Source organism: Eleutherodactylus coqui, chromosome 1 (genome assembly GCF_035609145.1).
Source record: "Eleutherodactylus coqui strain aEleCoq1 chromosome 1, aEleCoq1.hap1, whole genome shotgun sequence".
Classification (NCBI taxonomy): domain Eukaryota; kingdom Metazoa; phylum Chordata; class Amphibia; order Anura; family Eleutherodactylidae; genus Eleutherodactylus; species Eleutherodactylus coqui.
Window position 1 is genome coordinate 406,209,110 of NC_089837.1, and position 72,089 is coordinate 406,281,198.

Below are 72,089 nucleotides of genomic sequence, written 5' to 3' on the forward strand. Positions count from 1 at the left end.
GAGGCAGGTTCCAGATTCATATCACAATTTGCAGGTCCGCGTGGTAGACCTTTATTACAAACAGAGCAGTGCGAGCAGGTCCTGTCGTGGATGGCAGAAAACGCGTCCCGCAATGTATCAACCACCCAGTCTTCTACGCAGTCCACTACTCCCGGCTTAGGGACTGCAACTGTGAATCTTCTGGCTGCTTCACCTTCCTCCCAGCCTCCTCACTCCATGAAAATGACACATTCTGAGCAGGCAGACTCCCAGGAACTATTCTCGGGTCCCTGCCCTGAGTAGGAAAAAAAAGGTTCCTCTCTCACCTATGGAGTTTGTCATGACCGATGTCCAACCTTTGCAAAGTTCCCGGAGTCCAGGTGATGAGGCTGGGGACTTCCGGCAACTGTCTCAAGAGCTTTTTGTGGATGAGGATGATGAGACACAGTTGTCTAGAAATAGCATAGAAGAGCAGCACCGCCGATGGTCCAGAAATGTTGGCTTTATTCAATCCATAAAAATGGGACAGCAAAGTTTCAACTCCAAATGGAGTCTTTTTCAAGCTGACTCCCAATACAGACATCACAGATTTTATATAAAACAAACACCAATCACATGCAACAAGTAATTAACAGGTAATTAAAATGACAGGAGCTCACCTGTAACACAATACGGTCACTGGTTTCCTGTAACAAGCGTGAGATCGGGAGCAGCTTCGGCGTGGATCATAGTCCAAACACGGAGGAATCTCTCTACACTGCGCAGATGTGAGAGTGCAATACATCTCGCAATGTTAAATGGCTCTAACTACGTCATATCTAGCACGTAGTGCGCATGTCACCTACCACACAACATATCGGATATGTCTTCAGGCGTCCCTCGTCTTTATATACAAGGACATCCAAAAACTGCATCTCTTTAACTGACGAGGAAAGTGTGAATTTCAGGGATGGCAGGATGTTGTTAATCTCCTCATGAAATAAGCGTAATTCACTTTCTGTCCCACTGCATATGATAAAAATATCGTCTATATATCGGGCCAACATATGCACTTTCGACCAGTGCCGCGATACATAGATGCAGTGTTCTTCAACATATGCCATGAAAATCTTGGCATACGTCGGTGCCACGTTCGTACCCATGGTGGTACCACGGCACTGACAAAATAGGGCTTCCTTATAGAGAAAAATGTTGTGATGCAGCACCATCTCCAATAACGTCAAAATGAAAACAACTTTATTGTTCTCAAAATTTGAATTTCCTCCAGCAGGCACCGCTGCGTGCCTGCGATACTCGCTCCTGTACAACAGCACGGTAGCGAGTATATGCGGGAATGAGTGTCTGGCATTGTTTGCCTGACAGTCATCCCATGTAAATGGGACTTAAGTAGAGATGAGCGAGCGTACTCGGCCACACCCCTTTTTCGCCCGAGCGCCGCGATTTTCGAGTACTTCCGTACTCGGGCGAAAAGATTCGGGGGGCGCCGTGGGTGAGTGGGGGGTTGCAGCGGGGAGTGGGGTGGGGGAGAGGGAGAGAGAGGGCTCCCCCCTGTTCCCCGCTGCTACCCCCCGCTCCGCCACGCCTCCCGCGCCCCCCGAATCTTTTCACCCGAGTACGGAAGTACTCGAAAATAGCGGTGCTCGATCGAGTAATTACTCAAAACGAGTAGGTTCGCTCATCTCTAGACTTAAGATGTCATGGCATGCCACTCACCTACTGCAGCTCCTGCTTCATCTGCTCTCAGCCCCTCCTCTTACAACAGAAGCCATGTCCACTTCTACACTTGGGCCTTTGTCTCTGCTCATGGGGCATGGGCATGCTTCTAACCACTTTCTTAAAGAGCCAATGTGTGTCCCATTTATTCCTGTCCTTGGCTATGTTTACTACACTTCAGTCTTCAGTCTCTACTTGCTGTTTGCCCTGACCAGGACTGTTTATTGTACCCCAATCTGTTCTGCCAGTTTGGACTAGCGAATCATATTGAAGTATATAATAGTTGACCTCTGCTTCTCTAGTTATGTCTGTGTTCACAACCTCAGGCACTGCCCCTCAGCCTTGTGTAGCATTAGTAGCCCCACCACCAGGGTTGAACTGGGCAGGACAGCATGGGCCCACTGGCTTGCACTCCTAGCAGTTTTGTAGGGCCTTCCCATGGTTTCACCGTGTGAGGTCCTCCTGTCTTTTCATGCAGGTACATACCTCACAGCCCGACTCCCATTGCTGAAATTACCAGCCTCCTGCTGCAGCCCCACCTTCCTGCATATCACACTGGTGATTGTCAATAAACCAGAAATCCAGTGTCTCACTCTTGGGGGTGGGCAGAGGAAGACTAATAAATAATAATAAAGAATATTAAAAGTGTGCAGTCTGCTCCACTAATCCATGCTGACTGCACACAGTCACATACATTAGAAGCCCCACTGAGAAAGTATGAGTGTTGTTGCTGGCAGCCTCAAGTTACTATATCAGATTTTGAATCTAAGTGGTACACTAACTTACATTGCTATTTTATACTTTATGTCGCTCCTTGCCCTCATGAAGGAGGTGATGTCTGGTGTATTGGACCAGGCTGCCAGCGACAACACTGTGGAGGGGGAGAGATTACAGGCAGTATCAGAGGCAGGTACATTCCTGTGGGTACTGTAAGAGGTTGCTGCTGAAAGACCAAGATTTTAAATGCTGCTGTTAGATTGAAAAGACCATTTTGAGATAGTGTATTGCAGCTGGCAGCTACTATACAACATCCCGAGGCTACCATATACACCTGGCAGCCTTAAGATGTTCTGCAGTAGCTGCCTGCACCTACTCAGTTGCCCTGTGCAATCTACTTCTGTAGGCAGAAACAGCAACATTTACGGACCATTCACATAGGCACAATTTTTCCACATTCTGTATTGCAAGGAATGGTAAATTCCACACCAAAATCCGCATGGATTTTGATGTGTAATGAAAAAAGCTTAATTCTGTCTTTAATTCCACATCCAAATCTGCAATAAGACTTAAAGATTTTGGTGCAGAATTCACAGCGGTGTATTAAGGTGCAGATTTGCAGTGCGGAATGCGGAAAAATGTTTACCCATGTGAAGGGCACTTTTAAAATCTCTAGCCTTCTTTAATATGGCATAATTTTGCACAGTGCTAACCGTACATGCTCAACACAGACCCATAATAGTTGAACTGTTTCATTTTCTGTTATGAAAGAGTAAAGAATTATACACTTTTCCAATATTCAATGGATGGTGTCAAATGACCTGTCACACCATAAGCAGGATTATTAATATCAGCTAAAAACTCTTGAAACCTGACTTTACGTTTTCATAAGGTGTATCCAATATATATCAAATTATAGACGGTGCATGTGATAATATATACAACAAAATTCAAATTGCAGTTTATATACTCTTTAATGCTAAATTCACTGGTACCTCTAGAATTTAAAAAAAGTGCAGTATGGTATAACAAAACTAGAGGTGCACATGGAAACAAATTGAAACACATCCGAAACGCATAACCTTATCCAATAACACTCAGTTTCTGTATGTTAAGATTACAATTTTATTGGAAGTCAATAAGCATAATCTTTTATTATGGAGGATTTGTGAGTGCTGGATTTATCTGGTATCCTTTTGACACTACTGTGAGTTACAGTTTGGGGACCCCACAGCAAAGGCCAAATTCCAATTGAAGGGGGAAAGGGTGAATACTGGGGTTCTCCAAATGCTACCTTAAGATCTGGCCCTAAACCAAATCAGTGTGTGCCAAAGCAGATCCACATCTATTTCCTGATGTAAGTCAACTAAAGAATGGTTAAAAAGATTTGTGCCATAAAATGGCCATGCCAGAGTCCTAATCTTAAAATTATTCAGATGTTGGGGCATAACTTGAAGGGGGTTGTGCACACAAAGCATTTCAAAAATATTGATGAACTGAAAAAGGTTTGCAGGTAGGAATGGCCAAAATTCCTCTTTAATCTTAAAGTAGTTGCAATTACAAAAACATTTGGTGAAAGTAGTATATACAGATTATTCAAGGGTACACTTCCTTTTTTTTACAACAGTATAGTTTTTCAACATAAACCTTACTTTTAGTACAGTATACTGTATGTCAAAAGTCTCCAAAGATAAGTTGTTTTTAAATCTTTTAGGCAATATACATGGGAAGTGCTTATTTATATTGCAAATGCTAAATGTTGGTTTCTGTCCTATATTGAAGCATGTTTTTCATAATGTATTTCTTTTTCAAAGCAATGCTTGAACAAACAAAATAAATGAGTCTATCTTTACACTATTTCAAAAAGCTGCTGAAAAAAACTAAAAAAATATATTTTCTTAGCTTTGTAAAACCTAATATGTCATTAAAATACAACATGACCTAAGTGATATTGTAATCTAACCATGAAAAGTAGATCTATTATTATTATTATTATAATAAATGGGAAGGCAATATAAAGGTATATTCTATTTTAATGTCTGCTGTTGCTTATCAGATTCTTTTGTTTCATTTTTATTTTGCTCACAGGACTTGAACATAATACAGTACTTGTTCAAGTGCTGCAGTTCATATTTAAATAGGATCTGTAATGGAGCACCTTTCCATTTCTTCTGACTGACAGTTCTCTTTTACACCAGAAGGACATTTTAGTTTAGATCAAAGCCTCTCAAATCAAAGCTACTCTAGCCATGAGTTGATTGCGTTTCCACTTGGGCATGATTCCTGTCATTAAGGCCTTTTAGATGGGATGAATGTCGGGCAAATGATGCCCCGCACTCGTCCCCGTACTTACTTGCTCTTCTGCTGCTGCACGGGAGCTAGTATCACTAGCTCACATTGGGGAGGCTGGAGGAGATTTCTCTCCTCGCGCTCCCCCACTCCTCTCCATTGACTTAACATAGCAGGGCTATTTACAATGTACGATAATCATTAAGCTCATTGTCCATTGGTTATGCAGAATACAGGATGAACGATGAGCTGAATGCTGATCGTTCAGTGTAAATAGCAGCCATTCAGTATTGAAGGGCTGCTATGTTAAGTCAATGGAGAGGGGCGGGGGAGCGCGAGGAGTGAAATCTCTCGCAGCCTTCCCGTGCACCTGCTGGCTGCTCTGTGAGCGAGCCAGCTATACTAGCTCCAGTGCAACAGCACAGGAGTGAGTGTATGTGGAGACAAGTTTTGGGCATCGTTTGCCCAACATTCGTCCCATCTAAATGGACTCTTTGGCCAACCTGCCACTTCTACTCTCTACTCCATTGCAGTAGTCTGTCATACCACCATCTGTTGGCTCTGCAGCTCTTCTTCTGCTTGTTTGGGTTGATTTGCTACAGTGACCAGAATCTCCTGATGATGTCAGGCTGCCTGTTATATTTGAAGTTTCCAAGCTATAGATTGCCACCTGGTGATACATCTTCCTGGCTGACGTTCATTTGTTGCTATTACTTTTGAAATTGATTATGATCCTGGTCTTGGCCCTTTTACACTGTTTGCCATGTGCCTGTCACAATCTGGTGCAGGACTGGAGTCATTTGTTATACCCGCCACTGGTAGGAAATGAGTTCAAGGAGGCAGCTGGGGACTGGTACATGAGATAGCGTTGCAGTAGAAAGGGTTCAAGCAGTAGTGAAGTCAGGAGGAAATAACAGGGGTCTGGTACATAGGATAGTGGTGCAGCACAAGGGGTTAAGCATTAGCAAAATCAGAAAGGCATGCCAGGGTCTGGTACATGAGATGGATGATCTGTTTGCAGAAGGGCAGGTATGCAGGAAGATAGCTTGGTTAGAGGCACAAGGCACAATATAGGGGGTAGTGGGGCTTTGATTTTATAGGTTAACTAATCAGAAAGCATGGTGGAGGCAGGGTAGAAACAGGAACAGGAACAAGTCACAGGGATGAGGTTTATCAGCGGAGATGTCAAGCAGGCTAATTGGCTTAATAGGAAGGGCTACTGCTAGGAGCACAGGAGGTTGCAGGTTTAAATTCTGACAGCAGCCCCCTTCTTCCAGGACAGCCTCTGGACCTCCCAGGGGCTGTCTTTCCTGCCTACCTTTGCTGGAAGTCTCCTGTTAGCCTAGGGACAATGCAGGCTGGTTCTCAGGAATTTTCTTCCGGGCCTGTACCCCTGCCATTGTACCAACTACTGCAGTCTTCTCCTACAAAGTCTTTAGTCCACAATATATTTCTCTTCACCGCAAAGAAAGAGTTGGCTGACATCTTCCTGGGAAGGTATTCTCCTTGAAAGCCTTGAGGAGCGACATATGAAATACTGGGTGAATCCTTAGATTACCAGAAAGACAATCTGACCTACTCTTGCCATTATCGGGAAAGGCCTCAGGAATTTTGACCTGAACTTGGGGGAAGGGACATGGCTCTTCAGGTTTTGGGCCGATATCTATAACTGAAAGGCAAAGGAGGCCCTGTGATGGAAATTCACTGCTTGTTTGTAACTTGCCTGCACTTCTTTCAGTCTCTACTGGGTTTTTTGCAGTGTTAAAAGTCTGTGGTTGGCAGTAGGGACAGGAGTCTCGACAAGGAGGCCCGGAATGAAGCTAGGGTGTAACCCATAGTTTGCAAAGAATGGCCCCTTTGAGGGTGCATTGTTGTAAGTAAATTCCACTGCTCGTAGATGGTCCATCCAAAAATCATGGAGGTAGGAGATGAATGGAGTGAGTCTCATCTGAAAATAGATGGTAATGGAATGTGAATTTCGGCCTCTGGATGGTGTGACTCACACACTTCTTGCTATACACTATTATCATGGTCAGGCATGGGACTGGAGTCTTGGGTGGTAGTCAGCAAGGGCAGAAAAAATGGTCAGACAAGCCAGGGTTTGGTATGTAGAGAGGACGATGCAGTACAGAGGACTCAGCATATTTGTAGTCAGGAACAAGCCAGTGATCGATACACAAAGAGCAATCTTTAAAGGTAGCAGGTAGCTGGTTTAAAGATTGAGGGTTCAGAGCACAGCAAACATGCACTGAGGAGAGCACAGGGCCAGGTTTAAATAGGAAGTCCAATCAGTGAAGGATGGAGCTAATCAGGAGCTGGATTACAGGACCTGAGTTGCAGGAACTGGGACAGGTTAAGCAGAGTAACTGTCCAGCAGGCTGAATAGCTCACTAAAGATAGACACTGTCCAGAGACCAGGAAATCCTAGGTTCGAGTCCTGATACATATCTACCGCTTTTTCTAAGGCAGAAACCTTTATCTGACACGTGGCACAGAACTTTTTCCATGGCAACAACAGACTATTTTGGTGGGCGTGTTTATTCTGTCTTGATCTGGCGCAGTACTGGAGTCACTTGTTGCAACCGCCACTGGCGAAAAAAAGGGTCAAGGAGGCAGCTTAGGTCTGGTATAGGAGATGTTGTTGCAGCACAGAGAGTTCAAGCAGTAGCAAAGTCAGGAGGAAATAGCCAGGGTCTGGTACATGGGATGGCGGTGCAGCAAGGGGTTAAGCAGTAGCGAAGTCCGGAAGGCATTCCGGGGTCTGGTACACAAGATGGACGATCTGTTTGTAGAAGGGCAGCAATGCAGGAAGATAGTTTGGTTAGAGGCACAAGGCACAATAAACATTCAAGAAGGAGTGGCGGGGCCAGGCTTTTATAGGGTAACTAATCAGAAAGCAGGGTGGAGCCAATCAGGAGGATAAGAGCAGGAACAAGGAACAGAGACAAAGTTTCTAAGGGGAGCTGTCTAGGAGGCTAAATGGCTTGATAGGAAGGTCTACTGCTAGTAATACAGGAGGTCACAGGTTCAAATCCTGACATTACTTTTTGGTTCTACTCTTAGATTTTGGCCTTGTCTTGTTGTTGACTTTGTTTCTGGTTTCTTCTGTTACCTGCTATACTCAGTCTGGCTATTTTCCTAACTGCACTATTATAGCTACAGTGCCACTGTCACCAATTTGAGATTGTTCCATGGACAAAGACATGGAGATCTTCTGACAGAGAAGCCCACATTTTACTAGAAGGTCAATAGGTGAAAACCAGAGATATCTGTTAACTCATCTGAGCCAATTTGATTGTGACTTTATGAGTCTACTGTCTGGCAACAGATTACAGTGGGTACAACTGTCTGACAATAAGCTGGATATAACCACTGCAAACAGAAGGGCATATAAAAAAGAAAAAAGTTGTCTATGATATTTTTTTTTTTTATAAATCAATATTTATTGGTTTTAGAATAAACACAGATATACATAACAAACATATATCAAAGAAGGGGTACAAATATAAACCATAAAGGCACAGGTGCGCCTCCCCCGTGAGTTCTGGAGCAAGATATAACGTAACTCTCAATACATCTACATGCTGGGGGGGGGGGGCACTTAAGCAAGAAGAGAGGGGTATGTGGAGCCCTTCTTGAGTGTGAGGCTGTAACTGAGGTGAGATAGCTATAGGTTGCGCTCAGCCGCCTCTTAGATACAGACAGTACAAGACAAACAGTCGGGGGAGTAAATTACAGCGTAGTGGGGAAGGGAAGAGAGGGGAGGGGTGGGGAGAGATGTGGTAGGAAAGGGGAGGGGTACTGCACTTCCAGAGTAGATCCGTGTCTCGTTGTGCCGTTTGATCGTATGCGCGATCAAAAGGTCGCCTGATATCTTCCCTCTTTAGAGCTAAGGGGAGCAAACGGCGTTTCGGGGATCAACCGCCACACAGGGGAAGCAGGAGGAGAGTTCAACCGCAGAGGACTAGAGTGCCTGGGTCACGAGTCCGCCTTCCTAATCTCCTGCCAGGGTTCCCAGATCTTCAAGAATCTATCATGTGTTCCGTTTGACCAGCCTGAGAGCTCCTCTAAATTCGCTAACCTATCAACTTTGGACCTCCACAGGGCCATCGTCGGAGGGTCCCTCTGCTTCCACAAAAGTGGAATAAGAGATTTGGCAGAGTCGATCAGCAGGGCGACAAGCTTGTGCTTGTACGGGTGGAAGGCAGGGGTAGGTCTCCACAGGAGGACCACATCTGGGGAGAGCACTAAGTCTGGTAGGAGTTTTTTTTAACACGATTGCCAAATCCTTCCAGAAAGGAATGATATTCGGGCAATCCCACCAAATATGAAGGTAGGAGCCTGTGGAACTCCCACATTTCCAGCACATGTCCTCCGCCACCAAATTATGGTCATGCAGCCACTGCGGGGTCCTGTACCACCGCGCCAGGAGCTTGTAATGTGACTCCGGGGCGGTGACGCAGGGGGAGAGCCCGAAAGCTGTCTTCAAAATCGCTTTGGTCTCGCTTTCTGAGAGGGAAATGTGTAGCTCCTTCTCCCAGGAGAAGAGGAAGGCAGGTTTCCCAGACGAGGGGCGGGAAATGAACTTTTTGCGGATGAGAGAAATTTTCCTCAAAGAGGGGTTAGGGAAGATGCCAATTGCGGTTTCAAAAGGGGTAAGTGGTCTAGAGGGACCGCGGGTTTTCCGAAATTCGCTCAGGACCTTCATCACATGGGCCGACACCAAGAAGGGGAGGGGGCGATTTGGTAGGAGATCGTCCGTAAGAGTGAGGTCGGCCCCCTGCTCAAGGGTAGGTACATCGTGGAAGTGTTTGCCAGAGAGCATCCTCCACGCCCGTGTCGAGCAAGAGTCTAGGGAAAGATTCATAAATTTATATAAGGCAGACAGGGGCGTGTGAGGGGAAGGGGGGGGCAAGGTCCTCCCCAAGACAGCCCAGGATTCCATTGCTCCCTCCAGAAGAGGATTTTTCTTCCGATCTCTTCTGCTCGTCCCCTCAGGGAACCAGAGATCCTCTATCAGAGTAGGGCCGTAGGATCCTTTTGCCAGGCGTTGTAACAGCGGATCTCTACTAGGGTGTGTAAGCTCTATCCAGTGGTTCAAGAGAGTAGCAAGATAGAACTCCCGTGGACAGGGGAGGTCCACTCCTCCTTCCTTGCGCCTTTTAATCAACAGGCCATAAGCCAGTCTAGGCCTCCTTCCCATCCAGAGATATCTGGAAAAGACTGTGCGAAGTGCTTTGAAGAAGCTGGCTGGGAGGGAAATGGGGAGGAGCCTCATTTTATAAAGGATTATTGGGATAACATAGGATTTTAGGATGTTCTTACGACCTAGCCATGAGATAAAAGGGAGATCATATGATCTTAGCAGTTTTTTAACTTTGGCCAGGACGGGGAGGAAATTTGTCGCGAATAGGTCTTCCGGTTTCTTGGGTATCTTTATGCCTAGGAAATCGATTGTCGTGTCGGACCACGCAAATGGGGATACTTTTTTGACAGCATTAATTTGGTTGGCGGGAATGGAAACATCTAGAGCAATTGACTTGGTGAAATTAATTTTAAAATTAGAGAGGTCGCCAAAATTTTCTAGCATAGAAACCAGGCGAGGGAGCCCCTCCTCCGGGTTAGTAATAAGGAAAATAATATCGTCGGCGTAAGCCGCCGTCGAGAGAGTGTCGTTCCCAATTTTGAGACCTTTTATGGAAGGGTCCGATCTCACTTTTTGGAGAAGAGGCTCCAAGGCCAGGACAAAGAGCGTAGGGGAGAGGGGACACCCCTGCCTAGTGCCATTTCCTATTTCAAAGGAAGGGGAGAGAGAACCGTTAATCTTGAGTCTCGCATGGGGCATTGCGTAGGGAGAGAAGATCGCTGAGACGAATTGGGGTGGGAGATTAAAGTGTAGCAAGACTTGCTCCATATATGTCCAATTCACGCGATCAAACGCCTTTTCGGCATCAGTACCTACTAAGGCGAGTGATATGTTTCGTTTTTGGGCAAATCTAGCAGCATGTAGGAGTCTAAGACAACTGTCTCTCCCCTCTCTTCCCCGCACAAAGCCCGCCTGTTCAGGGTTGATCAAGAAGGTAGTATGTTTTTCTAGGCGTTTTGTTAGGATTTTGGCCCACAATTTCATGTCAAAATTAATCAGGGAGATGGGGCGGTAGCTCCCACAAGACTCAGGGTCTTTGTTCTCTTTGTGCACCAGAGTAATATGCGCTTCTTGCGCTTGTCTAGGCAGGGGGGTCCCGCTCAGGAGAGCATTGTACAAGTCTACTAATCTAGGAATGAGCGAAGTACTCAGGGCCTTATAGTATATAAGGGGGAGGCCGTCTGGGCCTGGGCTTTTACCCGGAGGAGATGAGTTTATAAGGTCTTGTATCTCTTGCGGGGTGATTGGGGACAGGAGGGATGTGGTCTCGTCATCTGGAATTTTGGGGAGGTTTAGGTCTTTGAGGAAGTGGTCGATTTGTTTTTTCAAGACAGCTCTTTCTTCAGGAGTGGGAGGATCTTTAAGGTTGTATAGACGGGAATAAAAGGATTGAAATTCTTTGGCAATATCAGGGGTAGATGTGACGCGATGGCCCGTGGGGGATTTAATGGCCTTAATAAGGTTCCTTGCTTGGGCTTTTTTGATAAGGGACGACGTGAATTTGCTACCCTTGTTACCTTGGGCGTAAGAGATATGTCTGAGGTATAGATGCTTTTTGTTAAACCTAGCTTCCAAAAGGAGTTTAAGTTCAGTTCGGAGGGAGGTGAGTTTCTCCATGGCCGCTACACTTTGTGAGAGCTTAGTCACACGCTCTAATTTGGCAATTTGACCAAGTTTCTCGTCAATGTCTTTCTGTTGTTTCTTCTTTGCTCTGGATCCAGCAGAGATCAGAAGGCCTCTCACATAGGCCTTATGAGCCTCCCATACCACCGGAACTGACATATCCTCAGTGGTGTTGAGTTGGAAATATTCTTCCAACGCTTTGTTGAGCTGGGCTCTATCCTCAGCCGAATCCAGGAGAGAGGGGTTGAGTCTCCATCTCCACTCGCGGGGAGTGGAGCCTGGAAGGTAGATAGACAAGTGGACTGGGGCGTGGTCCGACAAGGCAATGGAGTCTATCTCAGCTTTTTTCGTGTATTGTAGGAAGGAGGAGGAAATAAAAACATAGTCTAACCGCTGGAAGGAGGAGTGGACCTGCGAGAAGAAGGTATAATCCCTGGAGGATGGGTTAGAGTACCTCCAGGCGTCCACGATATGGAGTTGCGCGAGGGATCTGCTGAGTTTACTTAATTTCCTCTGTGAAATCTGGGATTTTCCAGTCGATGAGTCTATGGAGGGGGAGATGGTGAGATTAAAATCTCCACCCAGGATGACCTGCCCAGTGGCGAAGATCCTGAGCGCTTCTAATTGTTTTGTGAGCCATTCTACTTGGTCCTTATTAGGGGCGTAGAGGTTGGCAAGGGTAATTTTAGTTTCGTTTAGGTAGCCCCTCAGGAACAGAACTCTGCCCTCCTCATCTGCGAAGCGAGCCTCGCAATTAAACTTAAGGGACTTGTGTATTAGTGTGGACACACCCTTGGAGGCGGAGGAGGGGTGGGAGCTGTGGAAAGCTAGCGGGAACTGCCCCCCAGGAAGGGATAGGCATCTGTCCCCTTTAAAATGGGTCTCCTGCAGAAACACTACCCCAGAGCCATACCTTTTCAGAAGAAGGGCCACGTGGTGTCTTTTGCTAGGAGAGTTCAGTCCATTCACATTGAAGGTAGTAAATAGTAGAGGTTTTGCCATCACGGACACGCAGGAGTGGCCGGAAGTACCTTAGCAAGGGGGTAGAGAGAGGAAGCAAGATTATGTAAGTGAGCGCTTAGTGACTTAGAACTAATTCCTTGTCACTCGGTCGGACACGGAGGGAAGAGGAGATGGAGGGGAAGTGCAGAGAGTGAGAGGGGAAAGCACTGGGTAGACACAAAAGGGAGAACAAGTGCTGAGAAAAAAATAAATAAATAAATAAATGTGTCGCAAACTACGACACTAAAAACGTAAATTTAGGTCAGCAGGTCAGCAGACTTGAGCAGACCCTGCTGGGGGATGAGGGCGAGTTGTGTGTGCCTTACTGGGAAGGCCCACCAACTGCGTCAATAGTAGCCTGAACAGGTAGGCGCCCCCAGGAGCCTAGAGCTGAGGGGCAAATGCCTTAGGTAGTTGATCGCTATAGGGGAGAAGAAAAGGAACATTAATGCATTAACTTGTTTAACGCGGTAAATAACAAAGTCATCATATACGAACACGTTGCCGAGATCTTACGAAAACAATAAAAGGTCGCTAGATCAGGAAGCAGCGGAACAACAGGTACATCCAAAGGATGGTGATAGGAAAAAAGAAAACCTGAGAGTCTCCTCATGTTCACCCGTCAGGGCCAGCAGGAGGGTCCTTCGCTTTCTTTTTTTTACCTCTGGGCGATTTGAGGCTACCCGCTGGCTGCCAGACCTCCGGGGGGGGTCAGCTTAGGGAGCCTGGGGAACTCCGGGAGAGGCAGCCAGTTCGGCAGCTCAATCGGGTCCATTTCAAGGTGTTCCCATGCATCGTTGAGGTCTTCTGGAGTACGGATGAGAAGTCTGCGTCCCTTGTAGGTGATGTTGATGCCAAAGGGAAAGAGCCATGCGTAATGAATGTCTCGTGCTCTTAGGGCCTCCAACAGAGGACGCATGATTCGTCTCTTTAAATGGGTGGCAGGGGAAAGATCCTGGAAGATCTGGACCGGGGAGTCCCCATATTTTAAGTCCTTGTGTTGTCTGGCAGCTTTAAGGACGGCAGACGTGTCCTGAAAGGTGAGGAGCCTGCAGATAACATCCCTGGGGGGCTCTGTAGGAGGAGGGGGGGGGGGTCTCAGAGCGCGGTGGATACGCTCCACAGAAATTGTCGCTGCTCTGTCTTGCCCAAGTAACTGACCAAATATTTCTGAGGCGACTTTAGGCAAGGCTTCCGTCGCCCAGGATTCAGGTAAGCCTTTAAGGCGGACATTACATCTCCGATTTCTGTTCTCCAGATCTTCTTGGAGAATGAGAGCTTTATTTAAATTAGCGTGCTGCTCCTTTAAGACTGCAGCCATAGCTAGAGCATGTGTTGTGACTGATGCAGAGGCAGATTCAAGCTCCTCCACTCTGCAGCCCATCTGCCTTATATCACCTTTTATCTCTGACAGCTCATTGATAAGAGGACACAGAGCGTTAGTCAGCAGCTCTTTCATAAACCCCCGGGAAACAGTTCCTGAGTCCTCTTCATCTGAGGATGTATCACCCTCCCCCTCCTTACTGTATGCAGAAGCAGCCTCCGAGGCCGCAGCCATCTTGCTGGACGGGTGAGGGGAGCAGGAGCCCCGTTCCTTTAGAAATCGCTGCATCCCCGTCTGGCTCTTAGATGTCTTCGGTGTGCTGGTATGTTCTCCTCCTTTTTCCTTTGCTTGTTTGGGCATTTTGCCGCTATTATCGCTGCTGGGAGCTCTCTGAGGGCACCGTTCTGTGGGAGCTCTGGTCCTAAGCTGCCATCATGCTCCACGGTCAGGCTCCGCCCCTGTCTATGATATTTTTGATTGAATATGTTATACTGTATTTAAAACTCAGTGGAAAAGTTGGAATAAAGCTCACAATGCTATGAATAACTGTATTTGAAATTTGTAAGCATAATTTGGAATGTTTTTAATTCATACTTAAATAAAACACTGTTTTTATGCTAGAATTCACGGAAGTACCGGAGTTTCGTTTCTACTGTTTTCAAAATAACAATCGCAAATCATCAGCTGCTTAAGGGCAGGCTTACATGAGTGTAATTTCACCATGTGGTGAGTGGAGTCAATAAAAGTACATTGATTTTCATTGGCCCACTCATAATAGCATTTTTGTATTGTGTAAAATACTCATCTATATATATAAAGCTGAAAGCCCTCACTGACTCACTGACTGACTGACTCACTGACTGACTCGCCAAAAGTTCTCCAACTTCCCGATGTCGTAGAAACATGAAATTTGGCGCAAGCATAGATTATCTCCAAAATAGGAAAAGAAATTGGGTCCCAACTCGATTATTCAATTCTAGCCTAAAAGAATCGGCGTCAAAATTTAACGTACATAATCTAAATCACTCACTTCCCAATGTCATAGAAACGGGAAATTTGGCACGAGCATTGATTATGTCATAAATAGGAAAAGTTAATAGGTCCCAACTCGATTATTCAATTCTATGCGCAAAAGAATTGGCGTCAACATTTTACGTACATAATGTAAATCTCTCACTTCCCAATGTCATAGAAACGTGAAATTTGGCAGGAGCATTGATTATGTCATAAAAAGGAAAAGCTAATGGGTCCCAACTCGATTATTCAATTCTATGCACAAAAGAATTAGCGTCCAAATTTTACGTGCGGAATGTAATTTTCTCACTTTCCGGTGTCATAGAAACGTGAAATTTGGCACGAGCATTGATTATGTCATAAATAGGAAAAGCGAATGGGTCCAAACTCAATTATTCAATTCTAGCGCAAAAGAATTGGCGTCAAAATTTTACTTGCGGAATGTAATTTTCTCACTTTCCGGTGTCATAGAAACGGGAAATTTGGCACGAGCATTGGTTATGTCATTAGTTGGAAAAGCTAATGGGTCCCAACTCGATTATTCAATTCTATGCGCAAAAGAATTAGCGTCCAAATTTTACGTACGGAATCTAATTTTCTCACTTTTTGGTGTCATAGAAACATGAAATTTGGCACGAGCATTGATTATGTCATAAATAGGAAAAGTTAATAGGTCCCAACTCCATTATTCAATTCTAGCGCAAAAGAATTAGCGTCGAAATTTTACGTGCGGAATGTAATTTCTTTACTTTCCAGTGTCATAGAAACGGGAAAATTGGCACGAGCATTGATTATGTCATAAATAGGAAATGCTAATGGGTCCCAAGTCCATTATTCAATTCTATGCGCAAAAGAATTAGCGTCCAAATTTTACGTGCGGAATGTAATTTTCTTAATTTCCGGTGTCATAGAAACGGGAAATTTGGCACGAGCATTGATTATGTCATAAATAGGAAAAGTTATTAGGTCCCAATTCCATTATTCAATTCTAGCGCAAAAGAATTGGCGTCGAAATTTTACGTGCGGAATGTAATTTTTTCACTTTCCGGTGTCATAGAAACAGGAAATTTGGCACGAGCATTGATTATGTCATAAATAGTAAAAGCTAATGGGTCCCAACTCCATTATTCAATTCTATGCGCAAAAGAATTAGCGTCCACATTTTACGTACGGAATCTAATTTTCTCACTTTCCGGTGTCATAGAAACAGGAAATTTGGCACGAGCATTGATTATGTCATAAACAGGAAAAGCTAATGGGTCCCAACTCCATTATTCAATTCTATGCGCAAAAGAATTAGCGTCCAAATTTTACGTACATAATCCAAATCTCTCACTTCCCAATGTCATAGAAACATGAAATTTGGCAAGAGCATTGATTATGTCATAAATAGGAAAAGCTAATTGGTCCCAACTCCATTATTCAATTCTATGCACAAAAGAATTAGCGTCCAAATTTTACGTGCGGAATGTAATTTTCTCACTTTCCGGTGTCATAGAAACGGGAAATTTGGCACGAGCATTGATTATGTCATAAATAGTAAAAGTTAATAGGTCCCAACTCCATTATTCAATTCTATGCGCAAAAGAATTAGCGTCCAAATTTTACGTACGGAATCTAATTTTCTCACTTTCCGGTGTCATAGAAACAGGAAATTTGGCACGAGCATTGATTATGTCATAAATAGGAAATGCTAATGGGTCCCAAATCCATTATTCAATTCTATGCGCAAAAGAATTAGCGTCCAAATTTTACGTACGGAATCTAATTTTCTCACTTTCTGGTGTCATAGAAACATGAAATTTGGCACGAGCATTGATTATGTCATAAATAGGAAAAGTTAATAGGTCCCAACTCCATTATTCAATTCTAGCGCAAAAGAATTGGCGTCGAAATTTTAAGTGCGGAATGTAATTTCTTCACTTTCCAGTGTCATAGAAACAGGAAATTGGCACAAGCATTGATTATGTCATAAATAGTAAAAGCTAATGGGTCCCAACTCGATTATTCAATTCTATGCGCAAAAGAATTAGCGTCCAAATTTTACGTACGGAATCTAATTTTCTCACATTCCGGTGTCATAGAAACGGGAAATTTGGCATGAGCATTGATTATGTCATAAATAGGAAAAGCGGATGGGTCCCAACTCGATTATTCAATTCTAGCGCAAAAGAAATGGCGTCGAAATTGTACGTGCGGAATGTAATTTTCTCACTTTCCGGTGTCATAGAAACGGGAAATTTGGCACGAGCATTCATTATGTCATAAATAGGAAAAGTTAATAGGTCCCAATTCCATTATTCAATTCTAGCGCAAAAGAATTGGCGTCAAAATTTTACGTGCGGAATGTAATTTTTATACTTTCCGGTGTCATAGAAACAGGAAATTTGGCACGAGCATTGATTATGTCATAAATAGTAAAAGCTAAGGGGTCCCAACTCCATTATTCAATTCTATGCGCAAAAGAATTAGCGTCCAAATTTTACGTACGGAATCTAATTTTCTCACTTTCTGGTGTCATAGAAACGGGAAATTTGGCACGTGCATTGATTATGTCATAAATAGGAAAAGCTAATGGGTCCCAACTCCATTATTCAATTCCATGCGCAAAAGAATTAGCGTCCAAATTTTACGTACATAATCCAAATCTCTCACTTCCCAATGTCATAGAAACATGAAATTTGGCAAGAGCATTGATTATGTCATAAATAGGAAAAGCTAATTGGTCCCAACTCCATTATTCAATTCTATGTGCAAAAGAATTAGCGTCCAAATTTTACGTGCGGAATGTAATTTTCTCACTTTCCGGTGTCATAGAAACGGGCAATTTGGCACGAGCATTGATTATGTCATACATAGGAAAAGTTCATAGGTTCCAACTCGATTATTCAATTCTATGCGCAAGAGAATTTGCGTCCAAATTTTACGTGTGGAATGTAATTTTCTCACTTTCCGGTGTCATAGAAACAGGAAATTTGGCAAGAGCATTGATTATGTCATAAATAGGAAAAGCTAATGGGTCCCAACTCCATTATTCAATTCTATGCGCAAAAGAATTAGCGTCCAAATTTTATGTGCGGAATGTAATTTTCTCACTTTCCGGTGTCATAGAAACGGGAAATTTGGCACGAGCATTGATTATGTCATAAATAGGAAAAGTTAATGGGTCCCAACTCGATTATTTAATTCTATGCGCAAAAGAATTAGCGTCCAAATTTTACGTACATAATCTAAATCTCTCACTTCCCGGTGTCATAGAAACGGGAAATTTGGCACAAGCATTGATTGTGTCATAACTATGAAAAGTTAATGAGTCTCAACTCGATTATTCCATTCTAAGCACAAAAGAATTAGTGTCCAAATTTTATGTACGTAATCTAATTCTCTCACTTCCTGATGTCATTTTATATAAAGAAACGTCGCATGGTTGCCTCCACGTGGTGTTTCCTTGATAACGCAGAGAACTATGCAAAACGGTGAACATATGTTTTTCCTCAGTGTCCCTAAAGTAACCACGACTTCATAAGATTTTCCGTGTGAACACCAGATAAACACCAGTACCAAATTAACTCGGGCGAAGCCGGGTATATCAGCTAGTATTATATATAATCATATTATATTATCCTATTATACCTAATGTACTTCAGCTGGGATCTGTCGTAAAGTATCTCTCCTTTTTCATGATTGATTCAATTTATTATTTATTTTCAGTTGCACTTATACTTCTGATATTCTGAAAGTAATACCATTATGACTAATGTACCTATGCCCCCACACAGAGCAACAATCGTTAACAATCCCTTAAAGAAGGAAACATGGGAGCATTTAAATAGACCAGGATGGATGAACAAAGAACTTGCACACATATTAAAAAGGAAGAAAAATATGTTTATCAAATGGAAAGATAGGGGAATATCTAAAGAAGAATATAATGCTGTCTGCGGAAACTGTAGGGCACATGTCAGAAAAACTAAAGCCAGTAATGAATTGAGGCTTCAAACAGAGGCTAAAAGCAATAAAAAAAAAGGATTTGTTTGGTATGTCAAAAGGAAAAGAAAAGTCAAAGATGCTATTGGATGCTTACAAGATGAAAATGGTGAATTGGTTAAGAATGATGTTGAGAAGGCCAAACTTTTAAATTGCTATTTTGTATCAGTTTTCTCTCAGAAAGTAGATAGAACATCAACTGATCTTCCCTGTGCTATTGGGGGAATAAAAAAATGCAGGCTACCTATAAACAGAGAGATGATGAGGGAACACTTAGCTAACTTAAATGAATTCATATCTCAAACTCCAGATGAATTACATCCCAGGACACTAAAGGAAGTAGCAGAGGTAATTGCTGAACCACTTGCCATAATTTTTGTAAACTCCTGGAGAACAGTAGAAGTCCCAGAAGATTTAAATAGGGCAAATGTTGTCCCTATCTTCAAAAAAGGGAAGAAGGTGGATCCAAGAAACTACAGGCCTGTGAGCCTGATTTCTATGGGGAAAGATCTTTGAACAAATTATTAAACAGCATGTATGCAAGCACTTGGATAAAAATGGAGTAATTAACCAGAGCCAGCATGAGTTTGTAACAAACAATTCATTCCAGACAAATCTAATTTCCTTCTATGACAGAATCCCTGACTGGGTTTATCAGGGAAATGCGGTGGATATAGTATATCTTGGCTTTAGTAAAGAATTTGACAAAGTATCTCATACCATACTTATTGAAAAAATGACCAAATATGGGATTGACAAGGCAACTGTAAGGTGGGTTCACAACTGGCTGAGTGATCATACTCAAAGAGTGGTCATAAGTGGCTGCACATCGAAGTGGAAAAATATATCAAATGGGGTACCACAAGGCTCTGTCTTAGGCTCAGTGTTGTTCAACATTTTTATAAATGATCTGGAGGAGGGAATTGATGGGATACTGATCAAATTTGCCAACGACACAAAGCTAGGAGAGATAGCTAACACTAGGAAAGAGAGTATTCAAAAAGGTCTAGAAAAGCTTGAACAGTGGGTGGCGGCAGAATGGTATTTAACAAGGAGAAATGCAAAGTCCTACATCTGGGCAAGAAAAATGAAAAAAGCACATACATAATGGAAGGAACTGGGCTAAGCAGCAGCACATGTGAAAAAGACTTGGGTATACTAATAGATCATAGACTGAACATGAGTCTACAATGTGATGCAGCAGCCAAAAAGGTAAACACAATTCTGGAATGTGTTAAGAGAAGCATAGAGTCTAGATCCTGTGAGGTAATTATCCCCCTGTACTCTAACTTAGTCAGACGTCATCTGGAATACCATGTCCATTTCTGGGCCCCCCACTTTAAAAAAGACATAGACATACTTGAGCAAGTTCAGAGAAGAGTTACCAAGATGGTGAGCGCTCTGCAAATTATGTTCTATGAGGAATGGTTAAAGGATCTGGAAATGTTTAGCTTGCAAAAAAGAAGGCTGAGAGGAGACTTAATAGCTGTCTACAAATATCTGAAGGGCTGTCACAGTGCAGAGGGATCAGCCCTATTCTCATTTACACAAGCAAAGAATAGAAGCAATGGGATGAAACTGAAAGGGATGAGACACAAATTAGATATTAGAAAAAACTTTCTGATAGTGAGGATGATCAATGAGGGGAACAGGTTACCATGGGAGGGGGTGAGTTCTCCTTCAATGGAAGTGTTCGAACAAAGGCTGGACGGACATCTGTCTGGGATGATTTAGTGAATCATGCACTGAGCAGATGACCCTGGAGATCTCTACCATTCTATGATTCTGTGATATCTTTCACACTGCAACTGCATTGTTTGGAATAAACATAACTAAAACTTGTTGAAATAGAAATAGCAGTTATAATTACTATAAATAGGAGTATAATTTGTACCACCTAAACGTACAGTTAATATATGTATAAATGGTTAGTGAATATCCCAAAAAGAAACTACACAAACTATAAACAAATATAAATAAAAAAATTAATGCAAGAATTCTTTTCTTTATATTTTGATGCTGACAAGTTTATAGATTAGAGATGAGCGATCACCACAATGCTCAGGTGCTCGGTACTCGAGTCAAACTTTCGGTAATGCTCGAGAGCTCGTTTCGAGTAACAAACCCCATTGAAGTCAATGGGGGACTCGAGCATTTTTGTATGGGACCGATGCTCCGCATAGGTGATGACTTGTGAAACACCAGAAAACATCAGAAAGTCATGGAAACACCACAGAAACGAATAGGCAACGACGGTGGCAGCATGCATGGCTGCATCTGAGGCTCCCAGGTCCCACTATTAAGCCAAAATGGCGTCAAGGGCCTGCCGGTCACCCCCCTAACTATTTACTTGGGACAGACCCTCATTAGCAAGGCACACACGCTGGAACATCTTAGCTAAGCACCACACTAGCTGAAACCAAGGACAATCACCACCTGTGGGTGACATCGCTGCTTCTTCTCCTGGGTTGCATGCTGGCATTGCTGTCCAACCCCCCGCACGATCCTGCATCCCACCAGATTGAAGACGTGGGCCAGGTATGGCTCGTGTGTGAGGCTGCCGAGCTGCAGGGCGCCACCAGGTTACGTCCGTTGTCACACACGACCATGCCCGGTTGGACGCTCAGTCGATGCTTTGTCAGATCCTGCAACAGCTCGGGGGCCGCGTGCCTCTTGTCACCTAAGCTGATTAGTTTCAGCATGGCTTACTGATGCTTGCCAACCACTGCGCTGCTGCGCCATGCACTACCGACTGCTGGCGACGTGCTCACACTTCTAAATTGAGAGGTGGAGGTGGCGGAGGAGGATGGGGGGAGGGGTTGGAGGAGGTGGCATAAAATGGCGCAGATACCAGCACCGAGGTAGGACCCACTATTCTGGGTGTGGGTAGGACGTGAGCGTCCCAGGCTCTGACTCGGTCCCAGCCTCCACCAAGTTCACCCAATGTGCCATCAGGGAGATATAGTGTCCCTGCCTGCCAGTACTTGTTCACTTGTCCATGGTTAAGTGGATCTTTCCAGTACCCATGTTGGTGAGGGCACGGTTTATGTTGCGGGAGGCGTGCTGGTGTAGGGCGGGGGCGGCACACCGGGAAAAATAGTGGTCCGAGTAGCGCAGGACCGCCGCCACCATCATGTTTTTGAAAGCCTCCATTTCCACAAGCCTGTACGGCAGCATCTCCAGGCTGAATAATTTGGCAATGTGCACGTTTAAAACTTGTGCATGCGGGTGGGTGGTGGCGTATTTCCACTTTCGCTCCAACGCTTGTGTTAGCGACAGCTGAACGCTGCGCTGAGAGACATTGCTAAATGGAGTGGAGAACCGTGGAGGTGAGGGTGTGGGTGCAGTCCGGGAGGCGTTCGTGCCAGGTTGGGGCACAGGGGAAGAGGCAGAGGTTGACCCGGAGGCGGTGAATGGCCTACGTCCTACCTTGTGGGGTGCTTGGCCATCATATGCCTGCGCATGCTGGTGGTGGTGAGCCTGGTAGTGGTGGCTCCCCGGCTGATCTTGGTGCGACACAGGTTGCACACCACAGTTCGTCGGTCGTCCGCGCTCTTAGTAAAAAACATCCACACCTTTGAACACTTACCCCTCTGCACGGAGGCTTGCCATGAGGCGGTGCTTTAGGAAACAGTTGGGGGATTCTTCGCCCTGGCCCTGCCTTTACCCCTGGCCACTCCACTGCCTCTTCTAAGCTGTCCTGCTGCTGCACTTGCCTCCCTCTCTGAAGTCCTGTCCTCAGTTGGATTAGCAAGCCAGGTGGGGTCAGTCACCTCATCATCCAGCAGCTCTTCTTCTGACTCCTCTGTGCTCTCCTCCCTTGGACTTACTGCCCTTACTACTACCTCACTGACAGACAACTGTGTCTCATCATCCTCATCGACAAAAAGCTCTTGAGACAGTTGCCGGACATCCACAGCCTCATCACCTGGACTCCGGGAACTTTCCAAAGGTTGGGTATCAGTCATAACAAACTCCTCAGGTGAGAAAGGAACTGTGTTTTCCCACTCAGGGCAGGGACCCGAGAACAGTTCCTGGGAGTCTGCCTGCTCAGAATGTCATTTTCAAGGAGTGAGGAGGCTGGGACGAAGGAGGAGCAGCCAGAGGATTCAGAGTTGCAGTCCCTATGCCAGGAGTAGCGGACTGCGTAGAAGACTGGGTGGTCGATACATTGCTGGACACGTTTTCTGCCATCCACGGCAGGACCTGCTCGCACTGCTCTGTTTGTAATAACGGTCTACCACGCGGACCTGCAAATTGTGATATAAATCTGTGGAGCCCAGAAACGTCTCTCCTAATCCCTCTGCAGCCGGCTGTGATTTACCCTGCCCAGGAATTCAGCCTGTGCCCACACCTTTACTTTGATGTCCACGTCCAAGTGAGGATAGAGCAGGGCCCAAATAAATTACCCCACTGTACAGCACTGACAACTGTGGCTAATTCACCGCACACAGAGACTTGTAGATAGCGGAGGCTCTATGCTGTGACTTGAAAAAATTAAACCGCTGTCTTGCACTGATACCTAGGGGTAATTTACCGCTCACAGAGACTTGTAGATAGCTGGTAACTGCAGCTATCTTAGCCCCCCCAAGGAAAGGGTATTGTGAAGCGCTCTGCACAGTGACAGAGCTGAAATACTTTGCAGTGCCCTAGGAAATATTAGAGTACTGTGTCGCGGTGAGAACACTCTGTCTAATGCACTGCAGACTGAGAACGATATAACTGAAAGGTTTTGCAGTGGCCTAGGAAATATTAGAGTACTGTTTCACGGTGAGACATTGGTCTAATGCACTGCAGACTGATAATGGTATAACTGAAATGCTTTGCAGTGGCCTAAGAAATATTAGAGTACTGTTTCATGGTAAGACCTCGGTCTAATGCACTGAAGACTGAGAACGGTATAACGGTAATGCTCTGCACAGACCAAGATGCGTTAAAAAAAAAACAAGGGTGCACTACTGCTCCCAGCCAGACACAATTATAATGCACATGGTAAGGAGTAGCCCAAACCGTTGGGGTTCTTGTAGAAAGGATCCCGACTGTAAAACTTTCCCTATCTCAGCCGCTCTGTCCCTAAACTCTTCCTAATGCACTGCAGACTGAGAATGCTATAGCTGTAATGCTCTGCAGAGGGATAGATGCTTTAAAAAAACAATTGGTGCACTACTGCTCCCAGCCAGCCACAACTGTAATGCACATGATGAGGAGTAGCGCTAAGAAGGACTGTTTGGGTTCTTGAAGACAAGATCCTATTCTAACACTTTCCCTGTATAAGCATCAGCACTTTCCCTAACCACTGCCAGTATGCGTCTGAGGCGAGCCGCGGGTGGGACCAGTTTAAGTACTGGGCAGTCACCTGATCAGCCCAGCCACTCACTACTGTGGGGGGGGGGGGGGCTGGCATGTCACAGCAGGAAGTGGTAATGCCTTTCCTGCATGTTTATTGGCTAGAAAATGGAACTAAACATGCAGGGAAGGGAAATGAAATTGACTCGAGTACCGCGTGGTGTTTGTCTCGAGTAACCAGTGTCTCGAGTACCCTAATACTCGAACGAGTAGCAAGCTCGGAAGAGCATGCTCACTCATCTCTATTATAGATGCAACAAGAATGATTTTGGAATTGCTTTCAAGAGCAAAACACATAGTGATAATTTCTTGGTGGTACTATATTACTTATATAATAGCACTGAATTGTTAATAACAAGCATAAAAGATAATATGGGTAACACATTCACAGTAAATGACATGTATGCAACTGATAATACAGCTTAAAATGTCTTTTTCCAACTAGTTAGAAAAAGAGCAGTACAACTTTTGAAAAATGAGACTGCCATTGCAAGCTCTATTTGTAGTTTTTAATTTGTTAGCTGTGAGGATATTGTACTAGTATAGCTACTCTTATTGCTTTGGAGACTTGTTAGGAATGTCACCACGTTGAAATTTCCAATGACCTCCCAGCCATACTTATAAAATTTGATTCATATATTGTTTTTTACTTGACTTAATATGCATGACAGGATTTGACTATGTTCTCATTGGAAATAGGTAAAGTTCAAAATAGCAATTTTCTATACTTTTGAAGCAAAAGCAATTAAGGGATACCACTTATTAGCTAGGAATAACAATAACAATCATGTTTAACTTTTTTTTTTTAATTTTGGGTGATTTGTCATTATTTATGATGTAACAATCCATAGAAGTAACAGTGCTAGCACAACATGTTAGTGTGTTACTGAGAAATGGAAGAGCGGCTTGCTACAGCTACGCTAATTGCATAGTGTGGCTATCATTTAAACTTTTAGTTTAATGTGATTGTTCCCAGCAAGAGAAACCACTAGAGATGAGCGAGCATGCTCGGATAAGGCAGTTACTCGAGCGAGCATCGCTCTTCTCGAGTAACTGCATTCTCATGCAGTTACTCGAGAAGAGCGATGCTCGCTTGAGTAACTGCCTTATCCGAGCGTGCTCGCTCATCTCTAGAAACCACGTAATCTTGTAGATATGATACCTTTTAATGGCTAACAAAAATACATGATGCAATAGTGAGCTTTCCAACCTCTCAGTCCCTTCGTCAGGCTAAAATGGAATAGATCTGCAGAGGCATGAATATTTATACACACTTATGACATTGACACTTATGACAAGGCCCAGACATGGATGTGATTGGTTTGCACTTAAATCGAATACTGCAACAGAAAACAAACTTTTTTGACTAAGCACTGATAAGACAGTGAAAGTTTTATGGTCCCTGAATTACAGTTGGGGGGGGGGGGGGGGGGGGGGGTCGTCAGGTCTGGAATGCTGCAAGAGGTACACAAACATTTTTAACTAGACACTGATAAGGGACTGAAAGTTTATGGTCCCTGAATTACTGTTAATGGGGGTTTTCACCAGGCCAGCAGTCTTATCTGTGCTATAGATGTCTCAAACTTGCCATTCACCCATAAATCCTCGTGAATAATTTAACCCACTGTTCAGTTTGTCAAGAGTTGTTATCAATTTATATTCCCAAATTCTTTTATGGTTTTGTGACTTGAAACCACCCTTCAATATCATAACTCTCATATTCCCTATGTCATGTCCATGGTTAGAAAAGTGCTTGGCCACAGGTAATTCTCTCTTTCCGTGATTAATTGTATGGTGATGAGATATTATCCTCACTTTTAGTTTTTGCTCTGTTTCTCTGACATAAAGGCCCCCAACAGGACATTTACTGCACAGGATCAGGTACACAACATTGGACGTGGAACATGTGAATATCCCCGGGATCTTATAGTCTCGCTGTGTGTTGGGGATTTGTATCCTGTCCGTGGTCAGTATATGTGAGCAGGTCTTGCAGCCCTTTACATTGCAGGGATAAGTTCTTTTTTGCGTGTCAGAGGGCAATGCACTCCTGATTATAAAGTTCCTCAAATTTGGAGGTTGCCTGTAACACAGGAGGGGAAGGTCCAGGAATATGGTTTTCAGACGGTCATCTTTGTGTAGGGTATGGTGGAGTTTCCTTGTGGTTTTTGCTCTACTGGCTAACACGGTACCAAACCTTTGTTTAGAATGGCAGCAACTGCACTACCCAAATAGCGTAGTGGTGTCTGGTAGTCTACACTAGAAACATAGGTGGGGTTATTTGTGCTTGAAGAGATGTTGTCTTTATTTATTCATTGATAGTGAGTACATGGATGTTTTAAGGGTAGAGTATGTCTAGATGATTTTTCCTGCAGATTTTTCCACACTTTTTAACACAAAAATAAGAAAAATATGTTAATATGCAGTAGCAAAAATGCCTGAAATTGTCATTGATTCACGCATGCAGTTTTGATTCAGTTTCTTTTTATCCAAAGCCAGGATTGGTTGCACACAAAGTGTTTAGTGACACTATTTTCAATATTATTTGTAGCTTTTTTTATTCCCTTTTTGGACTCAGGTGTGGACAAATGTTCATTAGGAATCTGTATAAAATGTTGCAATTTTACAAGCAAAGTATTTCCTTTGCGGTGTTTTAGTGATGTTTTGTGGTTAAAAGTGTTTTTATTAAAATATTACTTTTTTTCAGGCATTTTTTCCTGTTTCAAAATATCTATAAAAATGTCATTAAAAAAAGATGTATTGTACATAAAGAAACAATTTAAAATGTTTCTAAAGCTCATGCTAAAAATCGCATTCTACCATTTAATATTTTTTTTATTTGATAGTTTACCAGTATTATTTGTTTTCCTTTTCATGGAACTTTCAGCCCTTTCTTTATAGGATCAGAAAGAAACCAATGTCTTTTCTATTTGCCTACATTATACAGGAAAAAAAGAAACACGCACTGGAAAAAAGCATACCACTTTTCTTGTTTTTTTCACATGTAATCTATTGTAGTTAATATAGCCAATTAAATATACCACATAAAATAATCATATAACTCTCCTAATTATAAATCATAAATATACCATGTTACTTTGTTACTGTTGTAACCGTTACTGTTTAATACAAAAATCTCTCTTGAGATTTTTAGCTTATTTTCCTTACCTCACATCTATGTGGCATCTGTACATGGAGATAAGGCAGTTGGGTGCAAAGTTTTGCGATTAACAAAAAGAGCAGATAGAAACAAGGCAGCAAGTGCAAAAATGTAGAATGGGAATTATTTTTTGTGTGTTTGGGAAGTCCCCATTCAGCAAGGTGGAAGCACATTGTGGCATATGACAGTGGCATCTATTTTATCCATTACACATGATAAATCTGTTCCTGCTCTGGATAGTGAGGTGCTTTGGTCATTTTTGTTATTGTTGTTTTTATTTTATAATTTTGTTAGGAAGGAGAAAAGTGCTTACATTTAGTTATGGAAATCTGGCACTTACAAAAATATAAACATAAACCACCCATCAATTCCTAGTTAAATATCATATTTTCTTTTGATATCCTGTTTCCCCTTTCAATATAAACTATGTGAAAAGAAAAAAATCCTTCCATATGCATTCCAGGATGTCTGCTTTTTCTCCTTTATTTTTCACATATCTGAGATGAGTACTCTCTTTGGCTTTAGGGCAACTGGTTTTGCCATATCAGATTTCCTCCACTGTTCTTTCTGCCAAAGAAATGTGGCACAATAAGTTTAGCCTCCCAGAAAACCTGATTAGTTGTTTGCTCTACAAAAACATAAAGAAAACAGGAGGAAATGTAAATCTATATCCTTGTTACGATTTCTACAAGATTGTTTGTTTTTAGAAACTTGTATTTGAAAAGTCTAACTAAGGGTGATTTCGGATGAACGTATTTGCAGAGGCATTTCCGCACATGAAAATCTTGCCTGTACAATGTGACAAAGCGATGCCTTTGATTTCAACAGATTCATTCAGATGAACAGATTTTTGCAGGCCAAAATTTTAGTCCAAGAAAGAATAGGACCTGTTCTATCTTTGTCTGTGTTAGATCTTATTTACACGAGCGTATATTGGCCGGTGTTTTCACGGGCGGCCGATATATGCTTCTATCTAAGCAGTTCCCCCCTTCCTTTTCCCTCACGGCTCTCTGCCTCTCTCCTTCACTCCGGCATTTGCAATGGGAGGGGGCCCCGCCTGCTCCTATTGCTGGCTATGGAAAATGGGCGGGGAGGGGACAAGAGCTTAGCTGCGCCCCGCCCCACAGACTCCCATTGCAAACCGCTCGGAGGGGAGGAGAGAGGCAGAGAGCCGGTGAGCGGAAGGGAAGGGGGAGACTGATCAGATGGAAGCGTATATCAGCCGGCCGTGAAAACGCCGGCCGATATATGCTCGTGTAAATAACCACCTACACTCAAAAAACTACCATAGACTTCTATGGCAGCTCAAAAAAGAGAGGGGGAGGGAATTACCATGTGTACAATGCAGGAAAAAGAAGACAGCCGGCCCTAATTAGGCATCTAATTGCCATTCTATACCATGGGAAGCATGTAACCCACGAGCATGTGAACTGGCAATTCGATTGCAAATGAAAACGCTCTATCTGCTTGCCATGTCTTAACTTCATTCATGTGAAAATACATTCCATACTGGCGAACGTATTTGCACATATGCTCGTCTGAAACCACCATAGACATGAGTCAGAAGATACAGCGTATATGGCCTAGGGAAGAAAAACTATATAAAATTTACTGACAATGTGTCAAACTAAGGCCCTTTTACACGGAACATTTGTGTTTCATATTCTCACTGGATCGTGGAAACCCGAACAATAATCTTCAGTGTAAACACTGCCAGCGACTGAATGACAAACTATAATCTCTAGGATGGCTTTGGGCACTTAAGCTCCTGACAATCATTCCAGGTAAAAGGACCCTGAGGTATTATATCTAGATATTCTCTAGAATGCCTAGCATTTTTTGGCAAAGTTGAAATGCAGTTATTATCTTCTAACCTTTTATACTCTACCTAGAGCTTTAATAGAATGCCTAGTTATTCTATAGAATGAAAAAGCAGATAACATACATAATGAAAATTACACTTTGTAAACAAAGCATTACAAATGTATATTCTTTAAAAATCAGTAGGTCGGTTATACACTCTAATAAATCTATGAGTCTACAAAAACATAAATGCCAACAAACATGCATATTAAAAATATATGAAATTTTATTTACACTTAAATACAATAATAAAAATAAGTCCATAATACAAATCGTACGGCACGTCACAGGTCACAAAAAATTATAGTCAAACCCATTGTAAACAGTATATCATCCCACATATGGAGATAAAAGTGCATCAGTGTATATGATAATCTATACCTAAGTTAATAATGAATGTACAGATCCATAGCTAAGGATATACTGCATGTTGTGTCTCTTACATGTGTTTTGGTGCAAAGACTTCGTTTGAGGATGGTGCTCAAAACCATATTGAATCCATTTAAACCAAAATCAGACCAATCAACTCCAAAGTGACTTATGTGGAACATAAATACAGATAATGACCAAATGTTTTGCCTCTTCAGTAGTTCCATGCGAGATAGTATGGATAATGGTTAGAGATGAGCGAGCACCAAAATGCTCGGGTGCTCGTTACTCGAGTCAAACTTTCAGTGATGCTCGTGAGTTCGTTTCGAGCAACGAACCCCATTGAAGTCAATGGGCGACTCGAGCATTTTTGTATATGACTGGTGCTCCGCTAAGGTTTTCATTTGTGAAAATCTTAGCAAATCACCAAAGTCATGTAAAAAACACAGAAATGCATAGGGCAGGCGAGGAGCAACATGCAGGGCTGCATTTCGGGCTCCGAGGTCTCACTATTAAGCCACAATAGTGGCAAGAGTGAGACTCCCCCCCCCCCCACTGTCAGCATGATGATCATTCTCCTCTGCCACAGCTGTAACAGCTGTGGCAGAGCAGAACGATGTTAGCCCATTGAATTCAATGGAGCCGGCAATACAGCCGGCTCCATTGAAAGCAATGAGCTGCCAGCGAGCGCGAGATAAAGTTTCGGGAAGGGCTTAAAAATATAAGCCCTTACCTGAAAATCATCCTAAAATGTGTAAGAAGTAAAAAAAAAATATATACTCACCTTGTCCCGGCAGAACGATGTTAGCCCATTGAATTCAATGGAGCCAGCTGTATTGCCGGCTCAATTGAATTCAACGGTCAATGCTCGTTTAATCGAGACGAGCACCGCGTGGTGCTCGTCTCGAGTAACGAGCATCTCGAGCACCCTAATACTCGAACGAGCATCAAGCTCGGACGAGTATGCTCGCTCATCTCTCATAATCATCACACCAGAAATACTATCATCCAAAACTGTAACTAAGAATGTAAATCAATGCATTGGGGTAGATGCTACATAGTATTTCCTTCACTATGGGTCTGTACATTCATATTGACTATAATCATTTTGTCACCTGCTATGTGCTGCACTTTTTTTGCTTTTATTAGAGATGAGCGAACGTACTCGTCCGAGCTTGATACTCGTTCGAGTATTAGCGTGTTCGAGATGCTCGTTACTAGAGGCGAGCACCACGCGATGTTCGAGTTACTTTCACTTTCATCTCTGAGACGTTAGTGCGCTTTTCTGGCCAATAGAAAGACAGGGAAGGCATTACAACTTCCCCCTGCGACGTTCAAGCCCTATACCACCCCCCTGCAGTGAGTGGCTGGCGAGATCAGGTGTCACCCGAGTATATACATCGGCCCCTCCCGCGGCTCGCCACAGATGCATTCTGACAGAGATCAGGGAAAGTGCTGCTGATGCCGGAGCTGCTATAGGGAGAGTGTTAGGATTGATTTTAGGCTTCAAGAACCCTAACGGTCCTTCTTAGGGCCACATCTGACCGTGTGCAGTACTGTTGAGGCGGCTTTTTGCAGTGTTGCACATTTTTTATTTTTTTTTGTATATCGGCCGTGCAGAGCATTGCGTCCAGAGCATTGCGTCCTGCAGTAATTTTACATAGTCCAGAGCCAGTAGTGGTGGTGAGGCAGGGACAGTGAAAGACATATCCAGTCTATATAGGCAGTGGGCTTTTCCAAAAAAATTTGGTAAAAAAAATCTATTTGGGCTGCCTGTGACTGTCCTGACTGTACTGCGTCTCTGCTGGGGGTAGTTGTCCTAATTCATACTCAGCCAGCTAAGTGTTACAGCAGGCTTGCGCAAAATTCTTTCCTGCCTCAGCTGCGCGTTCCGTAAGCGAAGTCAGCCTCCAACCACAGGCCAATAAGCGGCACATTTATTTATAGCGTTCTGTTTCTGCACTACTGGTAATACAGCATGCTGAGGGGTAGGGGTAGGCCTAGAGGACGTGAACGCGGGCGAGGACGCGGAGGCCCAAGTCAGGGTGTGGGCACAGGCCGAGCTCCTGATCCAGGTGTATCGCAGCCGACTGCTGCGGGATTAGGAGAGAGGCACGTTTCTGGCATCTCCACATTCATCTCACAATTAATGGGTCCACGCGGTAGACCTTTATTAGAAAATGAGCAGTGTGAGCAGGTCCTGTCGTGGATGGCAGAAAGTGCATCCAGCAATCTATCGACCACCCAGAATTCTGCACCGTCCACTGCTGCAACTCTGAATCCTCTGGCTGCTGCTCCTCCTTCCTCCCAGCCTCCTCACTCCATTACAATGACACATTCTGAGGAGCAGGCAGACTCCCAGGAACTGTTCTCGGGCCCCTGCCCAGAATGGGCAGCAATGGTTCCGAATCCTCTCCCACTGGAGGAGTTTGTCGTGACCGATGCCCAACCTTTGGAAAGTTCCCGGGGTCCGGGGGATGAGGCTGGGGACTTCCGGCAACTGTCTCAGGAGCTTTCAGTGGGTGAGGAGGACGATGACGATGAGACACGGTTGTCTATCACTCAGGTAGTAGTAATTGGAGTAAGTCCGAGGGAGGAGCACACAGAGGATTCGGAGGAAGAGCAGCAGGACGATGAGGTGACTGACCCCACCTGGTTTGCTACGCCTACTGAGGACAGGTCTTCAGAGGGGGAGGCAAGTGCAGCAGCAGGGCAGGTTGGAAGAGGCAGTGCGGTGGCCAGGGGTAGAGGCAGGGCCAGACCGAATAATCCACCAACTGTTTCCCAAAGCGCCTCCTCGCGCCATGCCACCCTGCAGAGGCCGAGGTGCTCAAAGCTCTGGCAGTTTTTCACTGAGAGTGCAGACGACCGACGAACAGTGGTGTGCAACCTTTGTCGCGCCAAGATCAGCCAGGGAGCCACCACCACCAGCCTCACCACCACCAGCATGCGCAGACATATGATGGCCAAGCACCCCACAAGGTGGGACGAAGGCCGTTCACTGCCTCCGGTTTGCACCGCTGCCTCTCCCCCTGTGCCCCAACCTGCCACTGAGATCCAACCCCCCTCTCAGGACACAGGCACTACCGTCTCCTGGCCTGCACCCAAACCCTCACCTCTGCTGTCCTCGGCCCCATCCACCAATGTCTCTCAGCGCACCGTCCAGCCGTCGCTAGCGCAAGTGTTGGAGCGCAAGCGCAAGTACGCCGCCACGCACCCGCACGCTCAAGCGTTAAACGTGCACATAGCAAAATTTATCAGCCTGGAGATGCTGCTGTATAGGGTTGTGGAAACGGAGGCTTTCAAAGGTATGATGGCGGCGGCGGCCCCGCGCTACTCAGTTCCCAGTCGCCACTACTTTTCCCGATGTGCCGTCCCAGCCCTGCACGACCACGTCTCCCGCAACATTGTACGCGCCCTCACCAACGCGGTTACTGCCAAGGTCCACTTAACAACGGACACGTGGACAAGCACAGGCGGGCAGGGCCACTATATGTCCCTGACGGCACATTGGGTAAATTTAGTGGAGGCTGGGACAGAGTCAGAGCCTGGGACCGCTCACGTCCTACCCACCCCCAGAATTGCGGGCCCCAGCTTCGGTGGTGGTATCTGCGGCGGTGTATGCTTCCTCCACTAAACCACCCTCCTCCTCCTCCTCCTACACAACCTCTGTCTCGCAATCAAGATGTGTCAGCAGCAGCACGTCGCCAGCAGTCGGTGTCGCGCGGCACGGCAGCACAGCGGTGGGCAAGCGTCAGCAGGCCGTGCTGAAACTACTCAGCTTAGGAGATAAGAGGCACACGGCCCACGAACTGCTGCAGGGTCTGACAGAGTACACCGACCGCTGGCTTGCGCCGCTGAGCCTCCAACCGGGCATGGTCGTGTGTGGCAACGGCCGTAATCTGGTGGCGGCTCTGCAGCTCGGCAGCCTCACGCACGTGCCATGCCTGGCCCATGTCTTTAATTTGGTGGTTCAGCGCTTTCTGAAAAGCTACCCACACTTGTCAGACCTGCTCGGAAAGGTGTGCCGGCTCTGCGCACATTTCCACAAGTCCCACACGGACGCTGCCACCCTGCGCACCCTGCAACATCGGTTTCATCTGCCAGTGCACCGACTGCTGTGCGACGTGCCCACACGGTGGAACTCTACGCTCCACATGTTGGCCAGGCTCTATGAGCAGCGTAGAGCTATAGTGGAATACCAACTCCAACATGGGTGGCGCAGTGGGAGTCAGCCTTCTCAATTCTTTACAGAAGAGTGGGCCTGGTTGGCAGACATCTGCCAGGTCCTTGGAAGCTTTGAGGAGTCTACCCAGATGGTGAGCGGCGATGCTGCAGTCATTAGCGTCACCATTCCTCTGCTATGCCTCTTGAGAAGTTCCCTGCAAAGCATAAAAGCAGACGTTTTGCGCTCGGAAACAGAGGCAGGGGAAGACAGTATGTCGCTGGATAGTCAGAGCACCCTCCTGTCTATATCTCAGCGCATTGAGGAGGAGGAGCATGAGGAGGATGAGGAGGAGGGGGAAGAGACAGCTTGGCCCACTGCTGATGGTACCCATGCTGCTTGCCTGTCATCCTTTCAGCGTGTATGGCCTGAGGAGGAGGAGGAGGATCCTGAAAGTGATCTTCCTAGTGAGGACAGGCATGTGTTGCGTACAGGTACCCTGGCACACATGGCTGACTTCATGTTAGGATGCCTTTCTCGTGACCCTCGCGTTACATGCATTCTGGCCACTACGGATTACTGGGTGTACACACTGCTCGACCCACGGTATAAGGAGAATCTTTCCACTCTCATACCCGAAGAGGAAAGGGGTTCGAGAGTGATGCTATACCACAGGACCCTGGCGGACAAACTGATGGTAAAATTCCCATCCGGCAGCGCTAGTGGCCGAAGGCGCAGTTCCGAGGCCCAGGTAGCAGGGGAGGCGCAGAGATCAGGCAGCATGTACAGCACAGGCAGGGGAACACTCTCTAAGGCCTTTGACAGCTTTCTGGCTCCCCAGCAAGACTGTGTCACCGCTCCCCAGTCAAGGCTGAGTCGGCGGGAGCACTGTAAAAGGATGGTGAGGGAGTACGTAGCCGATCGCACGACCGTCCTCCGTGACGCCTCTGCCCCTTACAACTACTGGGTGTCGAAGCTGGACACGTGGCCTGAACTCACGCTGTATGCCCTGGAGGTGCTTGCTTGTCCTGCGGCTAGCGTCTTGTCAGAGAAGGTGTTTAGTGCGGCTGGGGGAATCATCACAGATAAGCGTACCCGCCTGTCAACCGACAGTGCCGACAGGCTGAGACTCATCAAGATGAACAAAGCCTGGATTTCCCCAGACTTCTCTTCTCCACCAGCGGACAGCAGCGATACCTAAACAATACGTAGGCTGCGCCCGCGGATGGAAGCATTGTTCTCTATCACCATCAAAAACGTGGACCTTTTAGCTTCATCAATCTGTGTATAATATTCATCCTCCTCCTCCTGCTCCTCCTCCTGAAACCTGACGTAATCACGCCGAACGGGCAATTTTTCTTAGGCCCACAAGGCTCAGTCATATAATTTTTGTAAACAATTTTTATACGTTTCAATGTTCATTAAAGCGTTGAAACTTGCACCTGAACCAATTTTTATTTTAACTGGGCTGCCTCCAGGCCTAGTTACAAATTAAGCCACATTAACCAAAGCGATTAACCCCTTAATGACATTGCCTATTTTGGCGTTGAGGACCAAGCGATTTTTTGGTATTTTTCCATCTCCATTTTTCAAAAGCCCTAACTTTTTTATTTTTCCGTGGACGCGGCCGTATAAGGGCTTGTTTTTTGCGTGGCGAGCTGTAGTTTTTATCGGTGCCACTTTTGGGTACATAGACAATATCGTAAAAAATTTTTTTTTTATGATAACAGGGAGAGAAAACGCATCAATTCTGCCATAGATTTCTTTTTCTTTTTTTTACAGCGTTAATCATGCAGCATAAATGACACACTAAATTTGTTCTGCGGGTCGGTACGGTAACAACGATACCAAAATTGTTATATGTTTTTTTTAGGTTTTTACACTTTTTTGCAATAAACCCCCGTTTTTTTGGAAATCTTTTTTTTCCTCTATAGCTGCATTCAAAGTCCTGTAACTTTTTAATTTTTCTATGTACGGAGCTCTATGAGGGCTTATTTTTTGCGAGATGAGCTGTAGTTTTTATTGGTACCATTTTGGGGAATGTACGGCTTTTTTGATCACTTTTATTGCATTTTTTGGGAGGCAAAATGCTAAAAATTAGCATTTTGCCTCTGTTTTTTAGCGTTCTTTTTTACGCTTTTTATCGTACAAAATAAAAAGTGTGTTCAACTTTTTGTACACGTCGTTACGGACGCGTCAATACCAAATATGTGGGGTTTTAATTTTTTTTCCCTTTTTTTATGCTAATATTAGAAAAAGCATAAAAAAGGGGTTTTTTTACATTTTTTTTACATTTTTCTTTTTTTTACACTTTTCTTTTCTTTTTTTATACTATTTGAGTCCCTCTGAGGGACTTACAACACTGTGCCTTTGATCGCTGTCGTAAGGCATGGCAGAGCTACTGCTCTGCCATGCCTTATCGCTTATACAGCGATTATAGGCATAGGCACAGGCAATACAGGACGCCAGTGTCTGGCGTCCTGTTGCCATGGCGACAGGCCGGGCTCTCGCGTTGACATCGCGAGTTCCGGCCGGAGACACAGAGGGAGCGCGATCCCTCTGTGAACTCTTTCCCTGCCGCGATCTACTTAGATCGCGGCAGGGAAGGGGTTAACAGCGGGGCGCGCATTTCCGATGCCCCCCCCCCCCCCCGCTGTTGCAGCGGGACGCCGGCTGTGACTGACAGCCGGCTCCCGCTGCGGGATAGCGCTGGATCTTATGTGATCCCGCGCTATCCCCAGGACGTACCGGTACGTCCTGGAGCGGGAAGGCGTTAATGGGTTTCACCTGCCCTCTTGGTTGGGCATGGGCAATTTTTCTGACGTACATTAGTACTGTTGGTACACCAATTTTTTGGGGCCCTCGCCTACAGTGTAATCCAATTAAATTTTTGCCCACCTGCATTAAAGCTGACGTTACATCAGCTGTGCTGGGCACTGCAATGGGATATATTTATGTACCGCCGGTGGCTTCCTGGCACCCACCCATGCTGTCGGTCCACACGGAGTTGTAACTGCATGTGTCCACTTCTAAAGAACCCCAGTCTGACTGGGGCATGCAGTGTGGGCCGAAGCCCACCTGCATTAAACATGACATTACCTCAGCTGTGATGGGCAATGCAATGGGATATATTTATGTACCGCCGGTGGGTTTCAGGGAGCCACCCATGCTGTCGGTCCACACTGAGTTGTAACTGCATGTGTCCACTTCTAAAGAACCCCAGTCTGACTGGGGCATGCAGTGTGGGCCGAAGCCTACCTGCATTAAACATGACATTACCTCAGCTGTGATGGGCAATGCAATGGGATATATTTATGTACCACCGGTGGCTTCCTGGCACCCACCCATGCTGTCGGTCCACAGGGACTTCACAATAGGGAGTTGTACCTGCCTGTGTCTATGAATTAAAAACCCCGGTCAGGTTGGGGCATGCAGTGTGGGCTGAAGCCCACCTGCATTTAATCTGACGTTAGCTCTGCTGTCCAGGGCACTGCAATGGGATACATTTATGTACAGCCGGTGGGTTCCAGGGAGCCACCCATGCGGTGGGTGCACACGGAATTCCCATTGCAGAGTTGTACCTGCCTGTGACTATTTATAAAAAACCGCGGTCTGACTGGGGCATGCAGACACCTTGACAGAATGAATAGTGTGTGGCACATAGGTTCCCCATTGCTATGCCCACGTGTGCAGCTCCTGATGGCGGTGGCACAGGACTATATTTCTCATTGCTTCTGTACAGCATTGTGGGCTATCGCCCCGCCCCTTTTAAAGAGGGTCGCTGCCTAGCCATGCCAACCCTCTGCAGTGTGTGCCTGCGGTTCCTCCTCATGGCAGATGCACTTATAAATAGACATGAGGGTGGTGTGGCATGAGGGCAGCTGAAGGCTGCGCAGGGACACTTTGGTGTGCGCTGTGGACACTGGGTCGTGCGAGGGGGGGTTGGGCAGCATGTAACCCAGGAGAAGTGGCAGCGGAGTGTCATGCAGGCAGTGATTGTGCTTTGTTGGAGGTAGTGTGGTGCTTAGCTAAGGTATGCATTGCTAATGAGGGCTTTTCAGAAGTAAAAATTGTTGGGAGGGGGGGGGCACTCTTGCCGCTATTGTGGCTTAATAGTGGGACCTGGGAACTTGAGATGCAACCCAACATGTAGCCCCTCGCCTGCCCTATCCGTTGCTGTATCGTTCCCATCACTTTCTTGAATTGCCCAGATTTTCACAAATGGAAACCTTAGCGAGCATCGGCGATATTCAAAAATGCTCGGGTCGCACATTGACTTCAATGGGGTTCGTTACTCCAAACGAACCCTCGAGCATCGCGTAAATTTCGTCCCGAGTAACGAGCACCCGAGCATTTTGGTGCTCGCTCATCTCTAGTTTTTATGGACTCATTTTTATAATTGTATTAAGTATAAACAAGAAAATGTCATAGATTGTTATTATTCTACAGAATGTCTAACATTTTTTTCCCAAATATAATTGAGCAAGCTTAGAGTCATAATTGGCAATGTACATAATAAGGTTATTATGGTTAAGGTAGGCTAGTGGCAGTGTAGGCTAGAGTTATTAATAGAATGCCTACCGTAGGTAGGGCTAGGTTTAATAAAACATGAAATAATGTTACTTGATTTTAACGTCATACACATTACCTAGAGATTTTAATTGAATGCTTAGTAAGGGTTAGGGTTGGGTCTTCTACACCAAGGTATATTCTATACAACACACTACCTTAGTTTTATATAATGCTGGTGTTACAGTGTGATAGTTTGTGCTCCCAGGCCTTGTGGAGCTGTGCACTGTCAGGAGCTCATCTCTACAGGTGTGAGATGGTTTGACTGTCTGTTGTGTGGATTGTCCCAAACAGCTAATCACTGTAAGGTCTGGGCACATAAATTCCATCCCCTCTTGCTAGGGGGTGCTGGTCATTATCTCTTTTATGAACTCTGGTGCAGATCTGTTTGTTCATTTGTGCCTAGTTCTGTCCGTCCGGTTTGTAGTATGCATGCAGTTCTGTGTGTTTTGTCAAAGTCCTGCTTGGTTTATGTCTGATTCAGATGCCCGAGTTCTGTTTGCAGCCATCCATTAGTTGGTGAGCGGACACCGGAGTCTAGTTTTGTCTGTGTCTTCTATCTGGTGGTGGTCAGATGTTGGAGGTTTCTGTTTTGTTCATCTCTGAGGTATTAATTCTGTCTGAATGATAATATCTGCAGAGGTTTTCGGTCCGTTTATATCTAAGGTATCCATCTATCTGAACAATGTCCTGTCTGACTATGGATCTGTTCTCTACTTTTGTGGGTTTGTCTGTGTTTCTGGTTCATGTTGCACTATTAGCTGGAGTCTATATTATGTGTTATCTGTGCCACTGCTCCCTGCTGCCTTTTAGGTCTCATGTCCACGGGCAAAAGAAGAATTAAAATCCGCTGCGGATTTTAACTCTTCTCCTGCCCGCGGATTCGCATCCCATAGGAATGCATTGACCACCCGCGGGTAGATAAATACCCGCGGATGGTCAATAAAAGTGATTTTTAAAAAAATGGAGCATGAAAAAATCTGGACCATGCTCCATTTTCGTGCGGGTCTCCAGAGACAAAAATCTGAATTTACTCACCCGCTCCGGTTCTTCCCTACGCCGCGGCACCATCTCCTCTCCGTCGCGGCCGGATCTTTTCTCTTCGGGCCGGCGCATGCGCGGAGCACGTCACCGACGTCATCCTGCGCATCCGCCGAGCCGAAGAAAGAAGATCCGGCCGCGACGCAGAGAATATGACGCCGCGGCGAAGGGAAGAACCGGAGTGGGCGAAAGGTAAGTTTATTCTTATTTATTCTTATTTTCAGCCCTCATGTCCGCGGGGCAGGAGGGACCCGCTACGGATTCTACATGGAGAATTCGTAGCGGGTCTGATTTTCCCCGTGGACATGAGGCCTTAAGGAGAGTCAGTTCGGCCCTACGTTCCTGATGTAGGGCTGTCCTTGTCAGTACAATTACTGTTTTCCCTTTGTTTAGGAAAGGGTTGGATGCCTCCTTGCTATTTCTATAATGGTATATTTGTATTCCTGTCTTGTCTGATAAAATGATCATATTTTTTGTCTGTTTATGTCCAGATACTTACTATCTTATTTGCATAGTATAGGTTACTTCCATGGAGACTTAGTCGAGTTGTTCTGCATTGTCGTAATAGTCCATTTTTTATGCCATATACACGTTCATGCAGGCATGCCTAGACAAGTCCTGCATTGAAGATGACAGCTGGGGCTTCAGTTTACTTGTTTCCTATCTTGCCTTATACAAACTCAGTATTCTACGGAATACCTAGAAATTGTGGACAGATTCACTTATTTTAGAACAGGTCTGCAAATTTTAGTTAATCTATACAGCTTAGTTGCAAAAACGTGAACTCTTTAGAATTATTTGGATTTCTCCATAGATTAGTATTTTTTTCTGTCCATTCAAACTGTGCTCCATAGCACAGGAGATTGAAAAAAATGTAGGAAGATAGATCCTTCCTTATCTTTCCCGCACATGATATTAACTCTGTTCTGGAAAGATAGGGCAAGTAATATTCAAAAAGAGCCAGTGAAAATGAAGCCATTGAAATCAATGGTTTTGTTTTGCCCCATTAGGCCTCAGTCACACGGGCGCATCGGCACCCGTACACCGGTGCCGGCCCGTGTGACTGACACCAGCAGACGGACGTACCTGCAGACGGCCGTCTCTCTGCAGCGCTGGAGGAAAGAACATGTGACCGGCTTCATTGCCGGTCATGTGTTCTTTCCTCCGGCGCTGCAGAGAGACGGCCGTTTGCAGGTACGTCCGTCTCCTTCCTGCAGTCACACGGGCGCATCGGCGCCGGTGTACGGGTGCCGATGCGCCCGTGTGACTGAGGCCTAAGGGCGCCCACCCACTGGCGTTTGCGATTTTCGTGCGTGAAGAACGCAGCGTTTTCGCGGCGTTTTTCCCGCGTTTTCCGCGCGTTTTTTGCCGCGTTTTCGCGGCTTTTCCATTAATTTCCATTGACTTTCATGGGTGCATTAGGAGAAAAATAAGGACACATATGCAACTGACAGTTCCTATGTTAAAAAACGCAACGCAACGCAAAAAAAAACGCCAGTGGGTGGGAGTACATTCAATTCTAATTGCTCTTGAGAAAAAACGCAAAACGCAAAGAAAAAAAAATCGCCAGTGGGTGGGCGCCCTTAGGGTGGGATTTACATGGGAGTTTGATTAAATTTTTTTTCTCTCTCATAGGAAATAATTGCTGATTCTTAAACAGAATTACCCAAAAATAGGACATGCAGCAATACTGTGAGAAAAAATCACCCATGTAAACTCGAAAGTTACCTATGTGAATGCACAATGAAGGTGGCCTTAGAATGTATTGATACATGCAATTTTTACGTGCAACTTCTGGGGAAAAATGTGCAGCAAAATTGCCAGTGCAGTGATGCAATGCTTTTTTCTGGCAAAACACTGCATAAAAAAATCCAAATGCAATATAAGGGTGGGTTTAAACGGCTGTATGAGTGACTACCTGCCGTAGTTAAACAGGACTTTATTTTCTCTTTCTGGCTTTTTAAACTCCATGCCATAGCGCACGTTCATACTTTTAACAGGCGAGAATCCAGATAGTTAAAATAAAACCTTTGAAATCAAGGGCTTTGCTTTGCCCATTTATGCGGCCGAGATTATCATAATGGGACAAAAACACTCCCATGTGTTTAAGCCCACCATCTGAGTTTCTCAGAACAATATTCCACTCACCCGTTTGAATGCACCCTCAGGCAAATACTCCACATTGTGCTTGTAATGTTGTATTCTGTACATGTCCTATATCTTGATTAGATAATTTAATTGATCCCGTAGTCTGTAGTATAAACTGACTTGCCTTCAAATGTCTTTTCACTCAGATAACTGGCACAGGTACCATACTCTGGTCTATCAAGGGATCTACTTTGAAATATACACAATCAGGGGTTAAATAGATGGTCGTGAGCACAACTACACTCGCCGCTATTGAGCAGAGTTGTGCCTGAACATGGTAAAAATCTTTTTCCTTTTAATCTTTTGACTTCGTAGTATTCCGCGTGAGTTTGAAAAAAAAGAGGGAAGATAGGGCAGGACTAGAGATGAGCGAGCGTACTCGCTAAGGCAAACTACTCGAGCGAGTAGTGCCTTATGCGAGTACCTGTCCGCTCATCTCAAAAGATTCGGGTGCCGGCGGGTGAGAGCGGGAGCGGGGGGGGGGGAGAGTGAGAGAGAGATCTCCCCCCTGTTCCTCCCCTCTCTCCCAGCCACTCCCCGCCCCCCGCCGGCACCCGAATCTTTTGAGACGAGCTGGCATAATGCACTACTCGCTCGAGTAGTTTGCCTTAGCGAGTACACTCGCTCATCTCTAGGCAGGACCCATCTTTTTTGTATGTAATATTAACTATGTGCAATAAAGATATGGCAAGTCCTATCTTTTATCTCCTGTACGATTAACAAGTGAGAATACCGGTAGGGAAATGAAACTATTAACATCAATCGCTTTATTTTGTCCCATTGCACAGCCGCAGAACTGGACAAAATCATGTACATCTGTTTAAGCCCTTAACTAGCTAAATTTTAGAATAGCTATACGTGGATTATGATCCCAAACTCAAGCCTCTGTGCTTGGTTTATCATGCTTTTTCTAGGAGTATACCCATAAATGGAATTGGCATTGACAAGTGAGCATATCTATATAAATATAAAATAGAATATATGTATGTATGTGCCACCATAACTCATCAAGCCTGGAGCAATTTCAACCAAACTTGGTACATAGATAACTCATCCCAAGGGGACACATTTTGTGGGGGTAACACAGCCCCACTACCCTGGGGAGGAGGGAGGAATGTGTGTGTTTGCTCCTACCAGCACTAAGCCTTCATCTACCACACAGCCTCACACTAGCACTGAGCCTTCATCTACCACACAGCATCACATCAGCATGATTCTATTATGTCATCACACAGCTTGGAACCACTACTACCAGAGCGTGGCTGATATTTTAAATCAGTCCTCACCGGAGCAATTTCAAACAAACTTGGTACATATATAACTCATCCTATGGGGACAAATTTGGGGGGGATAAGACAGCCCCACTACCCCTGGGGAGGGGGTTATTTCACAGTCTTATATTACACAGACGACCTTCTCCTCATCATGCCCTAATCTATTACACAGATGACCTCCTCCTCCTCAAATACTAACATATTACACAGACCTCCTGCTCCTCAGATAATTATATCGTGTCCGCGCCCACTCTTATGAAAGCTGTCCAAAAGGAAATCTGTGTTGCCCATAGCAACAATGACAATGCAGCTTTCATTTTACCTCAGCAGTATAACAAGTGAAAGCTGAGCTGTGATTGGTTGCTATTGGCAACAACAATTACAGGGCAAGTCAGTGAGCTTTTGATTTTTAATTACACAGACCTACTGCTCCTCAGATAATAATATCTTACACAGACAACTTCCTCCCCCTCAAATACTAATATTACACAGACAACCTCCTCCTCATATACCAATATATTATACAGATGACCTCCTCCTCATGCAGTAAGATATTACACAGACGACCTCCCCCTCATGCAGTAACATAATACACAGACAACCTCCTCCTCATTTACTAATACTAGCTGATATACCCAGCCTCGCCCGAGTTAATTTGTTACAGGTGTTTATGTGTTGTTTGCACGGAAAATTTTATGAAGTTAAGGTTACTTTAGAGTAACCAAGGAATAAAATATGTATAAACAAAGAGGAGCATTAGATTCTCCTCAGGCTGCATGTACCGATTTCCATCTGCAGAATGTGCCACCCCTCCCACCCTCCTCATTTAGGACCTAAAGAAGGCTTGCGCCAAATTTCACGCCTGTATGACATGAGAAGTTACATTACATAGGGGTGCAATTATTTTTGCAATTAGCATTGAATAATCAAGTTGTGACCCCGTTACTTTTCCTATTTAGGACCTACAGAATGGTCTTGCCAAATTTCATGTTAGTATGACACCGGGAAGTTAGAGAATTAGATTAGGTACATTACATAGGAGTGCCAATACTTTTGCATTTAGCATTGAATAATTGACTTGTGACCCCTTTACCTTTCCTATTTAGGACCTAAAGAATGGTCGTGCCAAATTTAATGTTTGTACGACACCAGGAAGTTACATTACACAGGGGTACCAATGCTCTTGTAATTAGCATTGAATAATCGAGTTGTGACCCCTTTACTTTTCCTATTTAGGACCTAAAGAATGTTTGTGCCGAATTTCATGTATGTACGACAAGGGGAAGTTAGAGAATTAGATTAGGTAAATAATATAGGGGTGCCAATACTTTTGCACTTAGCATTGAATAATCAAATTGTGACCCCTTTACTTTTCTTATTCAGGACCTAAAGGAAGCTCCTGCCAAATTTCATGTTTGTAATCAGCTAGTACATTATAAAGCTAGTTTCACAGGAGTGTATTCTGAGCGCCTTAATACATTAGGTACATTACATAGAAGTGCCAATACTTTTGCATTTAGCATTGAATAATTGACTTGTGACCCCTTTACTTTTCCTATTTAGGACCTAAAGAATGGTCGAGCCAAATTTAATGTTTGTACGACACCAGGAAGTTACATTACACAGGGGTGCCAATGCTCTTGTAATTAGCATTGAATAATCGAGTTGTGGCCCCTTTACTTTTCCTATTTAGGACCTAAAGAATGGCTGTGTCAAATTTCATATGTGTATGATACTGGGAGGTTACATTACATAGAGGTGTTAATACTTTTGCACTTAGCATTGAATAATTGAGTTGCGACCCAATTTACTTTTCCTATATTGGACCTAAAGAATGTTTATCCCAAATTTCATGTTTGTATGACATCGTTAAGTTAGAGAATTAGATTTGGTACATTACATAGGGGTGCTAATACTTTTGCACTTAGCATTGAATTCTCAAGTTATGACCCCTTTACTTTTCCTATTTAGGACCTAAAGAATGCTCCTGCTAAACTTCATGTTTGTACGACACCGGGAAGTTAGAGAATTAGATTAGGTAGATTATATAGGGGTGCTAATATTTTTGTACTTAGCATTGAATAATCAAGTTGTGACCCCTTTACTTTTCTTATTCAGGACCTAAAGGAAGCCCCTGCCAAATTTCATGTTTGCAATCAGCTAGTACATTATAAAGCTAGTTTCACAGGAGTGTATTCTGAGCGCCTTAATGTGCTTGTAACATGGACAAGCATCCTGACTAGAGATGAGCGAGCATACTCGTCCGAGCTTGATGCTTGTTCGAGTATTAGGGTGCTCGAGATGCTCGTTACTCGAGACGAGCACCACGCGGTACTCGTCTCGATTAAACGAGCACTGACCATTGAATTCAATAGAGCCGGCAATACAGCCGGCTCCATTGAAAGCAATGGGCTGCCGGCGAGCGCGGGATGAATTGTCGGGAAGGGGTTAAATATATAAGCCCTTCCCTGCAATTCATCCAGAAATGTGTAAAAATAAAAAAATATATACTCACCTTGTCCCGGCAGAAAGATGTTAGCCCATTGAATTCAATGGAGCCGGCAATACAGCCGGCTCCATTGAAAGCAATGGGCTTGCCCGGCGATCGCGGGATGAATTGTCGGGAAGGGCTTAAATATATAAGCCCTTCCCTGCAATTCATCCAGAAATGTGTAAAAATAAAGAAAATATATATACTCACCTGGTCCCGGCAGACGGAGTTCAGCGCGGCCGGCGGCAGTCCTCCTGAACGGCTCTGAACAGCTGTGAGTAGTATTCAGCAGTCGGGGATTTAAAATCCCCGCCTGCTGAATGAGCTGCCTCTGATTGGTCACAGCCTGACCAATCAGAGGCAGATTTCACTCACACACCCATTCATGAATTTATGGCTGTGACCAATCAGAGGCAGCTTATTCAGCAGGCGGGGATTTTAAATCGCCAGCTGCTGAATACTACTCACAGCTATTCAGAGCAGTTCAGGAGGACTGCCGCCGGCCGCGCTGAACTCCGTCTGCCGGGACCAGGTGAGTATATATATATTTTTTATTTTTACACATTTCTGGATGAATTGCAGGGAAGTGCTTATATATTTAAGCCCTTCCCGACAATTCATCCCGCGATCGCCGGCAGCCCATTGCTTTCAATGGAGCCGGCTGTATTGCTGGGTCCATTGAATTCAATGAGCTAACATCGTTCTGCCGGGACAAGGTGAGTATATATATATTTTTTTACACATTTCTGGATAAATTGCAGGGAAGGGCTTATATATTTAAGCCCTTCCCGACAATTCATCCCGCGATCGCCGGCAGCCCATTGCTTTCAATGGAGCCGGCTGTATTGCCGGCTCCACTGAATTCAATGGGCTAACATCGTTCTTCTCTGCCACAGCTGTTACAGCTGTGGCAGAGGAGAACGATCTTTATGCTGACAGTGCGGGGGGGGGGGGGGTCTCACTCTTGCCACTATTGTGGCTTAATAGTGGGACCTGGGAACTTGAGATGTAGCCCCTCGCCTGCCCTATCCGTTTCTGTGTCGCTCCCATCACTTTCTTGAATTTCCCAAGTTTTCACAAATGAAAACCTTAGCGAGCATCGGCGATATACAAAAATGCTCGAGTCGCCCATTGACTTCAATGGGGTTCGTTACTCGAAACGAACTCTCAAGCATCACTGAAAGTTCAACTCGAGTAACGAGCACCCGAGCATTTTGGTGCTCGCTCATCTCTAATCCTGACCCAACAGTATCCAACTGTGTAATGTTCTGAGTTCAGGTCAGTAGACCTGTGGTTGACCCAGGAAACTGATCTATATTATGGCTGCATAAATACAGTTGTATGAAACTGACCTAACAAAGAACTGGTCCATAAGTCTAGACCATTATGAACTTTATGCGAAAGCATGACAGTACATTACACTGCTCTGTTTTTTAAGTTGTGTATCGTAGTTTTTTTTCCCATGAATATACAATATTTTATATTCATATTTTTCATTCTCTTATGGAGCTATTATAATTAAGTTTGGCTTAATATAATTCTAAAACAGATTGTTTAGTCATATGGTCCCCAATTAACAAAGTGTATCAGTAAGTCTACATTTCATTTATCATTTTTCTTTACATTTTTTTTAACTTACACTATGCTTACTAAAAATCAGATGGATATATTTATACATTTAAAGATCAAAATAATAACTATGGATCGCTATTGACTAGAGATGACCGAGCACCAGGTGCTCGTTACTCGAGTTGAACTTTTCGTAATGCTCGAGAACTCGTTTCGAGTAACGAACCCCATTGAAGCCAATGGGAGACTTGAGCATTTTCAAGCTGACCGATGCTCCGCCTTGGGGAGGTTGTGTGAAACACCTGAAAACGTCAGAAAGTCATGAAACACCACAGAAATGGATAGAGAATGGCAGGGGCAGCATGCATGGGTGCATCTGAGGCTCCCAGGTCGCACTATTAAGCCAAATTGGGGGCAAGAGCCTGGCAGTCACCCCCCTAACAATTCCCTTGGGACAGACCATAAGCAGCAAGGCACACGCACTGGCACATCTTAGCTAAGCACCACACTAGCTGCAACCAAGGCCAATCACCACCTGCGGGTGACACCACTGCCTCTTCTCTTGTGTTACATGCTGGCATTGTTGTTCAACCCCCCGCACGAGGCTGCATCCACAGCGCACACAAAATTTTACCTGTGCAGCGTTCAGCTGCCCTCATGCCACACGCTGGCCCAGGGTCAGCCTCGATCCTAGCCTCCACCTGGTTGACCCAATGTGCCATCAGTTACGTTCCTTTCATCGCCCCAAAGACTGGATGAACCACGAAGAAGTTTCACAGGCCAAACTTGGCCCAGTTACCCCCAGGACCTCGGCTTCTGCCCACACCCTCAGCAATCGTGGGCACAAAGCAGACTCGGATGCTAGTACAGCTGTGAACGTCTCATTAAATCAGTTACAGTTCCTTTCAGCGCTCCAAAGACTGGATGAACCACAAAGAAGTAATTCCACAGACCAAACCTGGCACAGTTGCACCCAGCCCCCAGGACCTCAGCCTCTGCCCACACCCTCAGCAATCGTGGGCATAAAGCGGACTCAGATGCTAGTACTGCTCTGAAGGTCTCATTAATTCAGTTACGCTTCTTTTGATTGGTCCAAACCAGTGTCTCAGATAAGTGTGGTAACACGAGAGCAAATACATGTCAACCAACGCTGATCCCCAGACCCCAAGCAGGAGGTGGCATAATAAGCCTAAGAAACTGTGACCGAGGTAGGGCCCGCAATCCTCTGTGTGGGAAGAACGTGAGCAGGCCCAGGGTCAGGCTCGGTCCCGGCCTCCACCTTGTGTGACCCAAGGTGCTGTGAGTTACATAGCTATGGGAAACCCATGTGTCCCCACACAATTCATTCTGTGTACATGTCAGATAGCTGAACAACACAATGGGAAAGCCATCCTCACCCTAACCAAGTCATACAGCATATTTGTGCCAGACAGCTGGACACTGCGCTGGGAAACCTTTGTGCACCCACAGCATAGGCGAACCCATGAAACCCAAGGACAGTATTAAACAGGAAGAAAAGAGAGTGCCCAAACATGGCAGAGCTTCACCCCGCCCAGGACCTCTGCCCACACTTCTGCCCAATTCATTATGTGTATGTGTCAGATAGCTGAACAACGCAATGGGAAAGCCTTTGTGCACCCACAGTATAGGCAGACCCCTAAAACAATTCTGTGGCAATAGTATAGGCAAACCCCTCAAACCTTTTTGTAGCAGGTGCATAGGCGAACCCTTGAAACATTTCTGTAGCAAGTGTATAGGCGCACCCCTGAAACATTTCTGTAGCAAGAGCATAGGCGAACACCTGAAAAAATTTGTTTACTAACAGTATTGACGAAGCCCAGAAAAATTAGTTTGCTAACAGTATAGGCGAGGGCCTAAAAAATTGGCGTACCAAGAGTACAAGTGTACCCCTGAAAATTTTTCTTACCCCGAGGGTAGTTGAAACCCATAAACATTTTGTAAAGATACAGCTCGCTGTTGCTTAATTTGTACCAGAGCCTGGAGGCAGCCCTCCAAAAAAATTGGTTTTAACGGAGCCTTTTGGCCGCAGAAAAATTGGCAGTTCAGCATGATGACATGCTGTTTTAGGAGGAGGAAGAGTAATATCCAAGAGGGATAGACCAAGCTACTTCTCCCCTTTTTTGGGATGATAGAGGATGCATATTTCTCCTGTTGCAGCGAAAAGAATCTTTATGATCTGCTGCTTTCCACTGGTGGATAAGAGAAGTCTGGGAAAATCGCGCATTTGCTCATCTTAATAAGTGTAAGCATGTTGGCGCTGTCAGTTGACAGGCGGGTACGCTTATCCGTGATGATCCCCCCAGCTGCACTAAACACCGTTTCTGACAAGACGCTAGTGTCAGGGCTGGCCAGCACCTCCAGGGGGTACAGCATAAGTTTGTGCCACGTGTCCAGCTTTGATACTCAATAGTTGTATGGAGCAGAGGGATCACGGAGGATGGTGGTACGATCGGCTATGTACTCCCTCACTATCTGTTTACAGTGCTCCCTCTGACTCAGTATTGACTGGGGACTGGTGGCACAGTCTTGCTGGGGAGCCATAAAACTGGCAAAGGTCTTGGAGTGTGTTCCCCTGCCTGCGCTGGACATGCTGCCTGATCCCCGCGCCTCCCTTGCCTGTTGGTCCTCTGAACTGCGTCTTCTACCGTTACCGCTGTCAGATGGAAACTTAAGCATCACTTTTTCCACCAGGGCTCTGTGGTATTGCATCACTCTCGTACCCCTTTCCTCTTCGGGAATGAGAGTGGAAAGGTTCTCCTTATACCGTGGGTCTAGAAGGGTGTACACCCAGTAATCGGTGTTGGCCAGAATGCATTCAACGCGAGGGTCACCGGAAAGGCAGCCTAACATGAAGTCAGCCATGTGTGCCAGGGTCCCAGTACGCAACACATCGCTGTCCTCACTAGGAGGATGCTCCTCCTCTTCAGCCCATACACGCTGAACAGATGAGAAGGAAGCAGCATGGGTACCCTGTGCAGTGTGGGCAGCTGTCTCTTTCCCCTCCTCCTTCTCCTCCAAAACACGCTGAGATACAGACGTGAGGGTGGTCTGGCTATCAAGCGACATACTGTCATCCCCCATTTCCTGTTCTAACCGCAAAGCATTGTCCTTTATGTTTAGCAGCGAACATCTCAGCAGGCAAAGCAGCGGGATGGTAATGCTAATTATGGCTGCTCACCATTTTGGTAGACTCCTCAAAGTTTCTGAGGACCTGACAGATGTCTGCCATCCATGCCCACTCCTCTGTGAAGAACTGCGGAGGCTGACTACCACTCCGCCGCCAATGTTGCAGCTGGTATTCCACAATTGCTCTACGCTGCTCGTAAAGCCTGGCCAACAATGTGCAGCGTAGAATTCCAGTGTGTGGGCACGTCGCACAGCAGTCAGTGCTCTGGCAGCTGAAACCAATGTTGCAGTGTCCTGAGGGTGGCAGCATCCATGATGGACTTGCGGAAATGTGCGCAGACGCGGCGCACCTTGCCGAGCAGGACAGACAAGTGGGGGTAGTTTTTCAGAAACTGCTGAACCACCAGATTGAAGACGTGGGCCAGTCATGGCATGTGTGGGAGGCTGCTGAGCTGCAGAGCTGCCACCAGGTTACGACCGTTGTCACACACGACCATGCTCGGTTGGAGGCTCAGTGGCGAAAGCCAGAGGTCAGTCTGCTCCGTCATACCCTGTACCAGCTCGGGGCCCGTGTGCCTCTTGTCACCTAAGCTGACTAGTTTCAGCACGGCTTGCTGTTGCTTCCCCACTGCTGTGCTGCCCCGTGCTACCGACTGCGGGCGACATGCTCACACTTCTTAATTAAGAGGTGGAGGTGGCGGAGGAGGGAGGGGGTTAGAAGAGGTGGCATAATACGCCACAGAAACCATCACCGAGGTAGGACCCGCTATCCTTGGTGTGGGTAGCACGTGAGTGGTTCCAGGCCCTGACTCGGTCCTAGCCTCCACTAAGTTCACTCAATGTGTCGTCAGGGAGATATAGTGGCCCTGCCCGCCAGTACTTGTCCACGTGTCCGTTGTTAAGTGGACCTTCCAGTAACCGCGTTGGTGAGGGCACGGTTTATGTTGTGGGAGACGTGCTGGTGTTTAGGGTGTGGACAGCGCGCCAGGAAATATAGTGGCAACTGGGGACCGACACTGCCATCATGTTTTTGAAAGCCTTCGTTTCCATAAGCCTGTATGGCAGCATCTCCAGGCTGATTAATTTGGCAATGTGCACGTTTAAAGCTTGTGCATGCGGGTGGGTGGCGGCATAATTCTGCTTTCGCTCCAACGCTTGTGATAGCGACAGCTGAACGCTGCCTTGAGAAACATTGCTGGATGGAGTGGAGGACGGTGGACGTGAGGGTGTGGGTGCAGGCCGGGAGGCGCTCATGCCTGCATCCTGGGAGGGGGTTGGATCTGTGTGGCAAGTTGTAGCACAGGGGAAGAGGCAGTGGTGTGACCCAAGGGCGGTGAATGGCCTTCGTCCTACCTTGTCGGGTGCTTGGCCATCATATGCCTGCGCATGCTGCTGGTGAGGCTGGTAGTAGTGGCTCCCCAGCTGACTTTGGTGTGACACATGTTGCACACCACAGTTCGTCAGTCGTCCGCGCTCTCACTAGAAAACATTCACACCTTTGAACACCTAGCCCTCCGCACGGAGTCTTGCCGCAAGGGGGTGCTTTGGGAAACAGTTGCGGGATTATTGTCTTTGACCCTTTCTCTACCCCTGGCCACCCCACTTCCTCTTCTAACCTGTCCTGCTGCTGCACTTGCCTCCCCCTCTGAAGCCCTGTCTTCAGAAGGCTTAGCAAGCCAGGTGGGATCAGTCACCTCATTGTCCCGCAGCTCTTCCTCTGAATCCTCTGTACGCTCCTCCCTTCTTGTCCAGGCAGCCTATAACAAAATGCCTATAATGGTGTCCTTTCTGTTGTTCAATCCTTGCATTCTTACCCAACCAGTTTCTACAGAACTACCATATTCTTAAGCTTAAATCTCTGTTGAGCTATATGCTTTCTTAACATACAATGCAACACCTCCTCTCCTTTTATTAACCCCTTAACGACTGCCCCATCGGGAAACTACGTCCTCAGTAAGTGGGCTTTAATCCTAGAGGACGTAGTTTTATGCACCCTCTTTGGATTGATGCCCACCTGCCTGAGGACGTGACAGCTCCATGCTGTCGGTGCCCGCAGGTAGCCGACATCATGGAGCTGTCATCCCAGGATGCTGGCAGTCCCCCCCGGTATTGCGATCGGCGGTATCCAATGGATAGCGCCGATCGCAAAAAAGTAAAGAAAAGTGCCTAAAAAGTTAGATATTCAGCTGCCCTGATGGATCGGATCCATCAGAGCAGCTGAAAATTCTTACCTGGCTTGTCGGCGGTGTCCCCCGGAGATCGGGTCCTCCCGGACCCGCCGGCGGTCTTCTGCGCATGCGCGCCAGACGATGACGTCAGGCGCATGCGCAGAAGCCCGGGATCCCCCGGCAAATTTGAAATCTCCTGGCTTCCGGCTCCTGAAGGTAGCCGGGAACCAGGAGGTGTTACCGGGGACCGCGGTGAGCGGTCCCCGGGCACATGATCGCCGCTATCCATTGGATAGAGGCGATCGCGAAAAAGTTTTTTTAAAAAGTCAGTTTCACCTCCCCTCATGGATCGGATCCATGAGGGGAGGCAAAAATACTCACCTAAGTCCTCCCCGATGTCCCGATGTCCCGGGACCCGAATCCCCGTCTGTGCATGCGCACCCGATGATTGACATCGGGCGCGTGCACAGACGGGCTCGAGCCCCGGGAAATTTAAAATCCCTCTGCTCTTGGCTGCCATGTGTAGCCAGGAACAGAGAGATTATACCGGGGACATGATCACTGTTATCCAATGGATGATAGTGATCATGTAAAGTAAAAAAAAAGTGTAAAAAGTGAAAAAAAAGGGTAAAAGTAAAAAAAAAAAAAAGTTTTAAAAAAGTTTTAAATAGTTTAAAAAAAGTTAAAAAAGCTTGCGTTTCATTTCCCCCCACGGATCATATCCATGAGGGAGGATGAAATGACGTACCTAAGACCCGCGGATTTATCCGCGGACCTTACCACAGCTTCTGCGCACGCGCCCGTCGCCAAAATGGCGGACGCATGCGCAAAAGCCGTGGATTGCCAGGATAATTTAAAATCTCCCTGCTCCTGGCTACAAAACTTAGCCGAGAGCCTGGAGATTTCACGGGGGCCGCGGTGAGCGGTTCCTCGTCACGTGTTCGCCGTTATCCAATGGATAATGGCGATCACGTAAAAGTAAAAAAAAGGTGAAACTTCATCTCCCCTCGCCGATGCGATCGGTGAGAGGAGATGAAACTTTTTACCGGAGGCCTCCGTATTTGCACCCCGACGCGATCTTCCTCCGTGAACTTACCCGGATTCTGCACATGCGACCGCCGGCAAAACAGCGAACACATGCGCAGGAGTCGGGGAGCACAGGAAATTTAAAATCTCCTTGCTCCCAGCGACCAACGGTCGCTGAGAGCCTGGAGCAGTGACGGGTTGCCTCGTTGAGCGGTCCCCAGTCACGCGATAAACAGATTCCGCATGCGTCTGATCCGCGGTAATACGCAGATGAAGCGCATTGGATTACACAATTCCGCTCACATTAGCAGGTCGGAATTGCGTAATCCACTCGCAGAAAAGAGAACGCAGCAGGTTCTATTTTACCGCGGATATCCGCAACATAGAGCCCATTGTGCTCCGTGGTCGTGGATATACCCGCAGCCCATACGCAACTACATTGTATACGGGCTGCGGGTACCCGGGTCATCGCTAAGCGACGGTGCGGGAAATACAAATTAAAAAAAAGTACTGCGAATAACCGCCCGCGTGAGTAGGCAGTTATGCGCAGTACATTACGCGGCCGTACGCAGGGACACAGCCGGGCTCACAGCTGGGATCTGCTGCGGGCCTCCGCAAGCGGATTCCACCTATGGCCATGTGAGCCTGGCATTATTCAGACCGCTACCTGTAATATGCAATTTACAAGAAGCCCCGGGAACGCTCGCCTTCATGCAGTTCCAGGAGCAGCTTGTTGAGCGTCTTCTGTGCGAGACCGCCGGACCTCATCAAGCTTACGGAGACTCACAGAGCGCCACTTTTTACACCCTATACCCACCACTGAGGTCAAGAAATGACATCCAAAAAACATGAGAGGAGGGGGGATACACGGTTTTATTGCCCCATGTACCCATCCCAACCAGCCTCCGTAATTACCCCTGTCTTTGGAAATACCACACAGTTCACATTATTACTTTTATCTAAGATTTGGGGAACACCGAAAAGGGCACGGAGTGTGTGGGGGAGGGGCGGGGGATTTTTAGGGAGTCAATTTTTATTCCGTACAAATGAACAATGGGGCCTTGAATTTATTCAATTCTGCCCTGAAATCCAGCGGGTGTTCCCTGCATTACAGGCCTAACCATGTGTCCTATAAGTAGATTAGGGCCACAATGGGTATGTTTTTGAACACGGGACACACGGGGGCATCCATTTTGGGGTGAAGGTCTTCATTCCTATGTAAACTGTACAAAAAAACCTGTTTTTAAATTGACAAAATTGCCAAAAAAATGAAAAACGTAATTTTTTCCTTCTGCTTTGCTTAGATTTATTCAAAAACTGTGGGGTCAAAATACGCAGTACACCCCTAGATGAATTCATTAAGGGGTCTAGTTTTTAAAATGGGGTCATTTGAGGGGGTTCTTTATCGTTTTAGACACTCAATGGCTCTATAAGTGGGCAATGGGGCCTGGAATTTATTCCGTTGTACCCTGAAATCCAACGGGTGCTCCTTCCATTATAGGCCTAGCCATGTGTCCTTTAAGTAGATTAGGGCCACAAGGGGTATGGTTCTGAACACGGGACAAACAGGGGTATCCATTTTGGGGTGAAAGTCTTCATTCCTATGTGTGCTGTACAAAAAAACCTGTTTTTAAATTGATACAAATGCTAAAAAAGTGAAAATTGTAATTTTTTTCCTACTGCTTTGCTTAGATTTATTCAAAAATTCTAGGGTAAAAATACACAGTACACCCCTAGATTAATTCGTTAAGGGGTCTAGTTTTCAAAATGGGGTCATTTGTTGGGGTTCTCTGTCGTTTTGGCCGCTCAAGGGCTCTACAAGTGGGCAATGGGGCCTAAATCACCTTCATGCTAAATTTCTGTTCTGAAAGCCACCGACTACTTCTTTCATTTTGGGCCCCGTTGTGCATCCAGACAAAAGATTAGGGCCACAATGGGTATGTCTCTGAACACGGGACAAACAGGGGTATCCATTTTGGGAGGAAGTCTTCATTCATATGTGTGCTGTACCAAAAAAGCAGTTTTTAAAATGACAGAATTGCCAAAAAAACAAAAATCACATTTTTTTCCTTTTGCTTTGCTTGAATTCATTCAAAAACTGTGGGGTCAAAATGGGCAGTACCCCCCTAGATAAATTCGAAAAGGGGTCTAGTTTTCAAAATAGGGTCACTTGTGGGGGTTCTCTTTGGTTTTGGCCGCTCAAGAGCTCTACAAAAGTACTATGGGGCCTAAAACGCCTTCAAGGAAAATTTATGTTCTGAAAGCCACCGACTACTCCTTTCATTTTGGGCCCCGTTGTGCATCCACACATAAGATTAGGGCCACAATGGGTATGTCTCTGAACACGGGACAAACAGGGGTATCCATTTTGAGGTGCAAGGCTTCATTCATTTGTGTGCTGTACCAAAAAAGCAGTTTTTAAAATGACAGAATTGCCAAAAAAATGAAAATCACATTTTTTTTCTTTTGCTTTGCTTGAATTCATTCAAAAACTGTGGGGTCAAAATGGGCAGTACACCCCTAGATAAATTCGAAAAGGGGTCTAGTTTTCAAAATGGGGTCACTTGTGGGGGTTCTCTTTGGTTTTGGCCGCTTAAGAGCTCTACAAAAGTGCTATGGGTCTAAAACGCCTTCAAGCAAAATTTATGTTCTGAAAGACACCGACTACTCCTTTCATTTTGGGTCCCGTTGTGCATCCAGACATAAGATTAGGGCCACAATGGGTATGTTTCTGAACACGGGAGAAACGGGGGTATCCATTTTGGGGTGTAAATTTTCATGGGCAATATAGGAAAAAAATATGTCTTTAAAATGACATATTTGCAAAACTATGAAATTTTATTTTTTCTCCTCTAAATTGAATTATTTCCTGAAAAAAACTGGTAGGGTCAAAATACTCATGACACCCCTCAGTGAATACATTAAGGGGTGTAGTTTTTAAAATGGGGTCATTTGGGGGGTATCTATTATTCTGACACTCATGAGCCTTTGCAAACTTGGCTTGGTGCAGGAAAACAAAGTGTTCCTCAAAATGCTGAAAAGTAATGTTAAATTTGTACGTCCTATAAATGGTTAAAAAAAACACAAAAGTTTTTCAAGTGTGCATTCAGAATAAAGTAAACAGATGGAAATATATATCTTATCAAAAATTTGTACAGTATGTTTGGACATATTTGAGATATTACAGTTGAAAATTTGAAAAAATGACAATTTTTTCAAAATTTTTCCAATATTGGTACTTTTAATAAATATACACAAATTATATCGGTCTCTTTTTACAACCAAAATGAAGTACAACATGTGGCGAAAAAACAATGTCAGAATCACTTGGATATGTAAAGCCTTTACGGAGTTATGCTACGTTGAACGACGCATGTCAGATTTCCAAAATTTGGCTCCGTCACTAAGGCGCAAACAGGCTTTGTCACTAAGGGGTTAAATCTATTTCATATAAATAAGTTGCATCCTTCAAGCCTTGCAATCCAATCATGTAATGTAAATCATCCCACCACGTTTCTGTGATGGCTATGATATCATACTACTTTTCTTGTGTTACGAGCTCTAATTTTCTTTGCTTGTTTCCCATGCTCTATGCATTTATTCTATCGTATTCTTCAAGAAGATGTAGCTACTATTGTGGTTAGCTTTCTGGAGTGTAGGGTTGAAGGGGATGTTTTTTGCAATTGCTATTGATACCCCTGTTGAGGCTGAAGAGTATGTACTATGAAACCATTTGTTATAATTAAAGGAAGCGAGTGTTACCATGCAGCAGTTGCTGGTCCTTCCGGGACGGCGGTGTGCGGGGTCCCGCTGTCGGGGTGCTTCCCCCTTGCTTGTTGTCTGGTTCCCGGGGGCGCGGGTGCCTGGCCAGCTTGGTGTTGGTGGCACGCGGTGCCGTGCGCGCGCGCACCTGTGAGTGCAGCTGCCAATCTCATTGAAAAGAAAAAGTTATGTACAGGGCTCATCACTAAATGCAGTGAGTTGAACAATTTAAGGGTACCCAAGAAGGAGGCAAGCCAGCAAGGAAGAGGCGATAGACTCAGCATCTCATAAAAGGCATGTGTTGAGAAGGTTCATCCGCGGTTCCACCTCTCACCTGTGTATGTGGGGTGGGGGTGGGCATGCTCCATAAGGTAGTGAACAGGCCACTGAGACCTCAAATACATATCGCAAAACAAAAATTGTAAATGTTGTACATATTGTAGTAAACAAATTTTAAACAGACCAAAATTAAATGTTTTGCAGAAAAGCATCTGTATGAAGTAAATAAGAGTTTTTTCATTATAAGGCAGGGTCATGCAGGTCGACTGCATCCCACTGACCTGAGGCCCCTTGCCCTGGGGCAACACCGCAAAAGCAAAGACCTTGAGAAGGGTGGGGATACTTGTGCCAGCAGGAGGCCGAGCTACTAAGGAGTTCTAAGTCGGCTTAATACCGACCTGTTGAGGCTAAGGGATCATACAGATAGGGGTATTGGGCCCTCACTTACTCTTGAACCCCTCCAAGTAGTCATAGAATGATAGACTGGTAGAGTTGAAAGGGGCATCTAGGGTCATCTGGTCCAATCTCCTGCTAAATGCAGAATTCACAAAATCATCCCAGACAGATGTCTGTCCAGCTTTTGTTTGAAGACTTTTATTGAAGGAAAACTCATCACCTCCTGTGGCAGCCTGTTTCACTCATTGATGACCCTCACTGTCAGAAAGTTGTTTCTAATTTCTAATTTGCGTCTCCTCCCTTTCAGTTTCATTATATTGCTTCTTGTCTTTCCTTGTGCAAATGAGAATAGGGTTGATCCGTTTGCACTGTGACAGACCTTCAGATATTTGTAGACAGCTATTAAATCTCCTCTCAGCCTTCTTTTTTGCAAGCTAAACATTCCCAGATCCTTAAACCGTTCCTCATAGGACATAATTTGCAGACTATTCACAATCCTGGTAGCTCTTTTCTGAACTTGCTTTAGTTTGTCTATGTCTTCTTTAAATCAGGGTGCCAAAAACTGGACACAGTATTCCAGATGAGGTGTGACTAACAAGAGTAGAGGGGCTTAATTTCCTCATGGGCTATATACTCTATGCTTCTCTCAATACATCCCAGAATTGTGTTTGCCTTTTTTGCTGCTGCATCACATTGTTGACTCATGTTCAGTTTATGATCTATTAGTACACCCAAGTCTTTTGCTGCTTAGCCCAATTCCTCCCATTCTGTATGTGTTTTTTTTTTCCATTTTTCTTGCCCAGATGTAGGACCTTGCATTTCAACTTGTTAAATACCATTTTGTTAGTCTCCGCCCACTGCTCAAGCTTTTTGAATACTCTCTTCTCTAGTGTTAGCTATCTCTCCTAGTTTTGTGTTATCTGCAAATTTGATCAGTTTCGCATCAATTCCCTCCTCCAGATCATTTATAAAAATGTTGAACAACACTGGGCCTAGGACAGAGCCTTGTGGTACTCCACTTGATACACTCTTCCAATTGGATGTGCAACCATGCATGCAGGACCTGTGGTCTCTGGGTCCAGGTAGCAGAGCCACTGGTCTTCTGAGGATGTCTCCTTACCTTCTGAGCCATGCGTGGGTCCCGATGGGAAGTTTTGCAAAAGCTGCGGGCAGGTAGGCTGCTTCTATGAAAGCTTTTCACACCTCTGGCTCCGGGTAAACTTCTAGGTCCTCCCATAATGGTAGGCCCTAGCTTTCAGGCCGGGCTAGGCCTCACCAGGGCTCAGCACAGCAAGGAATTGAGACCCCTCTTATTGATCCCCTTTTCACACATGGGATCAGGTTCTGTCTTCTAGCATATCGGAGATGCCAGGAAGGCGGATGGCCATGGATTTAAACCCTCTGATGGGGGATGTCTGCTACCTTTCCTGGTTTGAACATGCCCCCAGCTCCTTCACTTTCAAGCCAAGTTCTTTAGAGTTTTTGCAGATAGTTTCAAGGTCCTTCTTTGCAGTCTCATTTGTCCCTACATGTATCAGCAGGAATGGGTAATGGTCTGTAGAACTGAAGAGTCTTGATAGCCTATCAGAAACATCTGTGATTTGTGTACCTGGAAGACAGCACACCTTTCATGAGGATATGTCAAGTCTGCACACAGCTTCCTCTATTCCTCTCACTAGGGAATCCCCCACAACCACCCCTTTCCTTTTCATCTTCCCAACTACAATTCTTTTTCTACTTCCAAGCGGATTCTGAGTGCTTACTATACTGTTTTTTGTGGGCAAAATCATTTATTGATGTACCTCTTTGTTTTACTCTTGTGTGACAGTTTCCTGAGATGTATGGGTGCTGGCTGAATCCTGATCCTACTGCTTCTTTGTGTCCCATTCTTCCACTCCTCTGCTTCTGCAGGTATACTGAAAATGTATTGTTCTTCAATACTGTAAAGAGTCATTTCTGTTCTGTCAAGAAAATCCTCATCTTTCCTAATGAGCTTCAATGTAGCTGTTTTCCCCTGAAGACTTTTCACTTTTTCCTCTAATAAAGACCCAAATTTGCATTTCTGGCAGGTGAAGTTTGACTTTTCCTCTGCTAGGTCTGTAAACATATAGCATATGCTGCAGATTTCCCCTTCCTTGTTTATGTCCACTTTCAAACTTCTGAAAGTCAAGAATTCTTGCGATGATACAAAGTGTAAAACTTCAGCATGCATTCTGGTGATGTCTTCCGAAGCAGCTAGGCCTGGCTAAAGCCAGCAATCATCCCGCTGACAGCATCTCTTTGCTCTTCTTAGAATGCATCGGGAATATGCAAATTACCAACTAGGAGCTCCAAATTTACATTATAAATGATTTTTTTTCTTACAATCTAATTTTCTAGCCTCTTTATAAAAAAAGATGTTATCCTTTAATAGACACTTTAATTTTAGACTTTTGAAAACTACAACTACTATGTGCATTTTTTTAAACAAGTCATTTTATTAGACCTTTAAGTAGAAAAGGTGTATTTTTCATTTCTAACACTAATTGAAAGGTTAAACTTCTGCATTCATTTTGCATTTCCTATTAGCTGAAGGCTTTATATAAATTTACTGCTGTATGATTTTTTGCACAACATAGAATTGAAGGGAAAATGTCATCTTTGTCATTGAGCTGAAAATTATTTCCTACCTGCAGCAATTAATGACTTTGTTTTGTTGTTTTGAAATATAACACAAAATTATTTCAATGCCCAGATCTGCACTGGGACTAAAATCAGGTTTTGCATACAAACCACGTCATTTTACATTGTTCTGCATATTGACACTACAAAAAAGCTATTACTATAGCAAAATACAGAAAAAAGATCAAGTAGGCTGACTTAGACTAAGCAGGTCATTTTTAATAAGTCTCTCAGCTCAGACACTAGTATTCTAAGGAACACTAGCCTGTCAAGCACAAAGCATAAATTCAATTACCAGTCTGGGCCTGCCAATACCATGTTATATTATCTTCCTTGCTATGATGGAGCAATAAAGTGAAAACTGGGTCATGATCTGATAAGTTTATCAGATCAATAAACTTGACATTTTGGACTTGCTATAACATATTGAAGAGTCTATATGTCAAAAAACGTGTCTACATGCTGCATACAGTATGTATGCTATATAAAAGCCTGTATAAGTACATAAGCTAATAGACTTTTATATACAGTTTGTACATATTGCAAAAATATTATGTAAAATTAAAACATAATTAACAAAAAGCCATTTACTGGTTTAAAAAATATTAACCAACTTAAATAAACTTAGCTGTAAAAATAAATAAAAAATGTTAGCACAATGAATACATTTTACAACGTAGTGATTACAAAACCAATAACCTTATATAATACCAGCATTACTATTAAAAATCTTTTCTGTAAATCTATTGCATATTATTTAAGCTGGCGCCCTATCCAACCTGGCTATATATCTACATCTTTTTTTTAATGGCAGATCGTGCTACACAGCTCCCTGCCATTAATAAGATGAGGTTAACACTGTGTAAGACAGACTCTCATGAGGTGACAGGCAGCTGAAATTATCAGCTTCATGTCACCAAAAACACTAAACACGTTGCTCAAAGTTAGCATTGTGTCTGACAAATACTCAGATGATTGTCATCCAAAACATAAAAATCATCATATTATTAAATCAGAACTTAGAAACATTATTAAAGGAAAGTAACTGTATTTTATCTGCAGTACTTGCAAGAGAAAGTGTTATTTTACTATTTTGCTGTGGTCACCTCTGTTTTCAAAAGTGACAACAGGAAATACAAACCTTTGAATTAAATTCTTGGTGAATTTAATATAATTGCTTTATAATTGCTCAAACAAGCTGATAAAATAAAGGTTGTCATTAATTTTTAAGCAGCTAATTCTTCCAATGGAGCTTCACTTCCTATTGTCATCCTGTAAAAAACAATAGCTGTCACAAGAAAAAGAAATACAAAGATATCAATAACTTTGGCCAACACTTTAACTAGTTAATCTTCAGTAAGTTACAATTTCACAAATGATTGCAATCTTTTTTGATGCAGAATTGTAATCTAGTAATAAAAAAGCAAAACATTTGTAAAAAAAGAAAGTGATGATTACTAATTACTTCATCGTTTTTGCCAATTTGCAAATAGAAAAAAAAATCCTAATTGAGGTCAATAGATATTTTATTCACATAGTTACTTTCAATGCCAATAATGTTTTATGGTTTCCTAGTTTTTATACTCGTGATATTGTTTTCTAAAGTGCCACCACACCTGTTCTCAATAATAAATCCTTGATTACCTGCTGCAAATCTGACAGCTATAACATTCAAACTCTTTTTTTAGCTAAAGTGTATTGCCTATTACTGTAGATTAAAAAAAAAAAAGTAATATATCTTTGGTTGGTAACTGCATTTAGGAATATAATTTATTCAGTGTGCAAAATCTAAGTTTAAATTTAAATAATAGTGTTGCAAATGTATCTAGCAAACAGAAACATGTTTTATAACAACGTGTTATTCAGAAACCTAAGCAGCTAAATGTTCACTGAACTTTAGCCAGGACAATGACTTATTTGGTAATTGTTTGCAAAAGGTTATTGGGTCAGCAGTAAGTTCTTTGTGTACAGTTAAAAGTAAAAACAAATCTTTATATTATCCCAAGAAAGACCTTTTGCACTCCAAAATGTGATTTGAGCAATCTTGATATTTATTATGTGCCAGTGGTACTTGTGTGACGTTTTCCAGTCCTGCATTAACAAACCTTTGTTTAGACCTGAGAACAATATATAGAAAACAAATTAACGTTTTGTTAAAGAATTATAAAATTTTGTAATAATACAAAAATATCAAAAAACAACAAAATACATCACTGCAGTCACATTAAGGTCGGCTTCACACTGGCGATAGGCTATTTTGCGTTATGAGAGTGAGTGAAAATGCATAATAATGAAACCAATGATTTTCAATGGTTTCATTCTCATTTGCGATGCCTTCAATGCACACTAGTAGCGCTAAGAAAAAGCTATTGCCCATTGTTTTCAATGGGGCCAGCACCATTGTAAACATAGGCAGTAGATCGCGCTCCCCTGGCACAGCTGTCACAGCTATGGCAGGAGATTCCTTCATCGCCGCGGGGACCACGGGGATGAAGGAATCCTTTGCCTTAGCTGTAACAGCTGTGACAGTTGTGGCAGAGGTCCGCGATGCTATCCATTGCTTTCAATGGGGCTAGCGCTGCTGCAGCCCCATTGAAAGCAATGGGTAGCAGGCAAGCACTGCAGCAATGATTTTCATGTAGGGGCTTGGAATGTAAGCCCTTCCATGAAAATCCTCCCTAGCTGTAAAAAAAAAGTAAAAAAAAAATGTAACTCACCTAGAAGAGCCGTCCGGCTTTTCTCTCCGGCCCCGGCAGACATCTTCTCTCTTCTGGAGGACGGGGATTGAAAAATCCCCACCCCCAAAAAGCGCTGCCCCTGATTGGCGCTGTAACCAATCAGGGGCAGCACCCAGCCGAGATCGATTGAGAGTTGAGCACTGCCTGTGATTGGCTGAGTTTTGTGACTGGGGCCGGAGAGAAGACCAGAACGGCTCTTCTAGGTGAGTTCCATTTTTCTTTTTTAACTTTTCTTTACAGCTGGAGACGATTTTCAGGGAAGGGCTTATATTTCAAGCCCTTTCCCGATAATCCTCGCTGTGGTACTTGCCTGCAACCCATTGAAAGCAATAGATAGCATTGCGGACCTCTGCATCAGCTATCACAGCTGTGGCAGCTATGGCAGAGGATTCCTTCAAAGCAATGGGCAATAGCACTGCTTTTTCCTAGCTCTGCAAGTGTGCAGTGAAGGCATTGCAAATGAGAATGAAATGATTGGTTTCCTTTTTTATGTGTTTTCACTCACTCTCTCAACACAAAATATTGCCTTAGTAATAGCTATATAGCGGTACAGTTTATGGTGCCCAAAGCTTGCTTAGCAATCTGAAAGAGCATCGGACCCCATTGCCACATGATGGAATACTTAAGGCTTGCCACCTGAAGGGGAAATGTTTCTTTAGAATGGTTATGGTCTTAGCAGGCGGTGTGATTTATCACAATTAACTTTAATGTTGGAGAACTTACCAAAAAGTTTAAATATATCAAGGATAGCTGAGAAGGCTTTTATCGGGTTGGTCATAAGGATGAGTAGATCATCAGCAAAGACAACTGTGGTGTGGGTATCCTTGCCTATTTTCAATCCTTCTGTGTCTGGACTCTGTCAGATACTTTGGAGCATGGTTTCCATCACTAGGATAAAAAGTGTAGAGAGAGTGTACATCCCTGTCTAGTACCATTTTTGATGTAGAAAGCATTAGACAGAGCTCAATTGACATGGATTCTGTCTGTCGGACTAGCGTATAGAATAAAATAGCCCTAATAAACTTCTTCAGTGTGCATCTCATAAAATCCTAATTCACTCTGTGAAAAGCTTTTTCAGCTTTTTGGTCAGTCCTGAGTACCACCAATGGGAGTTTATTCAATCTGGCATAATGGACAACATTAATTATGTGGGATGCATTGAATTTACCCTCCCTGTTGGGGACAAAGCCTACTTGACCTGGGTGTACAAGTTTGGTTAGTAGGAGAGAGATGCGTTGGGCAAGAATTTTTACCCATAGTTTGAGATCTACGTTTAGTAAAGAAATGGGGCGATAATTGCTACCAAAGTCAGAATATTTTCCGCCTTTAGGTATGAGAAGGATGAAGACTTTTAATGTTTGTTTGGGTAGAATTGACCCTTTTTAGAGAGCATTGCATAGCCTTCTGAAGACTGGGAGTAATATATTCTCAAATTTTTTGTAAGATAGTATTGGGAGGCCATCTCTGCCTGGGCTTTTCCCGTTTTGGATGGAGGCAAGGACTGCTTCCACCTCAGCAGTAGAATTGGGCATGATAACTTCGATAAGTCCTCCTCAGATAATTTTGGCAATTTCAGGGACTCTAGACATGCTATTGAGGTATTGCGGGGAAATCGTAAGTGTTCAAAGCTTTATTTTCAGTCAGGTTATATTGATTTCTAGAAAATTTCTAGAATTCCTTGACTATATCAGCGGTAGTCATGGCAACTGGGCCTGTTGCTCCTTTTATCTTATAAAGGTTTTTCCTTTTTGTTTTTTTAATTAGCTTTGACATTATTTTGGAACCTTTATCACCATGCATATAAATTTCATATGAATGCTTTGATATTGAGTAAATACTTAAGTTTGTCTCTCAGATTTTTTAAAGTCTACCTGGATCTCTGTGCTTGGTGCTTTTTTTAAGTGGGCAATCAGCGCTAGAAACTTGGGCTAATAAGGAGTTGATTTGTTTGTCCCTCTGTTTATTATTAACCCCTTAGTGACCAAGCCTGTTTGCGCCTTAATGACCAGGCCAAATTTTGCAAATCTGACATGTGTCACTTTAACATGGAAAAACACCAGAAAGGTTTTGCATATCCAAGCGATTCTGACATTGTTTTTTCGCCACATGTTGTGCTTCATTTAGGCGGAAAAAATAGACCGATAGAAATTGTGTTTATTTATTAAAAGCGCCAAAATTGGGAAAATTTTGAAAAAATCGTCATTTTTTCAGATTTCCAACTGCAATATCTTAAATATGTGCAAACATAATATAGAAATTTTTGCTAAGATTTATATTTCCACCCGTTTACTTTATTTTGGGCGCACATTGGAAAAACTTTCGTTTTTTTTTAACTATTTAGGAGACGTACAAATTTAACATTACTTTTTAGCATTTTGAGGAACACTTTGTTTTCCTATACCAAGCCGAGATTGGAAAGGCTCATGAGTGTCAGAATAATAGATACCCCCCCAAATGACCTCATTTTAAAAACTACACCCCTTAATGTATTCACTGAGGGGTGTCATGAGTATTTTGACCCCACAGTTTTTTTTCAGGAATTAATTCAATTTAGAGGAGAAAAAGTAAAATTTCATATTTTTGCAAATCTGTCATTTTAAAGACATATTTTTTTCCTATAGTTTACATGAAAATCAGGATTTACACCCCAAAATGGATACCCCTATTTCTCCCGTGTTCAGAAATATACCCATTGTGGCCCTATTGTTATATCTGAGTCCACAACGGGGCCCAAAATGAAAGGAGTAGTCAGTGTCTTTCAAAACAGAAATTTTGCTTGAAGTCCTTTTAGGCCCCATAGCACACATGTAGAGTTCTTGAGCGCCCAAAACCATAGAAACCCCCCACAAATGACCCCGTTTTTTCGGCAATTCTGTCATTTTAAAAACAGCTTTTTTTGTACAGCACACATATGAAGGAAGACTTGCACCCAAAAATGGATACCCCTGTTTGTCCCGTGTTCAGAGACATACCCATTGTGGCCCTAATCTTATGTCTGGATACACAACGGAGCCCAAAATGAAAGGAGCGACCGGTGGCTTTCGGAACACAAATTTTGCTTGAAGTCCTTTTAGGCCCCATTGCCCACTTGTAGAGTTCTTGAGCGCCCAAAACCATAGAGAACCCCCACAAATGACCCCATTTTGAAAACTAGACCCCTTAACGAATTTATCTAGGGGTGTACTGCATATTTTGACCCCACAGTTTTTGAATAAATTCAAGCAAAGCAAAAGGAAAAAAATAGGATTTTCATTTTTTGGGCTATTGTGTCAATTTAAAAACAGTTTTTTTTGTACAGCACACATATAAATGAAGGCTTTCACCCCAAAATGGATACCCCTGTTTGTCCCGTGTTCAGAAACATACCCATTGTGGCCCTAATAGACTTACAGGACCCATGGCTAGGCCTACAATGAAAGGAATACCCGTTGGATTTCAGGGTACCACTGAATAAATTTCAGGCCCCATTGCCCACTTATAGAGCCATTGAGCGGCCAAAACTATAAAGAACCCCCTCAAATGACCCCATTTTGAAAACTAGACCCCTTAACGAATTAATCTAGGGGTGTACTGCGTATTTTGACCCCACAGTATTTGAATGAATCTAAGCAAAGCAGAAGGAAAAAGTTACGATTTTCAATTTTTTGGGCAATTTTTTCAATTTAAAAACAGTTTTTTTGTACAGTGCACATAGGAATGAAGACGTTCACCCCAAAATGGATACCCCCGTTTGTCCCGAGTTCAGAAACATACCCATTGTGGCCCTAATCTACTTACAGGACGCATGGCAAGGCCTATAAAGGACGGAACACCTGTTGGATTTTATGGCACAACTGAATAAATTCCAGGCCCCATTGCTTATTTGTACAGAATAAAGATTGACTCGCTAAAAATTCCCCCCCTCTCCCTCCACGCCCTTTTTGGCGTTCGCAAATCTTAGATAAAAGTAAAAATGTGAACTGTGTAGTATTTCCGAAGACAGGGGTAATTACGGAGGCTGGTTGGAATGGGCCCATGGGGCAATAAAACCGGGTATCCCCCCCCCCCTCTCATGCTTTTTGGGGGTATTTCGTGACCTCAGTGGTGGGTATGGGGTGTAAAAAGTGGCGTTCCGTGAGTCTCCGTAAGCTTGATGAGGTGCGGCGGTCTCACACAGAAGGCGCTCAACAAGGTGCTCCTGGAACTGCAGGAAAGCGAGCGTTCCCGGGGCTTCTTGTAAAATACGTATCACAGGTAGCGGTCTGAATAACGCCGGGCTCACGCGGGTGCAGGCGGAATCCGCTTGCGGAGGCCCACAGCGGATCCCATCTGTGAGCCCGGCTGTGACCCTGCGTACGGCTGCGTAATGTACTGCGCATAACTGCCTACTCACACAGGCGGTCATGCACAGTACACCTTTGTTTGTATTTCCCGCACCATCGCTTAGCGATGACGCGGGTACCCGCAGCCCGTATACAATGTAGTTGCGTATGGACTGCGGGTATATCCGCGACCATGGAGCACAATGGGCTCTATGTTGCCGATATCCGCAGTAAAATAGAACCTGCTGCGTTCTCTTTTCTGCGAGTGGATTACGCAATTCTGACCCGCTAATGTGAGCGGAATTGTGTAATCCAATGCGATTGATCTGCGTATTACCACGGATCAGACGCATGCGGAATCCGTAATTCCTATCCGGTCATGTGAGACCGGCCTAAGGTAGATCGCTACCTTTTTATCACGTGACCGGGGACCGCTCAACGAGGCCCCTGGTCACTGCTCCAGGCTCTCGGCGACCGTTGGTCGCTGGGAGCAAGGAGATTTTAAATTTCCTGGGCTCCCTGACTCCTGCGCATGTGTCCGGCTTTTTGCCGGCAATCGCATGTGCAGAATCCTGGAAGGTCCACGGAGGAAGATCGCGTCGGGATTCAAATACGCAGGCCTCCGGTAAAAAGATTCATCTCCTCTCACCGATCGCATCAGTGAGGGGAGATGAAACTTCAAATTTTTTTCTTTACTTTTACGTGATCGCCATTATTGGATAATGGCGAACACGTGACCAGGAACCGCTCACCGCGGACATCCATTAAATCTCCATGCTCTTGGCTACGTTTTGTAGCCAGGAGCAGGGAGAATTTAAATTATCCTGGCAATCCACAGCTTTTGCGCATGCGCCCGCCATTTTGGCGACGGGCGCGTGTGCAGAAGCTGTGGTAAGGTCCGCGGATAAATCTGGGGGCCTTAGGTACGTACTTTCATCCTCCCTCATGGATATGATCCATGAGGGGAGATGAAACGTACGCTTTTTAAACTTTTAAAAACTTTTTTTTACTTTTTTTTTTTTTTATTTTTTTACACTTTTTTTCACATTACATGATCACTGTCATCCATTGGATGACAGTGATCATGTCCCCGGTATAATCTCTCTGATCCTAGCTACACATGGCAGCCAGAAGCAGAGGGATTTTAAATTCCCCGGGGCTCGAGCCCGTCTGTGCACGCGCCCGATGTCAATCATCGGGCGCGCATGCGCAGACGGGGATTCGGGTCCCGGGACATCGGGACACCGCTGAGGACTGGGGGTGAGTATTTTCACCTCCCCTCATGGATCCGATCCATGAGGGGAGGTGAAACTGACTTTTTTAAAACTTTTTTTTAACTTTTTCGCGATCGCCGCTAACCATTGGATAACGGCGATCGCGGTACCGGGGACCGCTCACCGCAGTCCCCGCTGACATCTCCTGCCTCCCGGCTACCTACAGGAGCCGGGAGCCAGGAGATTTTAAATCTCCCGCGCCGCCGGGCCTTCTGCGCATGCGGCTGACGTAATGCCGCCTGGCGCGCATGCGCAGAAGACCGGCTTCGGGCCCCGGAGCGGCAGGAGAGCGGGGAGCAGCGTGCCAGACCTCGGTGAGTAATTTCAGCTGCTCCGATTGATCCGATCCATCGGAGCAGCTGAATCTTTAACTTTTATGCACTTTTATTTACTTTTTTTGCGATCGGCGCTATCCATTGCATAGCGCCGATCGCAATGCCGGGGGGGGCTCCGAACAGCCCGGGATGACAGCTCCATGCTGTCAGCTACCTGCGGACACCGACAGCATGGAGCTGTCACGTCCACAGCCCGAGGGGCACTATTCTCTGCAGGAAGCAGTGTTTTACGTCCTCAGAGAATAGAGCCCACTTCGGGAGGACGTAAAAACACTATGGGCTGGTCGTTAAGGGGTTAAAGAGCCTAGTGCTATTAGTTCGCCTCTAACAAAAGCTTTGTGCTTTTTCCACTATGTCGGGGTTGAGACTTCAGAATTGTCATTAAAATTAAAAAATTCTATAAGTTTCTCTGAAATTTGCGAACAGTATTTATCATTTTCTACTAGTGTACAATTTAAGTGCAATGTCCATTCACGTACAGCGCACATTCCTATAGCTACCATCATGGATGTCGGCGCATGATCTGAAATGGTGACTAAGCTAATGTTTGCTGTAGTGATGTTCTTATGTGTTTCCCTGATATTAGTAATCAATCCCATGTAAGGGGGAGTGTATGGGAGAAAAGTATGTGTAGTCTTTTGCCTCTGGGTTTAACTCCTTAATGGCACGGCCACTTTTTTTTTCCATTGTCATTTTTTCCTCCCCCCCTTTAAAAAAATTGTAACTCCTTTACTTATCCATCGACATCACTGTATGAGGGCTTATCTTTTGTGGGACGAGTTGTATTTTTCAATGGTGCTATTTATTGTACCATATAATGTACTGAAAAATGCTAAGTGGAGTACAATGAAAAAAAACGACATTCCGCCAATTTTCACTGCCTCTTGTTTCTACGGAGCACAAACTGCAACAAAAACGACATGATAACTTTATTCTAGGGGTCAGAACAATTTCTACAATACCAAACTTGTATAGTTTTTTTTTTATTGTACTACTCTTTTTTTTCAAAGATATTAAATTTTTTAAAGTATTTTCTGCCACCATTTTCCTTTTTATTTTTCCATCCACATAGTTGTGCAAGGGCTCATTTTTTGCGGGATGTCCTGTAGTTTAAGTTAGTACCAATTCTGAATACATACGATTTTTCTATCGCTTTTTATTGCATTTTTTCTGGGAGACACGGTAACTGAAAAAGTGCATTTCTGAAGTTCTTTTTTTTTTCAGACGACGTTCACCATGTGGGGTAAGTAATGCGCTACTTTAATAGATCAGACTTTTACAGACGCGGCAATACCAAATATGTATTTTTCTTTTATGATTTAGATTTTTTAATTATAGATATGTCAAAAAGGGGGTCATTTAAACTTTTATTACTATTTTTTTTACAATTCATAAAACTTTATTAATCTTATTTTCACTTTTCTTTTAAGCCTCCTTGGGGGACTACAACATGTGATGCTTTGATTGCTCCTGCAGTATGAGTCATTTGACAGGCAGTCTATCAAGCCACCCCACGGGGATGGCTTGATAGGCAGTCTCCTAAGGCAGCCCTGGGGCCTTTCAGAGAGCTCCCGGCTGCAATGACACCTGAACGGCTCCCCCGTTCTCACCTCATGAGGGCCGTACGGGACCCCCGAACATCGTTCGGGAGATTTAAATGCCGCTGTCAGATTTGACAGCGGGATTTAAATGGTTAATAGCCACGATCGGCCGCGCAGCCGATTGCAGCTATTGCCTGCAGGTGTCAGCTGTAATAAACAGCTGATGCTTGGGCTATATGAAGAGAGTTCGCCCCGCAACCTCACTTCATACATACCCCGATGCTCCAGGACGTAAATGTACATCCTGGAACGGGAAGGGGTTAAGATCCTTCAGGTATCCTGAAGGCTTAACTCAGAGAATATGCTTTTAAGTCTTCTTCTCATTTGTTTTAGGGGGATTGAGGGAGAGATAGTATCCTTTAAGGAGTCAAGCACCAAATTTAGGTTGCCTCCTAGAACCACCAGGCCCTCTGCAAATTTCGAGAGTACAAAGTAACCAGGGTACTTGGTTCTGGTTCAGGGCATATAGTTTGGTGAATGTTCTTTGTTTTTAGTGATTATGCCTTTTAAGAAGATCCATAAGGAACTGTTCCTACAAGAGTAGGGGTGAATGGAATATTTTTTCGTATTGCTATTGAGACTCCTCTTGAGATGGATGAGTATATACCATGGAATCACTGGTTATAGAAGAAAGTAGAGAGTTTGGGTATATGGGTATGGCAGAAATGTGTCTCCTGAAGGAATACCAACTCTGCTCTGAACCTCCCCAGGAGTGAGAAGATCTGGCTCCTTTTTTGAGGGCTGTTGATCCCTCTGATGTTAAAAGATGTAAATTTTAGTATAGCCATGCTGTGGGGGGTTTGCCCTGTTTTGTATTGTGCTTTGCATAAGTGTCAACTCAAATCTTAAATATTCTCTCTCACTGTGTAAGAATCTATGTACAAAATTGCTAATACTTGCGATGGAGTAAAAACATGGAGTATACCCCGGAAGGAGGATGGGTCAACCAGAAAAGGACCCAAGGCCCAATCCTGAACCAGGACCTAGGCCGAGTGACCCCCCTCCCCCCAGAGCCCCTCCTATATATGTGGGGTATGGTTAAATGTGCACCATTGTAGGTGAGCAAGCCCCCAAGGCTTCCTAAAAAGAAATGTTTATCAGATATGGAATAGATTTAAATAACCCAGAACAATTTTAAACACTTTTAAGCAAACCTGGCGAATCCCTAACTGGAGTGTATTAGTACAACAAAAAGGCAAACCCTGTTGCACCCAAAGTATTGTTATAGGTTGAACAATGCCTCACCCGCATGCCCTCCCAAGGAGGAACGTCCCCCGAGAGGCACCACCCATGAGGAGACATACCCAGTTTCTTACAAGCATTTTTTAATTCTTCCAATGTCCTTATAGATATTTTCTGACCTTCAACAAATGTGGCCAGTCCAAAAGGGAAGAGCCATTTCATAGGTAGTTTCCTTGTGCGTAAAGCATCTGTCAAAGGCTTCAGAATGTGTCTTTTGTGCGAGAGTGCTTGGGGCAATGTCCTGGAAGATTAGGATCTTGTGGTTCTCAAAGATGATTTCCTTGGCTTCTCTGTCTTTTTGGAGAATTGCCGATGTATCCACATAGCTTAAGAAGTCACAGATAACATCCTGAGGTGGCTCTGTCACAGAAGG